The following is a 72089-nucleotide window of genomic DNA, read 5'->3' as shown; positions in this document are numbered from 1 at the left end:
GTTTGATCCACCATCAACAAGACCTACAGTGAAAACTTCGACCAGTCCAACACATTTCAAGAGAAAACAAATTTCAGAGTAAAGGAAGTTCATGGAGAAATGAGCATAAGAAGATGACACCTCAATAACCTAGAATATTAGTGATTACTTTTGTTCACAAGAAACATGAAATCATCAAAGGGCCATCACTAGCAACTTTAGAACCACCAAAGGTAGCTTCAACAGTGATATAAACAACCTCAATATCACCTACAAAAGTACATCAAGGATAAGGTCAAGGTATGAAATCCTCAAAACCTCTCCTAGAGACTTATTTTAACTCAAAAAAATGTTATAAGTGTACAAAGGAAAAGGTTTTTTATAACCAAACTTAGTAGTAGAGAAGCCTCAACATTATCTAGCAGTTACCTTCACTTTTCCACCAAAACACCCGCATATGGGGGAGAGGACAAGGCATAAGTGAAGAGGACTTGAGAAAGTGGGATGTAATCATTTAGTCATGATGGAGGAAAAGGAGTGTGAAGGGGTAGGTGAAGGCCAACTCAGTTAACTCAAGACACTTTGACTTTATTTTGCATGCAATGAAAAAACAAAATAGAGAAAAAAATTGGAAAAGTAATAATGAAAAAAACAATAAACAATAAAATAAAAGAATAAAAAGGTGGACCCACCACCTCTTGGCATGCAAAGAATAGCTACTACATGATTCAGGTTGGTTGCTATAGGAGTACCAACTATGCTACATACATAGCTACTATAGGAGATAGACAAATTCATATAGGAATTTACGGAAGAGGGCTACAAGTGAAAATTTTTGCTACTAGAGTGTTGGATAATGTTAATTAATTGCTACAAGGTACAAAGAAATGCAACATCGTTGCAAAGTATTCGCTATAGATAGTCTGTGATGTATAATGGTAAATTATCCAGGGGTAAAAGATATCCAAGTTAGTAGGCTGTCCATCACATCATTCCTTTCTTTAGCTTAATTTGATTGACTATCATTTCTCCCTCTATATGAAGAAAGATTTCTTTCTAAAGTGTTTTCAATTCCAAAATTTAATGAGCAAAGAGAATTCATATTGCTAGTCAAAGGTATTCATAAGAATTTGATGGATAGTATGATGTGTCATGGCCAAGAATTTGTACCAATAGTAAGAGGCTTGGACTTGAATAAGAATGGCATTAGTAATGCGGTAATGGATACTGAGAATTCTTCTTTTCACAAGTAGAAGACCCTCTTTGATTTCCCTTTCAATATACCAATATCAATGTTCATATGAAGAACATCCCTCCATCTTTCCTTCCCATCTTCCATGCTATGAGGTTAGAGGGTCTGAAAACATTTATCTTTGAATTTGAAATCCTTTGTATATCTTATGGTTATTTACTAAACACTCAAATTTAAATTGTTTCCAGCAACATTGAAGGATAAAGCTCTTTAATGCTCATGAGTTTAGGGACTAATTCAATAAGATCATGGAATGATATGAAAAATATATTTCCAGAAAAACATAAATATCATGATCTTAAAGAATAAATCTTTAGGATGACTCAAAAAGAAGATAAGATCCTTGAGGATCTAATAGATATATTTATGTATGATGTTTAGAGGGAAAAATTACAACATTTATGATATGACACACTAAAAACGCTCTTACTTAGAAATATTATGAATGAGTGGATTGATCTCCTTGATCTCATGAGTAGAGGTGATTTATACCAATTATCATTTGAAGAATTTTGTGAAACATGGAAGCGCATATCAAGAGGAACGGCAAGAGTATGTAAATCAACACAAAGATCGGTAAGTCAAGATGAACTTGGAGATTTTCTTGATAACTTTAAAATATAAATTGTTGGCAATCTAAGTGAATAAGTAGAAATGTTAAGAATGCAAAAAGAGAAAAAGGAAGATATTGATATTTGTGTCATCCATGTAGAATCACATGCTTCTAGATTTTTCCCATCATTACCAAGGATGATGGAAGTTTACCAAGAGGATAATGGAGCAAGTCATTCACCAAAGAAGTTATGTTATGTAGCTCCAAGAAGACCATGGTAGCCTAGTCAACCTGATATGATGGAGCATCACTCTCTTCTTCACCAGTGCTTAATATCATCAAAGTCAAATAGTTTGGTCTCTAATATTTAGGTACATGTCAAAGAATATATTTAGAGGCTACACATGAGTTTATATGTCATCTTGTTATACACATGGCTCCATTGGAAGTATTCCTACACTTGAAAGAGATTTTGTTGTTTCGAGTAGAGTATGATAGAAAAAAATTAATGGAAAAGGAGTGGAAAAAACGAAAAGCATAAAATATCATGTGAAAACCTCTTTTGAGGTGCCTGAGATTGACTCACTAATTGAAAACCTCCTTTGAGGCACCTAGGAAGACCTACTAGATGAAAACCTCATTGAGGTAGCTAGTAGGCCTAGAAAAAAAAGAGAAAAAATGAAAACGAAAAAAATTATTTTCTCCATGTATCTATCTTTGATGAATGCAAGTGCTCTCCAACATTTGAAGCAACAAGAACAATCTAGCGTGAAAAGAAAAAAATTGATCAAAAACCTAGTCAAAGGAAGTCAAACTTGGGCTTTCTCCTCCTTTTCCTAGATGCTCAAATAGGACCAAGACCATGTAAATCCATCACCCTCATCCATTTCCAACATCCAATCATCATTTCCAAACCTTTCCCATTTATTTCCCTCGTTGCCCCAAAATGCTACATGAAGGCTCTGTTTTTCATTAGGAGGCCAAAATACATAGGGCATAAAATAATTTTTACCATGTCTTGAGAGGCATGCATTATTGGCTGAGTTGTTCATAGGGAGATGCATATAGATAATGGTAACATGTTGAAGCAATTTCAATAAATTCCAATGTACACTTTTCAAGTAATTTTCCTCTATCATCTACCACCATTTTTTATTTTTTCTCGATATACGTGCATCCATTGGCCGATATTTTTCAGGGATTGATGCATAAATATTATGGCAACATTCTCACCAAATTTCAGGTCAATCTAATCTACCATTTGAGAGATATGGATAAAATAATTTTTCTACAGGAGCATTCCAAAATTGCTACATGAGTGACCAAAGTTGCTACAAGAACATAATTGGTATGGAAAAATGGTTCAGATGTTGTTTTTTTAATCTTGGAAAAAGAGGAGGGGTCCACCATAACCTCATAAATCATTTTCCACACCACTTGACCTCTTCACCACTCTCATTTTCATTTTTTTCCATGAAAGGAACCCATTTTCACCCCTTCTTGCATCCCTTCCACCATAAAAAGGTCTTTGATCCTTGTAAACTAATTATTCATGAATTATTAGTATTTTTTGAAGGTATCACTTGAAGGAAATAATGATCCTATTAGGGTCTATGTGACTGCTATAGGAGGACAAAGTCATGTAGCAATCTACACAGGTCCTCTAGAACCATAATCAAAAGCACTTTCAAGTACTAGAATGAAGAATTGACCAACATGAAGGATTGAGGGATCATCTCCATGACCATGGGTAGCCACAAAACTTTCGCAGGGCTACTACAGGGTCATTAATCATCTCCAACAATAGGAGCTTTCTCCACGATAAACAATACCTATAGTGACAACTTTGAACAATCATGCACATTTCAAGAGAAAAAAAATTCAAAACAAAGCCAATGCATGGAGCAATGAGCATAAGAAGATGACACCTCAAGAAGTCAGCAGGTCATCCATCACCTTTGTTCAGAAGCAACATACAACCATCAAAGGATCATCATTAGCATCTTTAGAACCACCAAAGGCATCTTCAACAGTCATATCAACAACCTCAATATCACTTGCAACATTACATCAAGGGTAAGGCCCAGGTATTCAATCCTTAAAACCTCGCCTACAGACATAGTTTAGCTCAAAAAAATGTTGTAAGTGAATGAAGGAATTTTTTTTATAGCCAAACTTAGTAGTAGAGAAGCCTCAACCTTATCTAACAGTTAACTTCATTTTTCCACCAAGACACCCACACATGGGGGAGAGGACAGGGAATAAGTGAAGAGGAGTTGAGAAAGTGGGATGTAATCATTTAGTCATGCTGGAGGATAAGGAGAGCAAAGGGGTGGGTGAAGTCCAACTCATCTAGCTCAAAGCACTTTAAGTTTATTTTACATGCAATGAAAAAAAAAATAGGGAAAAAAATTTGAAAAAAGAAAAAATAATGAAAAAAACAATAAAAAAATTAAAGTAAAAGAATAAAAAGGCATACCCACCACCTCTTAGCGTGCAAAGAATAGCTGAAACAAGATTTTGGTTGTTTTCTACAGGAGTACCAGCAATGATACAAGAGAAAACAAAGTTGCTACATGAGATGGACAAATTGCTAGAAGAAGTTAACAGAGGGCTAGAAGAGAAACATTTTTCTACTAGGGTGTTGGATAATGATTAATTCATTGCTACAAGGTACAAAGAAACACAACAAGGCTCCAAAGGATTTTCTATAGACAGTTTGGGTTGTATTATGGTAAATTATTCAAGGGTGAAAGGTATCCAAGTTAGTAGGTTGGTCATCACATCATTCCTTTCTTTTGCTTCAGTTTATTGGCCATCATTTCTCCCTTTGTAAAATCTTGTAAAATTCTAGAACAACATATTTGAGCAAGAAAACTCAGAGTTTTAGTTTCAAAGTTCAGAGCAGAAGTTGAGGAATTGGTGAGCAACTGTAGAAGACAAATTGTGAATAACACATATGAAAAAATTAATGGTACAATGCAGTAGAATATAATTCCTTTTAAGGAAGAATTGCAATAAGCAAAATTTAGTTGAGTGAGAGGTGAGAGTTGTTGGTTGTTGCATAGGGTGTGCAATATAACTCAAGAGTAGCAGGTGTCTGTAAGGGCTGTCAATTGCATGAGTTTGAGTAGCAGATTGGTTTTTACAATAGATCTCGATCAATAAAATTGTGAGAGAAGAAGAATGTTGTTGGGGTGTGTTGAGCAATAAAAGATGTCTTTTTAACTCCTAATTATCTTCACATTAATTGTCAATCCAGGTACAATTTTCTATTTCAAGAGTGTACTCAGTCTGAGCTGGCTACTTGCTCAAGAGTAATGTTTTGAAGTATAGTGCTTTAAAATGCAAAGATAAATGAATGGTGGAAACAAAATCTAATTGGAACAACAAGAAACTGAAATGTTCTATAACTAAATCATTCACTCAAACAATCATCAGTCGAGGACTCAGTAATGATAACTCTATCCCCTGTAAACTGATGCAAATGAAAATCTATCATAGGCAAGATCTCCAATCTGAGAACTTAGATAGTGGTAGTTAGTGTCCTTTATAGTTGTAGATCCTTGTATCCACACTAAAGAAAATAACTGGAAATAGCAATTCAATTGACAGAAAAGGAACAACAACTAAGTCTATTGAAAAACTGAACAACAAAACTTGATTTATCATAAATGAATTAAACAACAGAGTTTATCCTAACAAAAATGAATTGGACAATAATCTTAATCCAACGGAACAAAAAAGAAAATTAACTGGAAACACACGGTGACTATAAGTTAAACTGAATCAACAATCTTATTCTAGCAGTACGAAAATTAATCGCATGTATTAAGGAACGACAATCGCAGTTATAATTGAACAGTAACTTAATTGAACAACAATTGCAATTATGAGTGAGCAACAATTAAATGAATAGCAATCTAAATTAGACAGTGCAGTATTAGATTAGAATGAACAACAAGACATTTCAAGTTATAATTAATAATTTTTTCACTAACGCAATCCAATTATGATTTCGATGTAATAGAGAAATTCCGTGAAATGTTCATAAAAAAAAGATTACCAAATAAAGTTAATTAAGGAAATGCAAAGGAAATCAAACCACACGACACTGTAATTGTAAAATAGTGATACAAGAAGCAGGTGAATCCACCAGGGCAGGGGCCTTAGCCACCAGTGAAGCACCACTGAGTTTACTCGAGGATCAGATAATGGAACAGAAACTGAGTTATATGTTAATCATGTGTGGAAAATTTTGCAGCTATTGCTCTTCAAAGAGAGTTGATGATCAAAGTTGAGATTAAAAAGGTAATTTCTAAAAAATCAAAATCCCTTTTTCTGTCTTTAAAATAGTTGCCCCATTTATAGTGGGCAGGTGGATACATCAAGGTTGTAGATAACCTTTAAAGTAATGATCCCTGGGGATCAAAAGATCTTTAGGGCTTCACTTAATCTTCTATTCTTCAATTATCTTCTTGTCCTCTTGCGCAGACACTCTGTTTTCTCCTTCTTTCCTGAATTGTGCGGTCTAGTTTCGATCTCCTTGTCTGGACATGGTTTCCTAGCGGAGGAATAGCATTTGCTCTACTTTTGTCTTTACCTTCCGAATAGTTGTTTTCCAAATCTTTCCTTTTCTGTATAAAAAAACACAATAATTGATTAATTCATATTATCCACTACTTTCCCATTTCAACTACAATCTTTTATCATATTTCCATTTTTTAGAATAAAAATAATTATGTTTAAAGGGAAAGATAAAGAAATGAATGGTAGAATCATACCTTTTCCTTTGCTCAATGCACCCCCGTGCTTACCCCTTTTAATGCCCTCATGAAAACCATGTAGTTTACGTGCAAAATATTTAGAGAGTAGGCTGGAAAGGGGTTTTTAGTAAGGGGTCTACAATAATGATTTGTAGCTAAAACTTAAAAAATGGCTCATGTCTACCCCTCAGGCAATTCATATATAGCCTTATATCCTGTTGGAGGATACCAGATAATGGGGCTTCGAAATCTACAACCTAGCTAAAGTGGGCCTTCTCTCAAGATGAGGTTATTATAGGTAACCAGGAGATTGACAACTAATTTAAAATTTTTATAATTGAAGGGCTCTCTGTCCTAGATATTTCGATTGGAAGTCTTCCATCGGAGTTTAGCTACTGCTATGGCAGGGTCTTTGATTGAAATTAAGTATTCTACTCCTCTCTGGACAATTGCCTTATGGATGGGTCCCAAAATCTCGATCACACACTCCTTTCTCATTAAGCTTTTATGCTTAACCCACAATTGCAATGGATTTTTTGGTTCACCTCTAACCCAAAGGTCCATCCTATTTACTTGTCTCTGAAAAAGTATTATGGACCTTGAGCCACTTTATCTAGTTAAAAACAAATGAGATGAATGCTTAAAGCTAGATATCACCCACAAAAGGACTGGGATTCTTTTCCATTTCCTCCTCCAACACAAAATTATGCAAATAAAATTCACATAGAAATCACTGGACTTTCACTCCATAATGTTTACAAGAGTTTATGAAATCATCAACAATTTTTAACTCTATAGGTACCCCTACGTTGACAGCCTTAATTTTTAACTATAAATACCTTTCTAACAAAAATAAAGCATAATTTTTGGCAGGTGCCCTACATGCTAGAGCATCAGTATATAGAGAACAGAGGGTATCCATTCGACTTACGACTGAGTTTAGCTTATTTCTTACCTTTTCAGCTTTTTCCTCTGCCTTCCAACATTTATCAAAGACCTCACTCTCTGATGCATTGATGTTATTAAATTGATGCTGTAACTTTTGGTATTTCTCCTGAGGAACAATCTCTTCTCTGAGTTTTCCTATTGTCTGCTAATCCTCTGCCAGATCCTCTTGGAGTTTCACTATCCTAGGATCATTGTCCATCAAAACATTTTTGGGTTGAATATCTACCTAGATCTTCTTATTACGATATCTGATTCCTATAGTCTGCATTTCCTTCTCATGATATGTCTAGTTAATTGTGACACTAGACGACAGTGCTTCTGTCTGAATGTCCTTGTTGCACACAGGTAGACTTTCTGTTTGGGTTGTTGCATTTGTAATAGCTGCATGTTGTTCCTTGTAGTCCTGAATGACAATGGGCATAGTTTGAGTTCCCTTGTTCCTCATTTTATGTGGTTTCATTTGGGTGGCTATATCCCTTGTTCTCAGGATTCTCTTTGAGGTTTTTCCCCTTTTTAGGACTCTTATTTTCTATCTAAACTGTTTTAGTACATTTAGTAGCATTTGTTGTTCCTTTCACAGCCTCTTGATTTCGTTCGTCTTCTTCTTTGAAGGAAGAGTTGTTTCCATTCTTAGGCCTGGGCTTTGTTCTTCCAGGACTGTGTCGTTGCCCTTGCTTGTCTCTGCTTGGAACACCTCTTCAGTGTTCTCATTATTCTAAGCAGATTTCTCAGGTGAGGTAACCCTAGTTTGATCTGCCACTTCTTGAGTGGCCTCTTCCTCTTCTTCATCCTCATCATTCATCTCCTCGGATGCACTCTTACTGTGAGCAGAGTGTTCCTGTGATTGTCCTGCCTCAATATCGAGGTTGAGTGAGATGTGGGGCTGGATATACTCACCCATATTGGCCAAAATTTGGGCCAATTCATATTCTTGCAAAGGGTTTTGTAATGGGCTTCCGCCGGAGGCTATGGATGGATCTGCTTCCTCCCCTTCTTCCTTGTTAGAGTGCTCAGTTTCCTCCTTCGGTTCCTTTTCCATGTTTTCTTCTAATTCTTCTTCCATGTTTTCCCCTCCTTCGAGTTGTGGGATTTGCTCATATTTGGTGCCCTATACTTCTAAGGACTAGCTATTGTTATCTTGGAGACTTCCAAACATTCCCCTACTTCTACTCAATCTAGAGGACTGCCTGCGCTTCCATGGTTTATTTGATGTGCTGGTAGTTCCTTTTCATTTCGAGGCTAGTAAGGCCAATCCCCATACTAGTTCTTCCCAAATAATCTGTTACTAAGCAAGATTGTGGCTGACTATTAACCGAATCAAACCATGATGACTTACTACTATTTCTGTGTGACAGGATTTCCTTGTACTCTGAGCAGCGTCATGCAATAAAAAATTTAAATATGTAGGAAAATTTACAGCACATTTTTGTCTTAATACTGCTAATAATTTGACGTGGCGTGGTCTTACCACTTCTTTTCTCCCATCGCATGTGATATAACTTTGTACTATTCTGGCTAATTCTACCCATGGTTCTCCCAAAGTTACAGGCATGACTCTTTTTCCTTTGACAGTAAGTTTCTATCCTTCATCCCGGAAGATGGCTATGGCGTCTCAAAGTCTCACTTTTTTCTAGGTCCATACTGGTCCGACTGCCGGTAGTCCAGATACTTTGACAATTACTACCTCCGTTACCATTATTCACCTTCCCCTCACCATGGAATAATCTTCTTGCAAATTCTGTAGAAATTGAATGGCCACAATTTCATGGGACTGTTGTAGCCATGTAAGGTAATTGATCCATCCTGCTCTTTCTAGAATTGCTCATGCAATGTCGGGAATTATCAACACTTGTAGTTCACTGCGTACTGATCGGCTTCCCATTTCGTCTATTCTTAGCACTCTGTTAAAATTTGCAGAACAAAACTCAGAAATAGCAATGGAACAACAAAACTATTTATATATTAGAAACATTAATATCATTAAAATTTGTTGTCTCCAAGATCTGATGAGGTCTCAGTAGCTCCGAGTAAAGGATTGACACGTATATAGGTATATTTTAGAAGACGCCCGCCCCCCTGAAGAATGATAGCTCGCCCTCGACCGTACCAATGGAGGAGCAGTGTACTAGATGACAATCGTACAGTAAAAAAGGGAACAACGTATATATTCATGGCATGATTGCAAAAGTAGCGAATTATTGAAATTGAGACTTATGATAAAAATAGCGAGTAGATATAGAAATGCTATGAAATGATGCAAAAAATAGGGGAGCGGATAGTTGGCGTAAGTAAAAGTTCTTATGCAGTCATTATCCACTTAACCATTATGATTGATTTTTAAACAATATTTCATGTGTAATAGGTTTGGAAGGATTTTAGAACATACTCTCATTTGAGATCAAAATAAAGATATAAGAAGAGGGTTTATAATGACTATTGATGTATAGTAATATGATTTCAATACCATCAGTAGAGTTATGTTTCCCACTGGTGTTCATAATCCGGACAAAGTTTCTTTTTTCACCCTTGGAACCATAATCCTTTATGTCTACCAAGGAAAGTGCTTTTTGAGAGAATGGAGGCCATTGAGCTAGCTTGGTAACCAGATGAGTCCCAATGCCATCCACCAGGAAGGAATGAAAGGTGGATAGATTGGCTCGTGATGTGACCTCCTATTCCAATGGCTTTTATTGTTCTGCTAAAATAATGGTTAGTACCCCCTTGGTCTTGGGGCAGTTAGTACCCCATCCTTCGTCTAAATAACAAAAAAGAAAGAGACCGCTTGCCTCCATATTGGGTAATTATAGCTACCACCTTCCTCCTTATTGTGCCGCTTAGATCATTTCCCTAGTGTGGTGGCCATAATGGGAATGCCACTTCATTGCTTCCTTATGAACATGGTAGGCTAGCTCTTGATGAGACCCCCTATCCTCCATCTGCCAAATCATAGAATTGTTAGTGATCAGATAGATATTTTTTTCTCTTTTCTTTTACTTTTATATAGCACTTCCTATTTATATATAGAGGATGGATCATCACTCCTTAAGATTAGGGATGGTGGAAGAAGTCTGAACATCTCAATAGAGAAAAGTATACCTTTATTCTAATTATATAATAATAATCAAAGAGAGTTATGAGGAGTAGGGAAGAACCAACATGATAAAAATAATTAATCAACTTAGTTTTAGTGGAAAAAACAACAAAGTGATATAAATAGTTGTATCCTTTACCCCCTTTTTCTTATCAATACAAAGCAGTTTCTCTAAGGATAGTGATTTTTCTTTTGTTTGTTGATTTCAGTATCCTCTGGTTTTGTGTTCTTACATGAATTTATATTTATGCCATGAAGGGATCATGACAAATGAACCATTATTCACAAGAAATTCTCAGAATGATGTTCATACAAAAATTCACTCAAAAAGTGTTGTTCCTTAAATGTAACGGCTGCTATTCCTTAAGAGGAACAAAAAAAATGCAATCTAGGAGAGGTGTTGTTCCTTTAAGAGGAACAACAACAATGCAATCTAGCGGAAATGTTGTTCCTTTGAAAAGGAACAACCAAAAAAATGTGAATGTGTTGTTCCTTTGAAAAGGAACAACAAAAATGCGAAAGTGTCATTCCTTTGAAAAGGAACAGCAAAAATTTGAAAGTGTCATTCCTTTGAAAAGGAACAGCAAAAATGCAAAAGTGTTGTTCCTTTGAAAAGGAACAGCAAAAATGCAAAAGTGTTGTTCCTTTGAAAAGGAACAACAAAAATGTGAAAGTGTTGCTCCTTTGAAAATGAACAACAAAAATGCGAAAGTGTTGTTCCTTTGAGAAGGAACAACAAAAATGCAAAAATGTCGTTCCTTTGAAAAGGAACAGTAAAAATGTGAAAGTGTCATTCCTTTGAGAAGGAACAACAAAAATGTGAAAGTGTCATTCCTTTGAGAAGGAACAGCAAAAATGCGAAAGTGTTGTTCCTTTGAGAAGGAATAGAAAAAATGAGAAAGTATTGTTCCTTCGAGAAGGAACAACAAAAATGCGAAAGTGCTATTCCTTTGAAAAGGAACAACAAAAATGCAGAAGTGTTGTTCCTTTTAAAAGGAATAGCAGGAAAAAATGTCTGTATAGAAAGTAGTTTACACAAGTAGTAAAGAAAAACTTATATAAAAAATTTAGAAGAAAAAGAGTTATTCAGTGAACTAATGCCAAGGAAGGATTATTTTCCTCAGTAAGAATCTGCATATCAAAATCTTCCCATAGCTACTGGTAAAAGGATTCCCAAGTAAACGGTTTAGGTATAGTCGCACTCAATGACCGTTTGCTTTAAACGAATGTCCAGATCCGTCAATAGTAGTCAAAGTAATGGTGCCATTGTCATGCACTTTCTGTATTTCATACGGTCAAAGCCATCAAGTCTAGATTTTTCCCAGAAAATCCTGAAACCTGGAATCATATAGGAGTGCCCAATCTCCTTTGTGGAAGTTTTTCTTTTTTATCAGGGCATCATGCCATTTTTCTCTCTGTTGTTGAATTAATGCGGTGTGTTGAAGAGTCGAGAGCCTGATTTCATCTAGCTTGTTAATTTGTTGTAATCTATTAGTCTCGGCCTCATTTAAATTCAAACTCACCTCCTGTGTTGTTCTTAATGTTTGTATCTCAAATTCTATTGGAAAGATGGGTTCTTTCCCAAATACTAGCTGATATGGCGAATGGCTGGTGGTATTTCTCCACGTTGTTCAATATGCCCATAAGGCTTTTGGCAATATTGCAGCCCAGTCACGTCTGTGCGATGCAACTGTTTTTGTAAGTATTGCCTCTATCACCTTATTCGTGCTCTCTACTTGGCCATTTGCCTACGGGTGGTAAGAGGTTGTAATTTTGTGCCGAATGCGGTAGTTTTTTAATGTTGAAGCAATTTTATTACGTACAAATTGTGGCCCTCCATCTGTAATTATGTCCCTCGGGAGGCCATATCGAATAAATATTTGGAACAGGAAATGAATCACAGAGTCCTTTGTAGCTCTTGGTAGTGCCTCTGCTCCAACCCATTTGGTAACATATTCTGTTGCTACCTATATGTATGTTTTTTGATTTGATGATCGGTTAATCGGACCAATAAAGTTGAGTGCCTAGCACTTGAATGGCTCAATTACTAACTGCGACTGCAAAGGCATTTCATCAGATTGCCCAGGGCATCCTACCCTTTGGCAACTATCACAGGCCTGTACAAACTTCGTAGCATCTTTAAATATTGTAGGCCAGTAATAACATGTTTGTAAAACCTTGTGACCAGTTCTATGGTCTGTGAAATGTCCGCCACATGGTCCGTCATGATAGGCTTATAGAATGTCAAATATTTCATCTTCGCGGACACATCTTCTGATGTGCATATCTGCCCCTATATCAAATAGGTAGCCCCCAATCAATGAGAATCGGGTGCTGCGTGGTACAATCTATTTTCATTCATTGGTGGTTAGATGCTTGGGTAATTTACCTACTACTAAATAATTTTCAATATTAGCATACCATGGTGTTCTGACAGCAGCAACAAACAAATGTTTATCTAGGAACTGATCTTCGACTGCTGTTGCATCCGTTGGCTTCAGCATTCGTGAGAGAAAATCAGCTACAAGATTCTCTTTTCCAGGTCGATCTTTTATTGTGATGTCAAATTCCTGCAATAAAATCAACCATCTTTTTACTCTACCATTTGTAACATGTTTATTTGCTAAATATTTTATGGTAGAGTGATTTGTATATAAAAATATAGGATATCTAGTGATATAATGCCTAAATTTATTTACAACATGTATTACAGCTGAAAACTCCTTTTCAGTTACAGTATAGTTTAACTCAGTAGGAGATAGATTCTTGCTAATATAATAAATTTCATATGGCTTTTTATCTTCTTCCTACCCAAGAACTACTCCAATAGTTGTGTCTGAAGCATCAGATGAAATTTGGAATGGAAAATCCCAATTTGGGCCCTTAATACTGGGGCTATTGATACAAGCTTCTTTAGATCCTCAAAATCACGGTCGCACTTATTTGTCCAAATAAAATCAACATTGTCTGTTAGTGCATATAAAGGTGCAACAATCTAAGAAAAATGTTCTATGAATCTTCTATAATAACTAGAGAATCCCAGAAAACTGCGTACCTCTGTTTGTGTAGTAGGCGTAGGTATTAACAAGATTATTTGAATTTTAGCTGGGTCTACCTGTATCCCAGCTGCTAAGATATAATGCCCCAGGATAAGTCCTCCAGTCATCATCATGTGGCACTTTTCATGGCTCAAGAAAAGTCTAGTAGCGATACATCTTTGCAACACTTTTTCCAGTGTTTGTAATGCAAGCTCAAAATCATCCCCATAGGGTGTAAAATCATCCATATAAACTTCAAGTCCTTCATTTATTAAATATGAAAAAATGCTTAAGATAGCCCTTTGAAATGTGGCAAGGGCATTGCATAGGCCAAAGGGTAAGACTCTGTAAGTGAATGTTACCCATTGACAGGTAAAATTAGTTTTATCTTGGTCTTCAAGGGCAATCTGAATCTGATTGTATCCACTGAAGCCATCTAGGAAAGAAAAGAATTTCTTTCTTGCTAATGAATATAATACCTAATCAATGAATGGAAGGGGAAAGTGATATTTGTGTGTTACTTTGTTCAATTCTCTGTATTCTACACATATCGTCCATTTTCCATTCTTCTTTGGCACCACTACTAGTGGAGAGATCCACTTGCTATCAGAGATTGGATAAATAAAGTTTACATCTAAAAGTTTTTGTAACTCAGCTTTCACAATGTCTTTTAGGTGAGGATTCAATCTCCTTCGAGGTTGGAGAATGGGCCTAACATCTTTTTCCATATATATGTGGTGTGTGCATAGCTGGGGTCAATTTCCTTCATGTCTGGGTAGTCCCATGCAAAGGCTTCCTTATATTTTCTTAGAAGTTGGACCAATTTTTCCTCTTGTTTAGCTGTCAGATTTTTATTAATGTTCGAAGCTTTTACTAGTTCAATTTCTATAGTTTTGCTATTGTAAACAGAGGTAGTAGGTATAGATTGATCATGGGTTTCTTTGAGGGGATCTTCTTCTAGTTCATTATCGAATGCTGCTTCTATCATATGGCATTGTACATGGGATCTAGATTCGGATTGGTTAATGAAGTTGTTAATGATGTCGTCCTTTGTTTGGTCTTTATATTCAAGGGCATCTTCTATAGTTAATGGTGATCCAATGTTTTATGTGAGATATGATACAGGTTGTTTGTTAGTTTTCATTATTGTTAAGCTTGGCTGTGCTCAAGGGTATAAAGCTAAATTCTTGACATTACTCCCTCTAGTTATAGTCATACTGCCTTATCGGTAGCCAATGTAAGTGTTAGCAATTGCTAGCCAAGGTCTTCATAAGATTATGGGGTTTCCATCTAGCTAGTTTTTGGGGTTAATTATCAAAAAGTCAACAGGGTATTCCGAGGAGTCCACAGATACCATTACATCATGTAGTGTACCCTCTGGTCTGACTACTGATCGGTCAGCTAGTTCCAGTAGGGTTGTAGCTGGATCTAATGATGTAATGCCAAGTTTTTGACACGTGGTGGTTGTCAAAATATTAATTGCAACCCCCAAATCAACTAAGACATTTGGAAAGGTTTGTCCATTGTTTTGTAGTGTCACTAGAGGATTCCCTAGGTCTTCATATTTGACAGGTGCTTCTCTTCCTGATAATAGATCATATAGGGTACCAACTACTTGTACGGTTGGATTAGTTGTTATTCTCCTCTTTGGCTTTCTTATACATAACTCTTTGATGGTTTTTGCATATATTGGGATATCTTGGATAGCTTGGACGAGTGGGATATTTATACACAAATTTCTTAGTTCTCCTAGAAGGTCAAAGTCAATATGTTATACTGGGCGTGGTATGATTAGCCTTTCTGGGAATGGAGGAGAAGAGGTGGTTGCCTGAGCATGAGTTTGTTGTCTAACAAATTCCTCTTCTTGTACTGCTTGTTCTGAAGGAAACGAATTTTCAACTTGAATATTTTTGTCTCCCTCTGATTCTATTATTCACCCAGACCTTAATTGAAGGTCAATGCACTCCCTTAGCTTGGTTTCTAGTTTTGGTGCTTAAATTATTTGAACAGATTGAACCAGTCTATTATTAGGGTTCGGGTTGGGTTGGGCTTGGAGTTGCGGTCTGACATTGGTCTGGGGGTTCTGCTATAATGTATACGGCACTGGCAGTGTAGGTTGAGGGAGAGGGATTGTTCTAGCTGGCTGATTCATCAGTCTTTGCCAGTTTGACTACTAGGCTTGACATTGCGAAGTGGAAGGGGACCATTGCGTTGGATATGCATTGTTTTGCCAAAATGGTGGGCAATAAGGGAAGTTTGGCCAATTGTTTTGACTTGTTTGACTTGGCCATGGTGATGAATGAAATGGTTGTTGTGGCCAACTTGGGAAAGGTGGCTAATTTTTCCACATTATATTATATTGCCGAGCATAATATTGCAAAATTTGGAAAGAAGAGGATGGATCAATGGGCATACCTGGTTTTCGTGGCTGCCATTGGCGGCACTGATTAAGTAGGTACACTCATTCTAATTCTTCTTCCACCTCCTTGTAAACTGCTTTCAAACCTGGGAGTGAGGGGTAGTTCTCTGTGGAGTGGTCTTTTGTGCAAATAGCACATATTTGAACTACATCTAGTGGGAACTCTTTGTGGCTATGTTTCTTTCTGCATCTAGGGAAAAATATTGCCAAATTTGCTCTGCTTCTGCTTGTTTTTGTTTAGCTTGTATAATATCAACCTGCGTTGTCAAAGTCCCCAATATGTCAGTTTTAAAATCTTCCAGTAAATTCCTGATTTCTGCACGAGTTACACTTCCACGGAGATCCTATTGTCCCTTGTGAGCATGTCACATTCTGCTAGTTTTAGCCTTGTTCTACCTCTCGAACCTCTAATACACAAGTCAATAATGTCAGCAAAATTTTCTTCATAAATGTCACCCTTCCCCATAATATTTAGTCTTTCAACCCAATGTTCCTTCATTCCTTTAATTATTGTAGTTTTTAACACATTGTCAAGTAAGGTTAATGATGCATAAGAAGATCTCTGAAGATTATATTGAAATCGTTCAACATATTCTTCCAGTGTCTCATTAGGCCTAGCTACCATCTGAAATATTTCATCTTTTAATTCTCTGGACCTACAGTAATCTTGATACTTTTTTAGAAAGGAAACTTTCATTTGATCCCAGACATTTATAACGCCTCCAACTAATCCCATAAATCATCGTAGAACTTCTCCTTTTAGTGTGGAGGTAAATAGTTTTAGTTTTTTGGGGTCTGTTGTGTAGTCATACCCCCAGCATAACACATTGAATTCGAATAGAAACGCATCTGGGTCTTCTGATGTTAGGCCATGGAATGTAGGAATATGTTGGAAAGGAATGGCCTTCATAGGTGCATTAATTGCAGTATCTACAATGGGATATTGTAGTGTGGAGGTTTGAGGTGTTTGCTGGTTCTGGGCCATTTGATCAAATATGTGCCAATATCCTTCTGGTATTTCTAGGGAGTTATTCCTAGGCTATCTAGAAGGAGTAGGAATGGCCTTAACAACACTTCCTTGGTCTAGGATGAGGAATGTTCCTTGCTAAACTATTATCTAGGGGGATTTTGGCTTTTCAAGTTCTTCAGCTTTGTTTTGGATGATCTTGATAGCACTTCCATTATCTGGGCTGCTTGGTGTTTGAACTACTCCAAGAGGGGATCTTGGTTCTTCTATCTCCTCTGTTTCTCCTCCTCCTTCACAAAGATTACTAGAGTTCCCTTCTTGTAAAGAAATTTGGGCGAGAATTCTCAATTTCTTGAAAATCTTGCTCGTTTTCTTCTATTTGGCTATGCACCTCAGCAAAGGCTACAGATGGTGATTCTGTGGCTCGAAGGGAGCTAGTAGGTTGTCTATAAGGAACTTTTCTAGGACCTACTGATGGCTGAGATTCTGATTTCTCGATGATATCATCTATAAAGGTCAATCAGAAAAGGGTCACGGTCCCTTAGCTTTATTAGTTTTGGGTAGTGGTTTTGGATTCTTTTCAAGCTTTTTTTCTTAGTCATGCACTCAGCTCAAATACTTATTTCTACCCAATGTAATCAACAAATCTGTAGGAAAGCGGGTAGGGGAGTAAGGCTATTACATGCTCCGTACGAAGGTTCTTACCTTTCATTTTTAATACCCAATTCTCTCCTAGCATGTATTTATCAAATGCACACCACTCTTCTTAGAAAAAATGGCTACACTCTCCCTGGCAATGGCGCCAAAATATTGAGTGATAAAAGGTGTCTTTTTAACTCCTAATTATCTTCACATTAATTGTCAATCCAGGTATGATTTTCTATTTCAAAAGTGTACTTAGTCTGAGGTGGCTACTTGCTCAAGAGTAACGTTTTGCAATATAGTGCTTTAAAATGAAAAGATAAATGAATGTTGGAAACAAAATCTAATTGGAACAGAAAGAAACTGAAATGTTCTGTAACTAAATCATTCACTCAAACAATCATTAGTCGAGGACTCAGTATTGATAACTCTCTCCCCTGTAAACTGATGCAAATCAAAATCAATCATAGGAAAGATCTCCAATCTGAAAACTTAGACAGCGGTAGTCAATGTCCTTTACAATTTTAGATCCTTCAATCCACACTAAAGAAAATAACTAGAAATAGCAATTCAATTGACAGAAAAGGAACAACAACTAAGTCTATTGAAAAACTGAACAACAAAGCTTGATTTATCATAAATGAATTAAACAATAGAGTTTATCCTAACAAAAATGAATTTAACATCAATCTTAATCCAACGGAACAGCGAAGCAAATTAACTGGAAACACATGGCGACTATAAGTCAAACTGAATCAGCAATCTTATTCTAGTAGCATGAACATTAATCGCAGGTATTAAAGGAACGACAATCATAGTTATAATTGAATAGTAACTTAATTGAACAACAATCGCAATTATAAGTGAGGAGTAATTATATGAACAACAATTTGAATTAGATAGTGTAGTATTAGATCAGAATGAACAGCAAGACATTTCAAGTTATAATTAATAATTTTGTCACCAACGCAATCCAATTATGATTTTGATATAACAGAGCAATTCCGCGAAATGTTCATAAACAAAAGATTACCGAATAAAGTGAATTAAGGAAATTCAAAGGAAATCAAACCACACAAGACTCTAATTGTAAAATAGTGATACAAGAAGCAGGTGAATCCACCAGGGCCAGGCACTTAGCCACCAGTGAAGCACCACTGAGTTTACTCCAGGACCAGATAATAGAACAGAAAATAAGTTATATATTAATCATGTATGGCAAATTTTATAGCTATCACTCTTCAAAGAGAGTTGATGATCAAAAATGAGATTAGAACAGTAATTTCTGAAAAATCAAAATCCCTTTTTCTATCTTTACAATCGCTGCCCCATTTATAGTGGGCAGGCAGATACATCAAGGTTGTAGATAACCTTTAAAGTAGCGATCCCGCAGGATCTTTTGATCCTGAGGGCTTCGCTTAATCTTATACTCTTCAATTATTTTCTTGTTCTCTTACACAAACGCTTTGTTTTCTCCTTCTTTTCCTAAACTACACACTCTAGTTTTGATCTTCTTGTCTAGACATGATTTCCTAGTGGAGGAATAGTAGCTGCTCTGCTTTTGTGTTTACCTTCCAAATAACAGTTTTCCAAATCTTTCCTTTTCTGTATAAAAAACAAAATAATTGATTAATTCGTATTAACCACTACTTTCCCATTTCAACTATAATATTTTATCATATTGCTAGATTTTAGAATAAAAAGAATTATGTTTAAAGGGAAAGATAAAGAAATGAATGGTAGAATCGTACCTTTTCCTTTGCTCAACAAGGTATTGCATGAGAGAGTAGATGATTAGATGAGGCAGAGTTGTTGGAGTTGATGAATTGTTCAACAATGCTAAATTGCTAAAATTTGTGGTGATTTGTTCAAAAAATAGGGATTGTTGAAGGTCATTGCATCAAGTGTTTTTATGGTGCCTTTGGTGAGTAGTTATAGTGAGCATAATTGAGGCAAGTGGTATGTTGGTTATGTTAGGCCCTTATACCAATAGGTGTCATATGTCATGATTGGCTTGATGAGCTATGTAATATGTTCATACCTCTACTTGTTGCAAAGGTTTTCCATATTTTCAAAAAATCAAAAAATAAAAAAATGTAAAGAGGGTATGCCCTAGAAAAATAATAAAAGGGTAAAAAGAAATAAAAGATGGTCAAAAAATAAAAGAAAATGAACCCCAAACAAAATATAGACAAGGAAAGTGTGAAAGTATAAATGCGACTACTTTTTCACTTTTTGTAATAAACAATAGTGTGTAGCTTGTCACTTATGCCACAATTAATGAATTCTCAAACTGTTTAAGCTTGGCTAATTCATTTTTCAATTTTATGTTGTAGAAATAGAGAACAAATATCTGACCAAACAGTGTAATCTTGGTAGATAAGTAGATAGGTAGAGTAAATAAAAGGAGCTCAACGGTTTAATATGAGCCCTTGGATGTAATAAGTGCAGACTTAGATAGGCTTTGCCATGTAAAAGAAAAGAAATATTTGATAAGGGTTTGCCATTCTAAGTGCACCCTAATAAAGAATAAAAAATGCTAGGATAAAGTAGGTAAGGTAGGTAGTTGATGTTGCAGAATTATATGTGATGAATGATGTTTCTAAATGTGGTAATCTTTCACTTTCATCACAAGGCCAAGGCATAGAGTACATTGAAAACATCTCAAGCAAAGCAAGGTCAGAATAATTAACTCCCCTTCTCATTTTCCCTAATTATTCACTAATTTCCCCTAAGTACTAAGGTATTTTCTAAATTGGAGGGGTTTAGAGCATTTCTCTAACTTCTGGAGGGACTGGACCCTCGGCCCAATAATTTAAAAGATTAAGTACTTAAAACTATTCATAAATAATTCATTCACCTTTATAAGTATTTTCCTAAGTAAAATCCTATTTTACTTAGGAAAATTACATAATTTCTCATAAAAACCCTTTTCACTTAAGCCTAAGTTAAATACACAAATCAATTGTTTTATACTTAGCGCTTTTCATTTCATTGTCATATTAATTTTTAACATATATTATATAGATCCCTGTTAATGTTTACCCTTTCCCGTATAATATAAATATGAAAAACCTTAAATTTCTATATATCCCGCCCTTGGTTAATTATAGCCGTAATACGTCCTAACTGGGATTAATTAGTTAATATGTAAATAGTTAACGTCCCATAAATGTTGTGCGCATCAATATGGGATTAATTAACCTTTATGGATAATTAATAACCTTCCTCGACCTATCCTGCCATCCTTGATATAATTAATTAACTCTTTAATGTATCAGACCCGCCTTGTTAAAACACATCATATCGCATTCCCCGTCGACTGTCTGATCAGGTCCTCAAGATCTGACCGCCATTATAGATATCGCACGACCCTTTGTGACTGTGCATTAGCGCACGGTCACAAAGTCATTTTTGCACAACACCTCCACCACGCGTCAAGAGATCTACGGAATCACTGGCTCCCGACTTATTACCACCTATCCCCAAAAGCGGTGCGATATGAAACCGCTTACCGCTTTCCCGCATATGACAAAAATGTCATGTCACTCCCCGCTGATGTCATCCATCCGGAAACTAAAAAACCCCGCCAACCCTTAACTTTGTAAATAAAAAAATAAGTCATTTTCGTTGCTTTGTACTGTAAACCTGTGCTCCCATGCAAAGAACGTCGAGGTAAACAGTTCGAAGTTTTCAATCGCCAACCTACTCAAAAAACTTGCAGCCGACGCAACCTAGAGCTTGTTAGCCACTACCAGTACTTGAATTTCACTGTTCATCCCCTGAACACAGGTATTTATCCAAATTTTCCTCAAAACCGTACAAGTTCTTGTTTTCCATTGTAATTTCTCAGAAAAAGACCCAAATTCATTACAATTCAATCTTTTTTTTCATCATATAAGTTCCTAAACCCTCTATTTTGCCAAATTTTCAAAGAAAACCTAACATTCCCTTTCTGAATCCACAAGACCCAGAAATGGAAACCCCCGTAGCTTTGAATGTTGCACCCATGAATGCTCCTCATAAAGATTTAGACCATCTACACTTGGCAGATAAAGACTTCCAAATAAGAGACCTTTCCTTTGATAAAAATCACCTCAAAGTCTTTTTCCAAAGTAGAGATAACCATCTAAATGGCTCTGATGTCCTAGGATTGTGGGAATCCAATCTTCCCAGGTACTTTCTCCCTTCAGTCCATGTTTTTCCTGATATAATTCATCAATTCCATGCCAATTATGATCCTAACCGCATAAAAGTTATGTCTCCAAGCCAAACAATCCTCTTCCCAATAACTGTTGAATCCATCAATGAAATGTTACAATTTTTCCCCAGTCAAGCTCCGACTCCCCTTTCCGTTGGATATTTACTTGAGAAATCAACTCAATTATCCCAATCAGAACTTAATCACCTCTGACAGACTTTCATGTTAGAGAAACATCAGCCCAAGGGCCCACCTCCTTATTTGCAAACTTTCTTCACAGATATGGGAAGAATTATTGTTGATATGATATCTTTAGTTATGAGATTCAACACTAGTGAGTATGTTGATGAGATAACCCTAGTATTGTTGTCAATTTTTTCTCTCAGATAGTCCCCTGCTGTTAAATATGATTATGTCTCCTATATTGCTGTTAAAATTCATGAATAGTTCATGAGACTGAACAATGAAGGGGCTTTCAAATATACCACCTTCATATATCATCTCATGCTTTATTATCAGTCAGAAAATTTCCCTTTCCCTGTCATGAAGCTTGATACCAAGGGCAATCCAAGGTCTGTTATCTTTTGGACTTCCATTTTCCATAAAACCTTTGATTCCCCTTACTCCTACAATGAGTTCATTGATTAGTTTGTTCATATAGCAACCACTTTATTGACAGGAATTTCCCCTCCTAGGATTAGTGGTGATATTAAGAAAATCCTTCAGCTCTCCAAGCAATACAAAATAGGTGATTGGTATTTATACAAAAACCATACAGAAATCAGGATATATGGGTGTGAGCTCTGCCCTTTCAAGTTACCAAAATATGTTCCAATGAGACTGTTTGCATTGGAATATTTCATACAAATGATAAATTTAGACTTCGTCCGTTTTTATAATGCCAAAAAGAAAGCTCAATTCATAATCAAAAATCAGTTAGGCCCTTTTGTCTGCAACACTACAGAAGCATGGAGAGAAGCAGAGAGAATTCTAGAAGATCACCTTAAGTTACACAAGTTTTGGGTGGATGCCATATGACCCTAATAGCTTTATCTTTGGTAGAAAAATGAAGCACATGCTGTCACCATACATAGACCATAGAATCCTAGATATTGAACAATTTACCATATGGACAAATGTAGGGGAGGAACCCTTGTAGAAACTGATAGGGAACAGGACAATATAGAGAATGTTATGAGGGATCTTGAGAAAAATCTTTACCTGGATTCTTTTGGGTAGGTACGACTTGAGTCTTCTCAAAGGTCAGGGATTAGTGCCTCTACAACTGGAACCTCTCAGTAGCACTCATAGGATACCAGCACACTAGCTATAGAAACATCCAAGGGAAAGGAACCAGAGACCAATACTCAAGCTATAGAGCAATCTACAATGTCTAAACAACTTGAAACTTGTAAGGAACATGCCCAAATGCACACTCCTCCAACTCAAGGCAATGTTGAAGAACCCCAAATCTTACAGACTCCTTTGAATGAGGAAAGAAATAAAAAGAGAGATAGGGAAGTAGCTACCCCTGCCAATGGACCCTCAAAATAGCTTGGTGCTAAAAGGCAAAGGCTAGATCCTATTTCAGAGGAAGAATTTGTTGAAGAGACTACTGATAGTCAAAGGAAAGAAGGAGTAGATAGTCATCAAACTTTCCCAGTAGGTGGGACATCCACTAGCTCATAGAGACAAGAGCTAGAAAGACAACAAAGTGCAGAGGTATGATCTTTCGGGCCACCAGGAAAAGACACTTTAGATATCAAGAAGTTTATAGAAATAAAAGCCAGAAATGATCCATTAAGGTTCGAAGTTTACAATCAATATTTGAAAATGGCTCCCACTAATCAAAACAGATTGATGTCAACCTATGACATTAAAGAAGGTAAAATGATAATGATTTATTTCAAACCTAAAGTGCAACAGCCTCAATCAGTAGCAGACTATCTTAGAACCAATTTTGAGGTCATGGCAAAGAACATTCATCCTTTGGACCAAAATGAGTTGCAAAAACAAATAGGAGAGATGATCTATTCTACATTAATTGGAAAGGCCATGATGGCCCAAAGACTGGAAAATTCCTTGAACAATATAACTGCCCAGTTACAGTTAGAGAAAGCCTCCTCACATGCTAAAGACAACATAATAAAATCTTTAGAAGAATTGATCATTGGGTTGGGTCATGATCCGAAAGATGTTAAGGCTGTAGAAGCCTTAATTAAAAAGAAAGATGAAGACATAGCTGCTTTAAGAAAGCAACTAAAGTTACCTCCTTCATGACATCGACAGACTGTTGAGATCATAAAGCAAAGGTCTGAAGAAGAGCTGATGGATTTAGTCTTAAAACTTAGTGAAAGACTAAACGAGACTGGGCAAGAACTAGAAAAATCATTACAGGACAAGCATGGAGAGTCGACCTCTCAGCCTCCTAATGTGATACCTGTAGTCTCAACTGCAGTCCCTTCAACCCTTGGAATAGCTCTGGCACCAAACATTCCAGCAGCCATAGCTGAGGTAGTCACAGGTCCAACCACAGAAGTAGGTACAGGAACAGGAACAACATCAGCAGGGATTTCAAATCTAAGTACAGAGGAGCTAATAAAATCAATGGAAGAGATGAAACTGCAAGTTTCAGAGCTAAAAAAGGTAAAAGAACAATATGTTACCTTAGAACAGAGGTATGATCTCTCAAAGATAAATGTTGCAGAAAAAACGAGGGAAATTAAAGGATTAGAAAACAAGGTGAAATCATTAGAAAAAGATCTTACATTTGACAAGCCTCTGACAGACATTAAGAAGATTCTATGGACCAACATCGCTCAGTCAATAAATGATGTTTGGCCATCAATCCAAATAATTTTTTAGCAGATTGATTTGGTAAAGGCAACCTGAGAAGAGACTCAAAGGACAAGAGAAGCATTAGGAAAGATGTCTGAGGAAGCCACCAGGCTCATAAATTTTTTGAAAAACAAGAATAAGTACTAGCTTGAAGAACTTGGCATTGAAGATAGAACAGGGACCATTCTAGAAGTCAAAAGAGTATTAACTAAAAGGTCTCTGATGCAAAATTTATAAAGAAGATGCCATGAAATGCAAGAGGAAATTAATTCTTTTATGGAGAAATTTGATATCTTGTAGAGTAAAGTGCTACCTATTCCTTTCGTTATTAATGACAAATTAATGAGGCACATAGATTATGTGGACAAATTGAATCAATATGCAGGAAACTAGACAAGTTCACCAACAAGTGCATCAACATCAAAGGCACTGCCTACAGGCAGAGTTCTCTGTGACAGTCTAGAGAACTTGTTCTATGTCGAGCATGAACTAAAGCACTTGTTTCCAATTCAACCTACCTTTTTCAGGTACACCGAAACTGATGAAACCCTCAGAAAACTTCAGAAAACGAGAATACCATAGCTAAAATGGTGGGAAGAAATGTTAGAAATTTTGTAGTTTCTCCTTGATAAAAGGTAAATTTTGGTTATTTACTACAGTCAATGATAGTGAAAGAGGATAAACACATATTAAACAAGTAAAGAGTATAAGAGTAGGTTAAAGTGTATCAATAAGAAGATAAAAACAAAGCAGCCAACAAAAAATTACATCAAAGATAGCAAGATGCCAAATCATAGGGCCTAACTCCAGCACACTCTCAAGAATAGGGACATCAAACCATCCATTTGCCTCTATCTGTTATCTATGAGACCATCTAGCCCTATTTCCATGTAACATATAGTTAGTCATCGTAGAATATATCTCACTTTGTTATGAGATATTTTATTGTAATTTTTTTTTATAAATACTCCCTCATTTAGAGTATTGAGGGTGGATTCTTAGACATTGTTGTAAAACTGATTATTTTGAAATAAAGTGTTGTTGGACAAATCTTGCATGGCTGGCTGGATGTAGAATTGATGCAAAGTACTTTTTCACAGGATTCATGTGTTGAACACCAGATAAATAAGTATCTTATATCTCATGTGCTATTGTTTTATTTTTTATTATATCAATTATGTTCCATATCTGAATATCGAAACGAAAAAGAATAATTTAGAAAGTGCCTAAGTACAATCTGTCTTGAATCATTTTTGTTCTCAATGTTTTCTTCTAAACTAGCATAAATAGTGAATTCTTAATTTCTCATGTTTCCTAGTTTACTCATTTTGATCATTTAGTAAAGAATTCTTAATTGCTCTTTATTGGTGATTAGTCAAGTTCTCTTCTCTTAAAATATGTTGAAGGATTCTTAATTTCCCTTCATCCCTTTTAAGTCCATCCCATCTTTTCAAGTCTCTATTTGCTCCCTGTTTAGCTATCTTGCCCTGTGAAGCCATCCTTTGTTGAGAAACCAAATCCAGTTGAGCCATTTTCTTTGACTCCATTAGCCCAATGGACTAAACTATTCAGTTCTACCCCTCTACTACTGAATTTCACCACCAAATCCAATCAAATCTCAAAGATTTCATAAGTAGCCTAAAACCTTATAAAACAAAGCTAAATCTAAAAGAGAGAGCCCTCTCTAGGTACAGATTGGCTAGATTATGTACCCAAAAGTTGGTTTGTGGTTACCTCAGACCCCTTTCCCCTTCTTACAACTTCTAGGAAAATCTGAGTGATAACAGGTTCTAGTGTGAAAATGGATGAAAAATGGATCAACAATACCAACAAGTGGTATCTTACAAATCAGGGATAGAAGCTCCTTTTGGTGGGTGTTAGTAAAGGTTTGGGGGCAGGAGTCCCTTTCAATAGACACTGATAAACGAGAAGGGGAAAGATTCCCTTCCAGTGGGTATTAGTAAAAGAGAAGGGGAAACAATCCATTTTAGTGGTAGCTGATAAACGAGTAGGAATTGAAGTTCTTTTCAGTAGCAGTTGATAAGCCTACAAGTGGTAGCTTATGGGGCCATGATGTAATCAAGTTAAAGCTTGTAATAAAAAAAATATTGGTGTCTTGTATATATGTTTCTCATTTTGTTGATGATGTTATGTCTTACATGATTGTGTTTTTGATCCATTGATAATTGTTAAAGTGATTGAAAATTGTAATTTGTGAATATCGTATGATTTGGCCACACTACTAATTCAACTCCCCTCTGAGTAGTGTCCTGGTTTCTATTGTTTTCAACTATTGGTATCAATGTTAGTGTTCTTCAAGATCAGTTTAACAACTAGAAGGAAGATCAGTGATCATGGAGAACTAGGATTAGATCACCTCAGATGGAGTTCAATTTTTGAATGGCTCAAATTATACAATTTGGAAGGTAAGGATGATAATATAGTTACAAGCTCTTGATTTTTCTGTATGGCTATCTATGGAAAAAGGAGTGATAAATAATATGTTTGATAAATTAGAAAGGAAGGAAATCATGAGCATGTTTTCTAAGGAAGAAATTGAGAAAGTAATATGTTATAAGACTACCAAGGAGATATGGGATTTATTTCAGTCTGTCCATGACGTAGACATGCAAGCTGCATGTGATGTCAAGAGGCTTTCTGTAGTGGATGAAGCAATCAAAGATTCAAAGGGCATTGAAGATCATGAATCATATAATGATTCTTTTGTATCGAGATGCCAATTCAATGATATACACCCAGAGGAGACGTAATATACAAGTCATTTGTTGTTATGTTGTTATTGTAGAATAGTAGGCCATTTATTTTTAAATTTCTCATTTGCAAGTATTGGTGAAAGTGAGAGTTTCTCATTTAGTAATAGCGAAGAAGGCGTTACCTTAGTAGAAATAGCAGATATGGATTTTAGTCAAGAAGGCAATGGGTCCACCTCTAGTGAAAAGGAAGTAAAAGAATCCCTAGAGTCATCAAGGGATCAAAATTTTGAGAGTGAGATTGACACTTGTGGTGAATCTAGTTTCCCCTCTATTAATTTGGAGGATATTAAAGAACAATATATTTGAATAATAGAAAAATATCATCTCTTGAGGAGATTAATAAATTTAGAGCTATAAATACGAATATGGAAGAAGAGAATAACACATTAAAAGAGTAGGTGTTGAAGCTTCAGAAGCAACCAAAGAATTCTGAAGTGTTTAAAGGCATTCAAACTAGCTAGTGTTCCTATTAGGATGAGATAATGTTGAAAGATGACAGTGACAGAGAAGCAACATTAAAGAAGCCTACCATCTTTGTCAAAAACAAATCCAACAGTGCAACAGTGTTAAAGGGACCCACTAGCTATTTCAATGAAAAATCCCACAACATAGTAATAAGAAATAAAAGAATGTGACATCTAGGAGAAGGTATCCAACCCCTAATTTTTTTTTATTGCAGCAACACAGGGTACTTTTCCTTTAAGTCTCCATAGAGGAAATCGAAGGTGGAACAACATAGGTGGAATGTGTAGATTCAGCCACAACAATGAATTTCTCAGAAGGGAAATTCGAACATCCAAATACAGAAATCCACTTCCCCTCAAAGAAAATATTTTTAGTGGCCAAATAGAAGCAAGAGAGCGAGTATTACTATGAGAAATTGGACAAGAAAAAGTGTTGGTAAGACATTTATATCCTTTTTCCCCTTCTTGAATAATATTGCATGCTACAAGTGTAAGAAATCTAGACACAAAGTAGTTGCATGCAAATCTGGCAAGAAATTATTTTTCCAGAATGTTGCAAATAAAGTTGAGAGCCAAAAAAAAGTAGTGCAGGAGATATTTCAGCACCTCGAATGATGAATGGAGGTAACATAGAACAATGTTTTGATATGAAGAAAATCAACAGAAATTTAGCATATCAAATTCTGCAATTCTTGTAGTTCATATTGTTGGCATTATGATACAAATTTTGCACTATGACACAGGTGTTGTCCTTGATGGAAACTCACACAGGTGTTGTCCTTGATGGAAACTCACACAGAATGAAGAAAAAGAGGTATACGCAGGTTCCCTATTGACCAAGCTGTGTGTACACGCGAGTTAGCAGACCAAAAGGCACGTATAGCATACAAACGCACTTTCATGGAAGGAAAGGTGCGTACATGTCGGAAAATTTAGTTTTGGTCCATGGTATTTGATCCATGGTGTTGTGATGCATGGTATTGGTCCAAGGTCTCTTGTCCAAAGTGTTGACCCTAGGTATTTGGTCCAAGGTATTGATTCTAAGTGGTTTTGGTCCATGGTATTGAGTAAGGCATAAGACTATAAAAGGAGGAGAAGATCATTCAACAAGTAACTCAAGCATTAAATATCTTATGAAGAGCAAGATCGAGAATATAGGCTATTGGGCATAGTTGGATCTAAATAAAGGAAGAACCTCAATGCTTGATGAAGGATAAGATCTATTGATGGGTCAAGATCATAAGGCTTGAATTGAAGTATCTTTCTGTGGTTTTGATCTTCTATCTGAATAATTGGTGCATGTCGTAATCTGTAAATATGATGATCTGGGTATATCTAATGTTTGAATAGTTGTAAAGGTGAAATCATCACTTACAGATCTATATGCAGGTTCACTATAGCAAAGGTGTGTATGCACGCTAGGACTGCATAACAAAACAATGTATATGCAGGATCGGCTTGAGAAAAGTGCATATGCACGCAAGTTCGACACATTGAAGTAGTGTATACCTAATAAAATATGCTTTAGCTACTTCTATTTGTTGTTGCAGTGTTATGGGTCATAGCATGGGTTCTGGTTACTGTTTCTATATTTTGGTTACAAAATTCTGAGAAGTGATTGACTGATTCAGTTTTGGTTGGTGCAAAGGAGATTGATTGATGCATATATATTTGATGGTTGAATGATGTTATTGATGGATCCAGTTTGAAAATTAATGAAACGTGGTCCCTGGAAGAAAAGAGAAGGTTGTAGCCTTCTGTAGGCTTGCAAATACGTACTAGTAATCACAACAGCTAGTACAAGAGCTAGGGGGTTATAGCTCCCTGTTATAGACATTTTTGGGCACTACAATCCCAAGCATGAAATTTCCATAAACCGAGGGCTCCTAAGTCCCTAAAAGTGTTGTTCTAACCCCTAAAGGAACAAGGTCAACTGATTACAGCATCTCCCAGAAGTTCTCCATGAAAAACTGCTCAGAATTGGTCAAAACAGGATCATTTCAGCTGCTCCATAGACAAAGTGCATTGCATCTCACCTAAACACACTGTGTGGGTGCGTTGCATTTCAAAAATCCCTTCTATGGAGTGCAATGGGCGAGAAGTGACAAATGGAAGTGTCATTCCGCGAGGTGGAGAGGCATGGAAACTTCTAGAAACTTCTCCTGTGACACTTGCCTCTCTGAATTCAACCAAGGATGAGTAAGAGATCATCAATCTCCAAGTGGAAGCAAGAACTATCAGAGGGAAGACACTAATCAAATCACAAGCTGACTCATCTCCCTTACAGATATCTATATATGGATCCCTCATCCCAGAGATCCAGAGGCTAGAATTTTGCATATTGTAAGGATTGTTGTTGGTTTCTTGAGACAACATCAGATTATTGGGTGATCTAAGCTTTGTATGAGGTGAAGAGGGGCTTCCTTGGTGAGAGGATGATGCTGGGTCAGAACAACTGGTTGTAACTCCCCTTGGCTCTTTCTTGTTTATCAATAAAAGCTATTCAAGTTTTTCCTCCATACTCTTGTGTCATCCATGTTTGCTGCATTTGTATGGTCAATTTACATCTGATCCTAGATTGTTTATGATTATAGATCCATGTTATTGTATAGTGCTATGATATTGTGATCTTACAGGTACTTTGTGAAGCTGGGTGTGCAAGGGAACAAGTAGCGAAAGACTATCAAGAAAGAGAGGAATCGAACTAGGAGATTAGTGCAAGACAGAGGTTGGTCTTCTTTATTCTTCTCTCATCTATACTTCATAAAGGAAAAACGAAAGTAGCTTTACTTTGTTTGTTTCTAAGGTAGCTATCACACCTTATTGGGATAAGCAGTTCTGTCTAGACACTTTTCCCTGTAACAAAATAGCGACTCCGCTAGGGACGAATTAGTTTGTTTGGTTATCTTCCTTGTTGTCTATTTTATAAACTTACAGACGGAGCCTGAAGTCGAGCTAGGTAGCTTTCGAACTGCATTTGCAATGCAAATGCAAAGTAGATAAATATCGCTTCAGTCAATCTCTGGGATTTGTTTATAAATTAAACAACTGATTTACAAACCCTCTGATTGCCCTTTGTGATAGCTCTTAGATCCTCCTTAGATCTACCCCTGATTGTTGCATTACTGATTACCATTTGCTCGGCCAAAACCCATGAACTGAACTGCAAACTGTGACCCATAACCCAAGCAAAGTCTCGTCTCTGGCCTAGTGCAGGTACTGTTCTGTCAATCTGAAATTCAACGCACTTCCCGAGTGTAGTAGGTGCACTGCATTTCAAATTCCCTGTGTTACAGGTGCGCTGATCAGACTAGGCATTGTTCAGTTTTGGTTTCTATAGTTCATTCTTTCCAGTTCTATTCATGAATTTTGTTGCCTGTGATCAGTATATCTCTGTTTGAGACCCCTTTTCTTTGTTGTTATTCCGCCTCCTTTGTACAAAAGAACTGTAAATGTTTTTTTGTGTTTGTTGGGTCATTTTTAGTTCTCCTTTGCAAAAGTAACGTAATCGTACTGTCGTCCTTTGATTTGAAAGTGTCGCAAGTGTCGTTTTTAGGCATAGGAAAGAGTTTGATTGCTGTAGATAGTCGATTATCCTGTTACTATTGTATTTGGTCTGAATTTGTAATTTTTCTAGTGTCGAAAATAATTATTTATTTCCAAATCGTAAGGTGTTGTGATTGCCTCCATTTTTTATTTCGAAAACAAACTTGTTGATAACTGTCGCTTGAAAAGTAATTCAGATTTGTGGATCAACTTTCTTTTTACCATTTACATACTAAGAAAGTCAAAAACAAATACATGCATGTGCATTTGCATTTAGACTGTCTGATTGGTTTTATTTAGGAAAGTGCATTTAGAGTGTGCTCTTTGCTCTTTGTGAAATAATATTGTCTCTCTTTCCTTAGTAGCTAGGATTTTCATTGCACAAAGAAGATAAAGGACTGTTTATCATCTTAGATTGCATTTTAGGAATTATACATCTACATCTCGTGGTGAACCTGAAAGGCAAACTTCATAAACATGATCAACTATAAAATAAATTCAATGAATCTAACAACGCTTTGGAACCTAACGCACAACATTTAGAAGTCTAGGCTAGAGACGTATTCCGGCGTCGTAAAGCCCGGTAACTATTGTTCTCACTGATTGTTGGGTGATTCATCCACTTTGAGATAATAAGTGTCAGTACGGACTTGTGCTCCCACGTACCGTCGAGTATATTTTGGGAGACCACAATAGGCTTAATCCTTTATCCATAGGAAGTCGTGTCTGCCGCCCTATCGATCGCAATGCATTGAACAAAACATTCAGGAAGATTGACTGCCGTACCGTAAAAAGTATTCTGCAGTTTTGCGATTGATTTGGTAATCCCTCTACCTAGATTTCCAGAGTAGTCCCTTTCGTTCCTTTTCGGACTCCTTAACGGAAAAGGTTCATCTGAGAACTTATCACTTCAGGCTCATTAAAAATCGAAGGCGACTAGAGTCATCTTTTGTTTTTTATCGACTCTTAAAAATTGAAAAAAAAAGTTGTGTCAAAGCGTCTAAAATTTATTTTAAACGAAATAATCATCACCTTTCCCTACGTTGATCTCAGGTTGAGAAAATGGAATCCACCAACCAAGGAATTCCCCTTGGAGGAAATCCTAGTCCTTTCTCCTCTTGGGGAGATGTTGGTGCACCCCATATGGCCACATTGTCGCTTCTAGGATTGACAATCGGCTTGCCCATATGGCTCTTCTCAACCTCTGTCATTCAGAACACCGCAATTCCTGAACAGTCGAGTCAACAACTAGACGAATCCAGAGTTACCCACCAACCTTCTACTTCCTCCAATTCTTCCTCTCCTCCTTCTTCTTCGCTTGATGAGGTTGGTAAAGAAAAAAATCAAATACCTGAGAAGAAGAAGGAAAAGAAGAAGAAAGAAAAGAAGAAGAAGGAGCCAAAAGCGAAAGGGGGCAACCAAGCGTCGTCTAGCGAAAATCCACACACTGCACCGACCAGGCCTAAATCGCCATGTGTCATTTGTAAAGGAGACCACTATCATCGAGATTGTCCCTGCATCCTCGGATCTTAAGGGACTGGTCTCCTCGTTTGCACAACCCGGTGTCGTCAACCTCTGATGATCATGTTGAAAACACACCGTCGACTAGTGAAAATGAAGCCCCAGGACAAAAAGGAAAATATAGATTTCCTTGTAAACTGTGTGAAGGCGACCATGCTTTCCACCTTTGTCCCTTCTTAGATGAGGCTAAAAGAGTTTTGGACAATCATCCGGTTTCACCGTTACGACTTCCTCCTGGATATAAGAAACTCTTGCCAAGTCCGTCACTAGTTGAAAAGCTGGCTGACCTGCCTAGGTGGTCGGCCGAAGCGTCTATCATTGAAGACAAACCATCTGAACCCATACCAGATGAAAGTCAAAAGGTCGAGGCAACAGTTGACCCGGTCTTGCCTTCAGAGGTTCCATCTTCAGATGATACAGTCACAGAAGAGGATAAGGATGACACTGTCCAAATTCTTTTTGTAAGCACAGACTCCAATGAACATGGGGGAAATTTACCCATTCCTTTACCGCAGGAAGGAAGTTCGTCAGAGTCGTACCCGGCCATCTATTCAGTCCCACCTCCAAGCAAGCTAGTTGTCTCCTTCGACTAGAATGAGCTAGGCAGACCCCGTTTACCAGCTAGTGTACCATTCCGAATGATTGCTCAAGTATATAGAATGGTTATGGCTGGTACCATCATAGATTAAGGGGCTTCTGTGAGTATCCTTTCCTCGACTGCTTGGAAAGCGCTTGGTTCACCATCGATTTTGCCTGAGATGAGAAATCTAACAGGCTTTGACAAAGGAACCAGTCGACCATTAGGGATCCTTCCCAATGTGCCCATAACACTGAGAGGGAAAACCATTCACATGAACGTAATGGTAGTTCAAGGACCCCTAGATTATAATCTACTCCTTGGATGAGACTATATTTATTGCATGGGAGCCATTGTCTCATCACTCTTTAAAGTAATGTGTTTTCCGCACGAAGAAAGAGTGGTCAGGCTCGTAGACCAACTTTCATTTCCCGGATCACGCATAGAAAATAGTCATATACCATCCCTGAATGGTCTTTTCACACAAGGAATGTCTCATCAATCCCCAGTCCATCCACCTGATGAGCGCGAGTGATTCGGGGGACATGACTGAAACCCAGGGGGCATGCACCCTGGTCTGCTTCGGCAGGAAAACGTCGGGTATAGGATAGGTTTCCGCGAGAGATATATGACTAGACTATACTCCCATCCGTGATTAGAAGAGGGGGTTAGAATGGAACAAGATTCTCTCATCAAAGTTATGTGAGTGGATTGTCTCACCTTTGTCTATTTCGGTAGACATCGTCGAAGAAATGTTTTGTTTGCGCTGTGAATAGAACAATCTTTGGTAACCCGAAAGAGGATTACTTTTCCTGATAAAACAAATGTTTTGTTGGTAGAACAAAAGGTGGCCTTGAAACTTTATTTTATACCTGGGGGCATGCAAACCTTTTGGCATGCAAGCGAAGAGCGACTATTTTTTTTTTTTTAATTTGTAGGTCATCTAACCCTTTAAACTCATAGGATTGGTCGTTTCCTAACTTGCATAAAGAAAGGATGTGGGGAAAAACTCTAAAAATTGCTGGTTTTAAATGGGACATTCTTATGATACGACTGGATTAATCGAGCAGTTTTAGCGCATAGTTCAAGCTCATTAAAAAATAAACGTAAGCCATGAGAAAATGTTTCCCCCCGCGTTTAAGCTCATTAAAAAATGAACTGTTTCCTGGTAAATAATCATCGTGAATGTAGTACTTCAGCCTTTAAAAGCCTTGGTTGTGTTCTCATCATCACCTCCACTTTGTATTGGCTGATCATTCACCTCCATTTGATTGTTTACCCCTTTTGAGGAATAGCTGCGAAGAGTGATCTCACTAGCCATCCTTGTAACACTGCTGTGATTGGAACATTCCAAACCTTACCTGGAATCAACTGCTACCCAATTTTATCACTCGTTCCTCAAAAGATGAGTCTCCTTTAAGCTCTTTTCAACTGACTCGTAAAATATGAAAATATTTCTGAGCCATTGGCCTCTCCAGCTCGTTAAAGGGACTGCAAGTGCTATCCCTCCTCTAAATTTTAATATTTTTGGACCTGAGGGATTATTACACAAAAAGATCGAGCGCTTGTTTTGTTCGGCTCATTAAAAGTATCGAAAATTCATCCCTTCTGTATTGTTTTATACTTTTTCGAACTTAAGGGATTAGATGACGAAAAAGGAATTTTGGAGTTTCCTTTACGTTCCTTTTCAGACTCTCTAAAATTGAAAAGGACAGAGTTATCTTTGTCGTTAAACTCGTTAAAACTTAATAGCGACAAACTTGTCCATAGCAGACAAGAACGAGTTTCACTATCTCTAGGCTTGTTAAAACATAGAGATGGGTTTGCCTGAAGGGAAAATTATAGAACAAGCATATGTTATCCTCCTCAAGCTTGACAAAAATAAAGAGGTACTAGTCAGCAATGACTGGGGAGAATTGGGCAGAAAACGTGAAGAAACTTTGTTGGTAGCAAGTTGCTCTTAAACATGACACTTTCACTCCACATCCAAGTCGGGTTGGGTTGTTTCATTCACCAGTCGCATCGCCATGGTCCCATCACACCATCCACATTTGGGGTAATGCTACCAATCCATCATGTCAGTGTCACCGATATGTTCAAGAGAAGTAATTCAGAGAATTTGCCTGTGTCTCACCCGCTACAATATATTCATACTCCATTCTTTCATGACTGCCACCCTGAACCATATGTCATCAGATCGTTTTCACCTCCGTTAAAATCATTTTCTCTGTTCCGTGTCATTGATGTGGGATTCATTAAGGCCCTCCTGTGACGGATCACTTCTTGACGACATCAGCTCATTATCCAAGAAGTCGATCTAGGAACACCCCGTTCAGTACTTTGAAGCCTGCATGCCTCAATGGCAAGTTTCTCACTTCCGGCGACAGGTTTACATCAATGGCCTTCGACCAAAAGATTTTGAGTGGTGTTCGACGCCAAGTCCTTTATTCACACCACGTGAATTGTACTGCAGTACCTTGAGGGTCATTATCATTATCGGTGATTACTCTCGCGCCTGTTAAGAGCTTTCATCATTGGCTGGTAATCAGGCGATGTCTTTCCATGTTCGACTCCAGAACATCTCTCACATGGATAGACTTGTACTTCGAGTGAAGATCGAATGAGATTGAAGACCCCGAATCTAGTTTCATCCATTCAGGCTGTGATATATATTCAGGGAAATAAAGAGATCAAATGTACATCATTGCTGCACAAATAATCATCCAATCAAAGGGATGATGGCTCTACCAGAATCATCAGTCTACACTTAGACGATTGTCTGTCCTATGTACATGAAAATGAATTTATAAAGCTGAGCATGGGAATGCCCGCCTCAACTAGATCATGAAAATATTATGAAGATAATTTATTGTATTGTATCTTATTATAGGTCTCCTCCCAGCTTGAAAGAACTTCGGATCCTCATAATAAATCATTTCACCCGACATCAAAAGATTAACGACCTCATGCTTTAGGGGGCGATTGTTATAGACATTTTTGGGCACTACAACCCCAAGCATGAAATGTCCATAAACCAAGGGCTCCTAAGTCCCTAAAAGTGTTGTTCTAACCTCTAAAGGAACAAGGTCAACTGATTACAGCATCTCCCAGAAGTTCTCCATGAAAAACTGCTCAGAACTGGTCAAAATAGGATCATTTCAGATGCTCCATAGGAAAAGTGCACTGCATCTCACCTAAACACACTGTGTGGGTGCTTTGCATTTCAAAAAGCCCTTCTATGGGGTGCGATGGGCGAGAAGTGACAAATGGCAGTGTCATTCTGGGAGGTGGAGAGGCATGGAAACTTCCAGAAACTTCTCCTGTGACACTTGCCTCTCTGAATTCGACCAACGATGAGTAAGAGATCATCAATCTCCAAGTGGAAGCAAGAACTATCAGAGGGAAGACACTAATCAAATCACAAGCTGACTCATCTCCCTTACAGATATCTATATATGGATCCCTCATCCTAGAGATCCAGAAGCTGGAATTTTGCATATTGTAAGGAATTGCTGTTGGTTTCTTGAGACAACATCAGATTGTTGGGTGATCTAAGCTTTGTATGAGGTGAAGAGGGGCTTCCTTGGTGAGAGGATGATGCTGGGTTAGAACAACTAGTTGTAACTCCCCTTGGCTCTTTCTTGTTTATCAATAAAAGCTATTCAAGTTTTTCCTCCATACTCTTGTGTCATCCATGTTTGCTGCATTTGTATGGTCAATTAACATCTGATCCTAGATTGTTTATGATTATAGATCCATGTTCTTGTATAGTGCTATGCTACTGTGATCTTACAGGTACTTTGTGAAGCTGGGCGTTCAAGGGAAAAAGTAGCGAAAGACTATCAAGAAAGAGAGGAATAGAACTAGGAGATTAGCGCAAGACAGAGGTTGGTCTTCTTTGTTCTTCTCTCATCTATACTTCATAAAGGAAAAACAAAAGTAGCTTTACTTTTCTTGTTTCTAAGGTAGCTATCACACCTTAGTGGGATAAGCAGTTATGTGTAGACACTTTCCCTGTAACACTCCCTTCCAGAACAAGTTGGAGAATGGGAGAAGGTTGTGGCCTTCTACAAGTAGAAGCCTGCGTACTGGTATAAGTCTGCACCAGTACAAAAATTGTAAAAGAAGTTTCTTATTAAAAGAAGATAGAGACGATTGTAGCAAGTGGTTTTCACCCACATTGGGTTTCCACCTTATATCTTATGTTCATGTGTGTGATTGTCTATTATGTTTTACTGCACCTAGTCACTATTTATATTATTCTGATGCACAAATTAAAGATCAACTTATGATGATTTAACTAAGTTATAAGTTTTAAGAGTATACGCTAGTTGCCTTACATACATCTGCATATACACACAAGTTTAATTAACTAAAGTAGTGTATATGAATCTGATTATGGAAATGAAATATTGTTGACTTTCTAATATTGATTCACTCCCCCAGTATTATTTCCAACACATATCTCATAGAGACTTCAAACAGTTAAGAGAAGAAACATTAACCTTCATAGTTCACCAAAAACATATAGTGAGAAAGAAGAGAAAAAGTGGTCTACATGCTCACGCAATGACAGAAATCCACCCAATCGGGAAGATCAATGCAGGAAAAAAGCTCATTGTATTGAGAAAATTCAACCTCTGCAAGTGTGGAAGGCAAAGGAAAATAGACTACTTTGGGGGAGTAGATTCCTTTCTCCTCTTCATTGAAAATAAGAGGTTAGCTTCAAGGGTATCCATAAAAATCAGATGCGAGGAGCATAAAAGAACAAGTCAATGAATGCAGCTGAAGGATAAAGGGAACTATTCCCTTTTCAAGTTTGATTGATTGTTGTTATCAAATCATTTGGTAGTCATACCATGTGCAGTTGGTGATGATCTATTTACTGTTGAAGATTTTTTAGCAAGTATTGATTACAAATTTCTAATGCAAAGAAGGATCATGGCCACAAACAGAGTATACTCAAGGTTTGACTATCAAATTATGCATTAACAATTGGCATCATTAACTAGTACTAGTTATGTGTTGCATGACAGAGGTTAACGATGTTTGCTACATATGTGAGCAATTTTAATGGATTGACTCTAATGATATTGTATCACATGTATCTAAGGTATTATCAAATGGGATCAAATATCAAATTTATGATGAGTTTGCTATCATTAGAAGTCTACTAGGTGAAGCAAAAGCATGAGTTGTTTTAGCAAGAGATCCCTCTTGTTTTCTTGAGGAAAATATTGGGTGTAAATACTCCTTTTCTTATTTCCAATCTTCTTCAAAGGATAGAGAGGAAGCTTCTTGGATCATATCAGAGGCATTTGAGATTTTTTTTAGCTCAAGGAGAAGTAGTTGATAGGTCCACAAGATCAGAAGATGAAAGGATATTGTTGATGGGGGGAGCATGTTAGTATATTTTCCATTGATGCCAAAGGGGGAGAAGTAGTGTTGATCAAACTCAAGATGGTAATTATCATTGGTAATAATGTGTTGTTTGATCTTGGTGTTGGCATCAATGCCAAAGGGGGAGATTGTTGGAAAACTGTTTTCATTTATGGCAAAGGAAAATATGATTGATGGAAAAGGAAATGGAAAAGATTTGTAATGGTAAATGCATTGGTTTTCATTAGTGGCCAAGGAAAATATTATACCAACAAAGGTGGAACAGGAAAAAGAAAAGGAAATGATACAGACGGATAAGGCAAAGATATTGTACAGAGCCTTCAGAGCCAATTTTGGAGTAATAGACCATCTCAGGTGTACATGGAACCCACACATATGGAAACATCCTGAAAAATATTTCTAGTGGTATGTGGAATTTTGAAAATGGCCTCTTAGATCATGAGATAGAGATAGTCAAAGATCTATGACCCCAAGTCAAAGTTTGCAGAGCTAAAAGGTGTTTATATGAATTTTTCCATGCAACCAAAGTTGGAAGAAATCCCAAACATGGAAGAGAGGGTGGTAGAGCCTCTAAGAAACACCTTTAGGCTTAAGTGGAAGCTAAAGCAGTAGCGAATAATTTTTTTATTCGCCAGAAGTGGAGCCCGCCTGACAGGCTGGCCCGATAAAGTTACCTTGCAGGTTTCACCCTGGAGAAACGATTTTTGTGCCCAAGTACATGTGATTCTGAGAGAAGAACTGAGATGATGCCATCCCGATTGTCATACCTTAGAGGGTTCACCCTGAAATATTTATGATGTGCCCAAGTCTCATTAATCTGGAAGATGTGGCAGACAACAGCCAAGTCTAAAGGACTGGGAGGCTGTCACCTGGACAACAACAGGTTGGGTCAAAGGAGCCCACAATACAGGTCGGCCCAGATGGTAATATCCTGGTGATATTATTGTTATGCCCCAAGTCTAAGCAACCAAGATAGGTGGAGTGGAATAACGACATCTTGGTGGAGTTACACTGGAGGGTATACCCTGTAAGGTTTGAAAGGGAACACAAAGGTAAGGTCTTGGGCGGTAGTCGTTGGGACATGACAACTAAACTTTGCTCAATGGGAACCGAGCAGGTGGAGTTCTCTTAATGGTATTACCACGAAAAAATCCTTTTGGCGCGCAAAGGGATGGACTGGGAGGAAATAGTCAGGACATGCATTAGGGGAATTTTTAGGTCTAAAATGGGCCTCCTAAGGAAATTATAAAATAATAGTGGAAATAATAAAATAATATTAGATTACATCATCAAATTTTAGAGGGGAAAAGAGAAAAACTATTTTATCAATTCGTATATTCAACTTATCTCCCTATGGGTTTACTCAAATTTCGAGCGGAAAAATTCGTTGGATGAAAATTTTGATTCGTCATCCAAGGAGTACCCATGTGTCATACTTTTTATGGACCCTCATGAAAAATGAGAAATACAAGAAAACATGATTGCAATCAGGTTGTTTCATGTATTTCTCATTTTGCATGTAGTAGAGTCCATGAAAAGTATGCAACATGGGTACTCCTTGCATAAGGAATTGAATTTTGCATCCAACGAGTACTCACATCGTAATTTGAGTAAAACCTTAGGGAGATAAGTTGAAAAAACAGTATTTCCCTTTTTCCCTCTAAAATCTGATGATATAATCTAATATTATTTTATTATTTTCACTATTATTTTTTAATTTCCTTAGGAGGCCCATTTTAGACCTTAAAATTCCCCTAATGCATGTCTTGACCCTTTCCTCCTAGTCCATTCCTTAAACATGTGTAAAGGTTTAACTAGCCTAGGTTTAAGCAGCATCTCCCAAGGAATAGTAGCCTATAGTTCTTTTCCTTTTGGAAAGGGATCTTGATATTGTTTGCCCAGAACATATCCTAGAAAAACTCCATCTAGGCATGACACCGTAGGAAGCCTAAGTGTAAGATTTTGAGAATTCATTTGTTGCAAATATTTGTAGTTAATGTGTCGAAATATTTCATGCCAAAGATTACTTAATGAATTAGAATATGCAATAAAAGAGTTACCAGAAGAAGGCTCAAAACCTGCAAATTTGTATAAGCGAGAGTTATGATCTACTTATCCATATGCAAGAACAACTTCTGGATCTTGTAGTTCTCGAATGACTACATCATTGGGAGAAAACTCAACTTTTTTCCCATCCCTATAATGACAAATGTGATAAATAGAGAGTAAATTTGTGGATATGTTAGACACAAAAGAAACATTATTGATGCAACCATAATCTAACTACATAGTGCCTAATCCACAAACATCAAGCTTTGAATATTCTCCCACTACAATCTAGGAAACAATACAATCAAATGGAGATGGATGAAAATTACTGGAATGAGTCATATGATGAGATGCACCTAAGTCAAATATCCAACTATATAAGAATGCATGTAACGCTCGAGCAGATAAAGCATGCCTTCTACCATATGAAGAGGGTTTGGATATTGAAATATTACGCTGCGTCATCACTTCATTCAATGCTTCACGTTTCTTATAACACTTCGATTATGGATGCCCTTCTCCTCCACAAAAGCTGCAGGTTTCATTTTACCTCTTCTTCTTTGTCTTGGAGGAAGACCTTTCGATCTTGGAAGAGGATGGAGAGAGCTTTGACTTTTGATGAGATTTGGAGGGAGGATCACTACTTTGAGTAGAATCCTTCTTCTTTTTAGGGCTAGCTTTTGATTTTCCTTTTGAGATATGTGCTACAAGAGCTTGAGACATTGAGCTAGAAAGAACATATAATTGTTGAAGTTTAGATTTTTCTCTTGCTAAGCATTCACATAATAAATCAAAAGAAGGAATTCTAAAATTATCACCAAATGCATCCAGTGTAGAATAAAATGTAGAAGCAAATACCTGATACGGAACCTTCAAGTTGTATAGAATCAGGAAAATGCACTCACTGTCTGATTTGGTGTCTTTTCATCCCTTCAGTTGTGGAACTAATGAATGAAATTTGATAATATAGTCTTCAATAAAGGTATGCTCATTAGAGATCAATGAAGACAATTCCACTTTTAATTGTAAGGCCTTAAACTCATTTATTTTTCCAAATAGAGAGACCATCTTGTCTCAACTTTTCTTCAAAGTATCACAATTATCAAGATGGAATAGAAAACTATCGAAAACATGAAGCCCAATCAACCCCATGGCTTTATCTGATATTTCACATGATAAATATTTCATTGAGTAGTGGGCTTGGGAACATGGAGTTACGATCTTTATAAAATAGTTGAGTTCTCATAGGGAATTAGTGTAAATTAGAGCCACAATTACACTTGGGAGAATAGAAAAAAAAATTTGGGAGGAAATTTTAGAACAAACAATGCCACATTTTATTTCCCTTCTATGTTTTCCCTCTAGTGGTGGGTCTCCATCCATTCAAGATATAATTGCTTTTTTCTTGGGAAGGCTTGCACGCAGATAGGATCATTTGAGCTCTACTATGGGATATTCTGGAACTATTCCCATCCTTGTAAGACTCTTGCTAGAATCTGAATGGAGAAATCAAAGGGTGGTGGTCAAGTCTTAGAGGGAGCTTGTCCTATGTACAAAGAGTAATCAAGTAATTCTGGCTAGGAGTGGAGGACAAGTAATAATGAATCTTATGGCTTCATCTTGTAATGATGTAAAGAAAATCACTACAGAAATATTGACTTCATTAACACACTTGAAGGACATTCAATGAGTAATAGTTATTTTGGGTGGAATCCCCATGTTAATCGAGTCAACTATATTAATCATGATTGCATCTAGAATCAGGGTAGCTCATGAAATTGGACAACTAGGAGTAACCAGAAGGGTTAGAAGGATGCTTGTGAATGCAGGTGCTATTCCTATTTTGATTGAGATTATAAAAGAAAATGATTTGGCTATAAATCTTGGTGTCGGGAATGCTCTTGGAATAATATTGGTACATGTTGATTATCTTAGTCCCATTGCTCAGGCTGGTTCCATTCCCCTCTTTCTCAAAATGCTTGAAGGAACCAATCCCTAGGGGAAATAAATTGTTGAAGAAGTATTTTTTATTTTGGCAGTTTCAGAAGAGAATTTTATAGCCATTACGGAGCACTTAGTGAGGATGCTACAAGGTTCAAATGTTGAAGCAGAAGCTGCAACAATGGATGTTGAATGGGATCTCTCTACCCACAAACATTTTGTCTATGTCGTCAAAGATTCAAGTGCGATCGCTCTACTTATAAGACTGTTGGAGGATGAGAATGACGATGTTAAAGAGAAGGAATTTGGCATTGTTGCACAATTGAGTTATGATCGTGCTGACATACTAGCTTTAATAGAGGCTAGGAATGTCCCATTACTTTTGTCATTGTTGGAAAATAAATCATAAGAGCTCAAAAAAAATGTTCTTAAAGCTCTAATCAATTTCTTAAATAAGCCATCATTGAGAGATATGATTTTACAAGCATTTGATGTTTCTGATTTTCGAGATATACACTAGAGACTTATGATGATACATCAATTGGATGATCATACTGCTCACTCTCAAAGGTATATGGGTCTAGACCAATTTACATCTAATGTCTCTCTAGTTCATAAACAGTTCTAGATGATATGAATATTTATTGGTATTCATGTTTAATGATCAATCACGCATGTGTACACTAAGAGACATGACTAATTGGATATTCTCTCATTCATGAATAGAATAATAAAACATAACCAATCCATTCAAAAGGCATTGTGGGATATTTTATTATTTGCCCAATTTCACTGGATTCTATTCAACACCTCTCGAAATCTTTTACTCCTTTTAAACTAAAACCATGACCAAGTCACCATGTCACCAAAATTATCTACAAGGGAAAATAATTATCTTGCAAGTTAGAAAATACAACTAAAGATACATTTCCATGAATTGCAGACAAGGATATGCACTACAAAAAATTTAACCATGCAAATTGAAAGAAGACATAAAATACTCTCTATCATTTCCTTCATAATACAAGTTCCTGAACTACCACAAGTAGCATGATCTCTTTGCTTTGGTTCATTTCATTTACAGAGAGTTATAAATGTGCATTCAGAATTATAGAGGTATTAGCATTGCATTTTCAAGGGGCTGCATTCTAATATTCCTATAGTTAATTTTACATATTGTACTTATATGACTAACATTGATGTGCATACCTACAACTCTACCCTAATCATAGTATGAAATTCTCTTGACAAGTCAATATGACTGAAATCTTCAGTAACCATCATTGGCAAGCTCCATAGAACTAAGCTATTTCCTTGAAGTTGTGTATAGCGTTCTTCAGCATCAACCTGAGCACAAATAATTGTGGATGCAAGGCCATTGTAGTAGGTTTTTTGTAGGATATTAACAACAGTATCAAGGGTCTTTCTTAGCATAACCTCCATCAGAACTTGCACATCATACTCTTGTTTGCTATAATTTTCATTGTGCAATAATACACAATATGGTGGAGATGTCTTCCTTGATTTTCTTTTATTGTAGTGACAAGAAAATATCAAGATACTTAGAAGACGCATCAAAGGAATTTGCAATTGTAAAGACATAATATGTATTTCATTGGCAATGAAAATAAAATTCAAGTAAAATTCTAGTTGCGTACACTCTAATAACCATGTCTTTCAGAGTAGATATCTTTATTTGAAAAAAAAAATCTACATGTGACAATAAAATGAAACAAGAATCTATTCATAAGTCATCACTCTATTTATCATAAATCAAACTCTAATTCTCAACTAGGTCTATTTTTCTCAATTGTTTTAGTCTGTATTAATCCACCACCTTTTCTCCCTGGTGAGTTTGATCTAATTGCAAAAAACACCTAGCTCGTGCATGTTCCTTTTGACTATGATATTTTGTCACCTTGGAGACTTTTCAATGTTTTTTTCTTGTGGTATTTCTCCTTACATTGCCCTATTTGTACATGTAGTAGCTCACATGTGCTTAAGTTCTCATTTACCCATAAGGGAAATTTGATTTATGTTGATATGATTGAGGATGGGGAAGAATTAATCTCGAAGATGTCAAACTGGCCATCTCTTCTGACCCTACTTGTGAGTACAAACTCATGTTGTACATGACGAGAGGACAACTCTAGAATCATGGACCTCTTTCCATTATTCCTCTTCCATTGTTGTTTGTTTTGGTGAATTTTTTTTTTCCTTTCCTATTTTCCATTGATTTTCAGTTGGAGAATACTTTGTGCCTACATAGTGATTGAAGGTCTCGCTGGTAGTAAACTGTGGTTGAAATTTCAACCTTTGATATGGACCAAGATCTAGCTAGTGAGGAATAATATCCTCAAGGTTTTGTTGCATGGGAGGGCTCTGTTGGGGCTATAGTTTTCATGTTGAAGGCATAAGAGCAAGAGATATTTCTCTACCAGAGTTTAAACAAACCAAAAAAGGAAAAATATCCAATGATTTTTCCATTCTTGTCTTTTAGTTGCAAATCCTTCGATAATGATATCAACAACTATTTATGTTTTCGACTGATATGATGATAATCAATGAGATCTTACATGTATAGCTATTTATGGTTTCTTACACACTAATTTTGTTTATGTTATTATAATGTAACGAGATATTTGATCAGGCCTCTAACATAATAGGAGTTGATGGACATCTACAATTTTAACGATATTCATTAAATCTTTATATCTATAAAGTGTCTATTGCTTTATATGTGGCATTCTCTTTCATATTTAACTAGAAGAAGATTATAGTTTGATTTAAAGTGTGTAAACATCCCCTCAAAGTCTTTGTTACTAGTAAAATATATCATATTGAATTGAAGAATATATGGTTGAATTCCATCCTCTAGTTTTAAAAATAGCCTTTACTCCCTATGTTGTGGCTGGGATGGTGACTATCTAGCCATGGTGATAGCACAGGTTTTGTCGAGTTACAAGTTGATTGGCTCTTCTAGAGTAGACTTAGGACTGCATTACTTGCATGCATAATCACTTAGTCAAAAGTAAAACATTGGTAAAGTCTCCATAGCTTGAACACTCTTTCAAGTTCACTAGAGAAGTTCATAGACATACTATATCCTCTATCAAGAGATGATTCATATGTAGGAAAAATATTTTATTCAATCATAAGAAATGATAATTTTATTAATGCTGATGAGTTTCCAAATTATCTTAATGGGACTACGGAGTATATGCAGTCAAAACACTAATAGTAATGTAGCAGTGCCATGAAAACTCCTCAGTACCAAAGGAAAAGAAACACAGAGAAAAATAAAGGAGTCAATAGGAATGGGTTTGTTGGAAGTGTAAACACTGACAAGGAGAAATACTGCATTTTACTGGAAATATGGATTCATTTCCTAGGTTCATAATTGTTTGAGATTGCTATGATATTAATTACAGTAGGTTATCTAATTGAAACAAAAGACCTGGCTTTGCAGAATTCGTAGTGTGTGGAAGCCATCTCATGAAACTGAAAAGGCATTTTTTATTTGATCATTAATACTAGGAATTGCCTCTAGGCATGAAACTTACATAGCTTGGGGATACCACAATCTAATTTCCCTCTAGATGGTCAGTCTAATATGCTCAAAGCCTCAAGCACATTTTTTTGGTTTTTCCCTCCCAATTCTGTCCTAGAATGGATTTAGTTCTTTTCTAGCTAGCTTTACCAACATCCATCTCATGGAAGATAGTCTTGTTATGTGATCAACTGCCATTGGCAGTAGAATCAAGGCTTAATGGCATCTTTGGGGAGTGGAAATACTCTTTTTACTATTTTACTCAAAAAATGGTGAATCACCCCCCATGGTTGACATCATCATCTTGAATCCTATTGGTTCTTATGAAGTTTATTTTGGTTGTACATTTTTCTTAGGAGACCCATTTTAGACCTCAAAATTGCCCTAATTTTCACTATATGTTTTGACCACACAGAGATTATTTTGTTGTCTACCCTTCTCATTTCATGAAAAGACTACCCTAAAAGCCAATATATTTCTATCATATCCATGAGGTCAACACCAATTTGTGGTTCAAGGTATAACTAAGTTGGAAGAAACTTATCTCTAGACCCTATGTTATTTTTCCACCCCTAATGTTTATGGACAAGACGTCAATTTTCTAAAACATTGGAGAGACAAAGTATTACCTTTCCCATGTTGACTCCCTCTATTCAACATCATGAAAAATATCCATAAATTAGTTATCCTTATCAAACCACACATTTAGTTGGACATGATGATTGATCATTATCATGACAGTAATACTTTTCTATAATTTTTAACCACACAAAACTTGTTTTGATATCACCATAATTCACTTTTAATAAATCAACCAAAATCTTGCAAATAATATTTGGTGACACAAAGACAAAACTTTTTTTATAAATTAATAATTATTTATAACTAGAAATATCTCTCACTAAATAGAAGAATAGACTCAACATTTTATTTAATGGAATTTAATTCCCCTTGAAAAACACGTGATCATTTAGCACAATCATTTCATTCAAGCATTCATGGATTTTTTTCTTTCAAATATAAAAATTGTTTATTCCCCCCCATTTGAAAGGTTTGTTCAACGGGAAAGAGGAGAAGGAAGGGCATGACCATGACATCACAGTATGATGTAATTCATTTGGTTGAATTCATGAGATTGATTCTTTTGGTTGGACTCATGATATTGGATTCTTCGTGCCTCCAATCATGGTGATTTGGTTTTACTTCGGGGATGTGCACAAGGTTTCCCACACTAATAGTCAATGGCCTAGACGAAGCCCTCCATCTATGTGAACAACTGCAAAACTCTTCTATAAAATCACAAAGAGGCACTCAACTAAAGGATATCTACCTGGGCGGGTCGGAAATGTCATGAAACTGGGCTATGGAAATGGGAACCAAAATGGGCCTTTCCTCTAATAAAGATAACCGTATCAGGGTTACTACCATCCATCAATCATGATTTCCTGCCAAATTATGTATTGGGGCCTGGAGGGAATCCTGACTACTGGTGGGGTTTGGAAGGCACAAAAAGGTGCCTAAAATGAGGATTCAAAGGTTCAAGCCCATGTTTCATTATGTTATTTCCATCATCAAATAGGATCGGATGGAGAAGTTGTTTGGTTGGTGCACCTCATACTACTTAGGAAGCATTTCTCTATCAGTGTAAGCTAAATCAACTATATTTTTATTTTTCTCTCTTGTCTTCCCTGACTTGTATTATGACGCTATATGTCCAGGATTGCATGGAGGAAGATGAACCCAAAGGCATAAGCAATAAGGGCTTGACCAAAGAAGACAAAAGGTGCCTTTCTTACACGAAAATCAACCAACAAAATAAGCAAATAAGAGAGCAAGAATGCATTGATTATGACAAGGAAATCAAATATCTTAAGACCATAGGTGGTCACAAGGTAGATGTTATAGCACAGATGGATTTTGATGATCCAATCATCCCTAAAAATGAAAGAGGCTCAAAAAGGACCTCAGATTCGCTTGGACCCAGGATTTTGAGAGTCTCAAAGAAAAAAAATCGGATGCTGAGGAAATGGATGTGGACTTAGAAAAGTGGGATTGAGGATTTGTGCCAGAGGTGAAGTTTCCAGAGGCGAATCCCACTCAAAAGGTAGGTAGCTAACTACATTTTATATTTATTTTTTAATTATAATAATTATTGATTCTTGCCCATGAGGAACTTGAAAGAGTCTCAAACTCTCCAAGATCAGACTACAAAACCAAACTTCTAATTTATTAAACCCAAAAGAAAATGAATGTGTATACATACAATGGGATGAGCCCTATGGATAACCTCCATAGTGGGAAAATAGAAAACCTACGTGAGCTTACAACTCACAACACAACAAAGAAAACTAATTTAATTTCTTTAGAAATTACCAACACCAACACCCCCCCATAAGTGAAATGTAGGGAGGAAACAAACAAATGTGTCCCAAAAACTAGGCCTAGTGAGGTACCCATGTACAACAACAATGAAACCTCATAGAAAACCAGAAACAAGAAACCAAAGAAAAAAAAATTAGTGAAGGTAGGAGGATTCAAGAGTACCCCTCAAAGACTACTTCCTTCACACCAAGCATCAAACAAAGCTGAAGAAACCTAGGAGATGAAAGAGGTTTAGTGAAGACATTATCCACTTGCACTTCGGTAGGTAGATATTGCAGATTGAGAACTCTATCTTGGATTAATTGCCAGATAAAGTGCATGTAGATCTCTATGTGTTTTCTCCACTGATGCTGAACTGGATTTCTAGAGATGTTGATGGAACTTTATTTGTCACACCAAAGAGTGGTTGGATGCTCCTATTGAAATCCAAACTCCATTAGTAATTGTCAAATCCAAAGGACTTCTTGACTATCCAAGACTGTAGCATGGTAATTAGCCTCAGTGGAAGACAATGTAATTGTCGATTGTTTCTTGCAGGACCAAACAATAGGAGTTGAACCAAGATGGTAAACAAAGTCTGATGTAGACTTCCGATCATCAACAAAACCAACATAATCAGAGTCGATAACATATTCTAGCTTAGAAGAACCAATAGTTTACTGAATGTCAAACTTTGAAGTACCTTGAATATACCTAAGAATGCACTTAGCTTCTTGCCAATGACTCTCGTGTGGATCCTTGGAGAATTGACAGACAAGTCCAACTGCAAAAGAGATGTCTAGTTAGGTATGTGTCAAGTACAACAAACTCCAAACCAAATATTTATATAAGGTCATATTAACACTAGGTGACGAGCAACTAGTAGTGAGTGTAACACCTAACTGAAATGGAGAGGGTGATGACTTACAATCAGCTATGCCAAATCTCTAAATAAAATCAAAAGCATAATTTTGTTGATAAATGAAAATGTCATCTAAAGATTGATGAACCTGCAAACAAGAAAAAAATACATAAATCCAAGTTCGGTCATGTCGAATTGATCCATCAACTGTTGTTGTACACTCTATATCATGGATGAAGAACTCCCAATAATAATAAAATAATCCACATATATAAATAATACCAAAATACTAGTTCATTCTCTTTTAATATAAACTGTAGGATCTGAGTCACAACGAGAAAAGCCTGTAATCAATAGAAAACTATCCATATTCTCATACCAATCTTGTGGAGCCTGTTTGAGACCATACAAAGAACAACGAAGTATGCAGACAAAAGAAGAGCCATGTAAGAAACCCGGAAGTTGATCCTTGTAGATTTCTTCCTGTAAATCTCCATGCAAGAAAGCACTCTTCACATCCATCTCATAAACTAACCAGCATTGTGAGGAAGCAAGAGACAACATAAGACATATGGAATTCATTTTGGCAATAGGGGAAAAGTTTCAAAGTAATCAATACCTTCAACCTATGAGAAACCCTTGGGCACTAGTCATGCCTTATACTTGTCAACAATACCATCTACAACATACTTTTTCCTATAGACCCATTTGCAACAAACTATTTATTGTCCCTTGGGAAGAGGAACGAGATCCCATGTGTGAGTCTTCATCAAATAAGAATAATCCTCTATCATGGCAGATTCCTATTCATGTATCCCAACAACTTCAAAAAATTGTTGGGGATCTTTTGAAATGGCATGGCAGAAAAGAGAAATACCAACTGTCTTGGGCTGAATATTGTTGGGATAAGGAGAAAAATAACTAAAATTAGATATATCATAGCGATACCTTTCAAGTCGCTTCTTCTAGTGAAGGCTTATTGTTGGGTCCCTATAATACTAGTGATTACCCCATTACTATTGTAGTTATACCCCTTATTTATATTGTTGTGCCCCTATTACCCCCTTGTTGTTATTTCTGTGCCCCATAGAATCCCTCTATTGTTATTTTTGTGGCTTTATATTATTATTGTTAGGTCGGCTCGATTATATTGTGACTCCTTAGACTCCTATATATAGAAAGGAGGTTTTGTCATTTGTATCATCGAAGAATTGTTCATTTATGTAATGTAAAGGAGGTTTCCCCCTCGAAGAGGCTGAATTCTAAGGCGTGGATCTCTCTTTTCTATCTTTTTGTGAGCTGGTTTCATAACATTTGGTATCAGAGCTTTGGATTCTAGGGTTTCGTTGTTCCAAACAGGTCATCGTGGAATTTTCGCTATAACTTTTTTTCTATGACGTTTCAAAAGTCTAAAAAAAAATCCGTTTGAGAAGAAATCGTGCTAAACCTTGGGTCTGAATTTCAGAGCTTTTCGTGCAATATTTTCGCAGATATGATCTAAGGAAGTTGGTCTTTTTGCAGACTTCTGAATTACATTCAAAACAGGTGACTTGGGGAAAATCGTCATAAATTTCTCTCTGGGGATCGGATTGAAATTTCGTAAGAAGGTACAGAAAGAGGACGGACTGTAGTTTCTTGTATGCATGTTTCCAATTTAAAGGCTGAAACAATGACTCATGGCACGTCGTACAAGTTCACTCTACTGAACTAGTCTAAAAGCAAGTCACTGTGGGAGATTTCACATAACTCTTCCTTGGAGAATCCAATTTGGGTCAGACTTGTGGCATTGGAAAGAGGACACAAAAGGCTACTACAGGTTGTAATTTTAGAACTGGATGACCCGAAATTACAGAGATACATCAGATTAAATATCAGGCTTCTATAAAGTGAAAAAAAGTTGTGTAGTTTTTTTTTAATTTTTGTGTAAGCTTGGTTTAACGGAATTCATGGGGCATAGTAAAGAATTATTATCGGTAACTGATGCCCTGAGGAAAGAAAATGCAAACACCTAGTAAGGAACCTGAAAGCTCTAGCATGACTCATGAAGAAGAGGAAGAAATGCTACATGATATATCAAAATTACAAGAACAAGTGCAACACATGTCACGCTCACAAAAGCTAACAGAAGCTAAGATAAGTGGCATGGAATCTAAGATAAATGGCGTGGAATCTAAGATAAATGGCGTGGAAGCTAAGATGGATGATTTGAAGATAGATTTGAAGACAAATTTGAAGAAAGACACGGCAAATTTGAAGACAGATATGAAGACAGACATGGCAGATTTGAAGACAGATTTGACAAATTTTCTACAAGAGATACTTACTAATGGTGAAAAGGTTGTAAAGGAAACTCATGATGTGAACAAAAGTAATGTTAATCATGATTCCATAGATTCCAATGTTGGATCGAAGACCCACCATATTCCAAAAATCGATATGAGGAAGTTTGATGGCAAGGATCTCGCCACATGGATATTACAGATGGAGCAGTTCTTCGATCTCAATAATGTGAAAAACACACAAAAGGTACATATGGCAACTGTATATTTGGAATCAAATCAGTTTGTATGGTATCAATGGCTTTTCTCTCATAAAAAATTTATCACTTGGGCAATTTTTACGAAAGAATTGAATTGCTTCCTATATCCAGCACCAGAGTGTCAAGTGATGATTGCAAATGGAGGAACAATAAATTGCTCTGGAAGGTGCCATGATATCAAGCTATCCATGGGAGAATATGTATTGACTAGCCCAATGCTTTCCATTCTAATGGGAGGTGTTGATGTTGTACTAGGAGTCCAATGGCTACAATCCTTGGGTACAATAGCTTTTAATTTTCAAGAACTTTTCATCAAATTTTCTACAGAAGGAAAGGAAGTTGAATTAAGGGGTATTGCAGGGAAACCAGGAAAGATAATCAGCTCTAATGGTATAACAAAGCTTCTAAAAAAGGAGCAAAGAGGTGTAATTGCACAATTATGTTCGCTAGATGTTTCCACATCGGAATCATCTATTTCTCCAGATCTCCAAAAGTTCCTGGACAATCATTCCAAGGTATTTGAGACTCCCAAAGGTCTCCCACCTATGTGTGATCATGATCATGCTATTCATCTGATTCCAGGAAGTGTTCCTCCAAACATCAGGCCGTACAGATATCCCTATGTCCAAAAAAGTGAAATTGAACGTATGGTTGTAGAAATGCTAGAGGTTGGTATAATTCAACCAAGTAAAAGTTTTTTCTCTGCTCCAGTAGTATTGGTGCACAAGAAGGATGGATCATGGTGCATGTGTCCGGATTATAGGGAGCTCAACAAGCTCACTATTAAAGATAGGTTCCCCATTCCTGTCATTGATGAATTACTGGATGAATTGCATGGACCAATTTACTTCACTAAGTTGGATCTTCGTTCGGGATATCATCAAATCAGAATGAAGATTGAAGACATTCCAAAAACGGCATTTAGAACTCATGAGGGTCATTATGAATTTTTGGTCATGCCTTTTGGCCTTACTAATGCACCTTCAACATTTCAAGGTTTGATGAATTCAATTTTCAAACCATTCCTTAGAAAATTTGTGTTAGTATCTTTTGATGATATACTAATCTACAACAAGTCTTGGAAGGATCATGTTGAAAAGGTTGACAGGGTGCTACAACTATTGGAGGAGAAACAATTGTATGCAAGAAGATCCAAATGTTTCTTTGGAGTCCAGGAGGTGGAATATTTGGGTCATATTGTATCTCATGAAGTAGTTAAGGTAGACCCTAGCAAAGTTAAAGCCATTAAGGAATGGAAAATTCCCACATCCATAAAGCATCTGTGAGGATTTCTTGGGTTGACAGGGTATTATCGCAAGTTTGTTAATAATTATGGGAGAATAACAGCACCTCTAACAACATTATTGAAGAAAGATGCATTTTCATGGACTCCGGAAGCAACAAAGGCCTTTGAACATCTTAAAGAGGCAATGTGCCAAGCACCGATCTTAGCTACACCGGACTTCACAAAAACCTTTATTGTGGAATGTGATGCTTCAGGAAATGGAATTGGTACTGTTCTAATGCAAGATGAAAGACGCATTGCTTTTGAAAGTCGTCCAATCAAGGGAAAGATTTTAAGCAAAGCTATTTATGAGAAGGAAATGTTGGCAATACTCCATGCACTTAAGAAATGGCGACCCTACCTAATGGGTAGACACTTCAAGGTAAAAACGGATCATGATAGCCTTAAATACTTTTTAGAACAAAGATTATCCTCTGAAGAGCAACAAAAGTGGGTCACAAAGATGTTGGGTTATGACTTTGAAATCATCTACAAAAAAGGGAAGCAAAATGTGGTGGCAGATGCACTCTCAAGAAAGGATGAGGATGTGGAAGCATTGTTGTGCACCATTTCTATTATCCAACCAGATTGGATAAACGAAGCAAGAGAGGAATGGAAGAATGATGAAGAAGTGTGGGCACTTATTCGAAAGCTACAACAAGATTCCAGTACGTCTGATACATTTAGCTCGCAAAATGATTCATTATGGTACAAAGATTGCTTATACCTCTGTAAGAATTCCCAGCTAAAACAAAAGATTCTTATGGAATTGCACACTTCTCCCTTAGGAGGGCACTCAGGATTTTTAAAAACTTACCACAGGGTTAAGAAGGAATTTTTTTGGGATGGCATTAAATCAGATATTCAAAAGTTTGTGGTGGAATGTTTGGTTTGCCAACAAAATAAAGTTGAAACAATTAAGACACCGGGTCTACAACAACCTTTATCCATTCCAAGCCAACGTTGGGAGGAGGTTTCAATGGATTTTATCACAGGTTTACCCAAGTCTGAGGGAAAGAGTGTCATCATGGTGGTAGTTGACAGACTTACCAAGTATGCACACTTTTGTGCATTATCACATCCATTTAAAGCCAGTACAGTTTCTACTACATTTATGGAAACAATTGAAAAGCTACATGGAAACCCAAAGATTATTGTAAGTGACAGAGATCCCATTTTCACTGGAAATTTTTGGACATAATTATTTTCTTGTCTTGGTACTCAGTTAGCTCATAGCTCATCTTATCATCCTCAATCTGATGGGCAAACTGAGATAGTAAACAAATGTTTGGAAGGATATCTTCGTTGCTTTGTATTTGATAAACAGACACAATGGGTCAAATGGTTGCCTCTGGCTGAATGGTGGTATAACACTTCCTTCCATACAGCAACGAAAATGACCCCATTTATGGCACTTTATGGGTATCAACCACCATCCATCACATCATATTTATGAGAAAATTCTAAGGTTCAGGCAGTGGAACATCACTTCGAACATCAACAACAAGTCCTCCAACTCTTAAAGGATAACCTCTTGTTGGCACAAAATAGAATGAAACAACAGGTAGATCAACATTGCAGTGAAAGAAGTTTTGATGTAGGTGATTAGGTATTCCTACAACTACAACCATATAAGCAAATGTCCCTAAAGCAAGCTAAGAAGGATAATAAATTATCACCAAAGTATTATGGTTCGTACAAGGTGTTGCAAAAGATTGGTACTATGGCATACAAATTGAAGCTTCCTGCAGCTTCTCGATTGCACCCAGTTTTCCATGTTTCATGTTTAAAGAAAGTTATAGGCGACAAGCTCCCAGTTCAAACAATATTGCCAGAACTTGACAAGGAAGGAAAAATTATATTAGAACCGGAAGCAGTCACAGAAACAAGAACTCGACAGCTACGAAATCGATCAATTTCAGAGTACATTATCAAGTGCAAGAACTTATCCGCTGAAGATTCCACATGAGAGGATGAGAATTTTATGCAGAAGTATCCAGAACTACTCAAGCGTTGAGGACAACACTTTTTTGAAGGAAAGGGGCATGTTGGGTCCCTATAATACTAGTGATTACCCCATTACTATTGTAATTATACCCCTTATTTATATTGTTGTGCCCCTATTACCCCCTTGTTGTTATTTCTGTGCCCCATAGAATCCCTCTATTGTTATTTTTGTGGCTTTATATTATTATTGTTAGGTCAACTGGATTATATTGTGACTCCTTAGACTCCTATATATAGAAAGGAGGTTTTTCCATTTGTATCATCGAAGAATTGTTCATTTATGTAATGTAAAGGAGGTTGCCCCCTCGAAGAGGCTGAATTCTAAGGCGTGGATCTCTCTTTTCTATCTTTTTGTGAGCTGGTTTCATAACACTTATCCTCTCTTGTTCTTGATTAAGATGTTCCTGTGCAGGTTGATCAGCTGCAGGAAGTGGTTGGTCTTCTAGCTTATTTTCATCTTTAGGAGGAGGATTCTCATCATCCAATTGATCATCAAGAATAGAACTATCAGCATGACCTACACCATCATGGTAACCTATGGAGAGAGTGGGATTTGATGAGTTTTTGAAGTTATCATCAAAATGAACAACTCTACAAAACAAAACATCCTTTGTAACATGATCAAACAATCTATATTATTTCATGTCTTCACAGTAGCCAACAAAAAACAATGGTTAGCTCTTTTTCTCCATAGCTTTATGTTTCTCATATGGAATCAGGGCCTATGCTACACTACCAAAGACTCTGAAAGTAGAGACATAATGTTTGACATGACTCCAAGCTTCCTTTGGAGTCATATGTAACATTTCTTTATGAGGCATTTGATTCTGAATATAATTTTCATAGTTCACTGCTTCAGCACAAAAGGAGGATGGCAGGTTCTTGGACTGAATCATGAAATTGGCCATTTTTTTCAACGTCTTGTTCTTCCTTTCATAAACACCATTTTGCTAAGTAGTGTAGGGAATAGAGTGTTGATGCAATATTCCACGTTCTCTACAAAAATATTTGAATGCCTGGTCGACATACTCCCCACCATAATCAATGCCTAGATTCTTGATATAAAGAGAGTATTTCTTCTCAACAAAATATTTTACAGTTTTGAAAGTTTCCAAGACTTCACTTTTAAAAACTTAAGAAAATATAACCAAGATCTCTGTGAGAAATCATCAATGAAGGTAAGTGCATACTTAGCTCCTAAAACGGAACGAGTTGGAAAGATCATAAGATCACTATGCACCAACTCGAGGGGAACCATAGCCTATAATGCTTTCCATTTTGGAAAAGGATATTGATATTGTTTGCCAAGAATGCATCCTGAACAGAATCTATGCCTGACACCTTAGGAAGCCCAAGTATAAGATTTTCACAATTCATTTTCAGCAAATATTTGTAGTTAAGGTGTCCAAATATTTCGTGCCAAATATTACTTAATGAATTAGAATGTGAAATATAAGAGTTACCAAAAGAAGGCTCAAAACCTGAAAATCTTTATAATCGAGAGCTATGACCTACCTGTCCATATGCAACAACAACTTCTGGATCTTGTAGTTCTCGAATGACTACATCAATGGGAGAAAACTCAATTGTTCTCCCATCCCTAGAATGACAGATATGATAAATAGAAAGTGAATTTGTGGAGATTTTAGACACAAGAAAAACATTCTTGATGCAACCATCATCCAAGTACACAGTGTTTGATCCACGAACATCAAGCTTTGAATATTCTCCCACTACAATCTTGGAAACACTACAATCAAATGGAGATGGAAGAAAATTACTAGAATGAGTCATATGATGAAATGCACCTGATTCAAATATCCAACTATCTGACAATGCATGTAAAGCTCAATAAGATAAATCATGCCCTCTACCATATGAAGATGGTTTGGATATTGAAATATTATGTTGCTTCATCGCTTCACTCAATGCTTCAAGTTTCGTATAACACTTCGATTGTGGATGCCCTTATCCTCCACAAAAGTTGTAAATTTCATTTGACCTCTTCTCCCATGGCTTTGAGAAAGACCTTTTGATCTTGGAATATTATGGAGGGGGATTTTAATTTTGATGAGGTTTGGAGGGAGGCTCACTACTTTGAGTAGAATCCTTCTTCTTTTGAGGACTAGCTTTGGATTTTCGTTTTGAGATATGTTCTACAAGATTTTGAAACGTTGAGCTAGAATGAGCATCTAACTATTGAAACTTAGATTGTTATCCTATTAAGCGTTCACAAAATAACTCAAAAGAAGGAAATTTTAAATTATCACCAAGTGCATCCATTGTAGAATAAAATGTAGAAGAAAATACCTGAAACACACCCTTTAGCTTGGATAAAATTAGGAAAACGCACTCACTGTCTTATTTGGTGTCTCTGCATCCTTTCAGTTTTGCAACCAATGACCAAAATTTGACAACATAATATTCAATAGAGGTATGCTCATCAAGGATCAATGAAGACAATTCTGCTCCCAATCGTAAGGGTTTCAACTCATTTTTTTTTTCAAATAGAGAGGCAATCTTTTCCCAATGTTTCTTCAGAGTATCACAGTTATCAGGATTGAATAGAAAACTATATACAACATGAAGCCCAATCAACCCCATGGCTTTATCTACTATTTCACATGATAAAGACTTCACGAGCAGTGGGCTTGGGAACAAGGAGTTAAGGTCTTTGTAAAATTGTTGAGTTCTCATAGGGAATTAGTGCAAATTAGAGCCACAATTACACTTGGGAGAATAACAAAATTTGCTCTGGAGGAAATTTTAGAACAAACAATTCAACATTTGATTGCCCTTCTATGTCTTCCCTCTAATGCTGGGTCTCCATCCATTCAAGAGACATTTTCCTTTTGTTTGGGAAGGCTTGCATGTACAGGGGATCATTTGAGCTCTACTATTGGAGATTATGGAACTATTCTGATCCTTGTAATACCCTTGCTAGAATCTAAATGGAGAATGAAAAGGGTGGTGGACAAGGCTTAAAGGGAGCTTGTCGTATGTACACAAAGTAATCAAGTAATTCTTGCTAGGAGTGTAGAACAAGTAATAATGAATCTTATGGCTTCATCCCATAATGACGTAAAGAAAATCATTGCAGAAATATTGACTTCATTAACACACTAGAAGGACATTCAATGAGAAATAGCTGGTTTGGGTGGAATCCCCATGTTAATCAAGTCAATTATGTTAATCAGGATTGCATCTAGAGTTAGGGTAGCTCATGAAATTGGATAGCTAGGAGTCACCAAAAGGGTTAGAAGGATGCTTGTGAATGTAGGTGCTATTCCTATTTTAATTGAGCTTCTAAAAGAAAATGATTTGGCTACAAATACTGTTGTCAGGAATGCTCTTTGAATAATATTAGCACATGTTGATTATCTTAGTCCCATTGCTCAGGCTGGTGCCATTCTCCTCTTTCTGGAATTGCTTGAAGGAACCAATCCCTAAGGGAAAGAAATTATTTAAGATGTCTTTTTTATATTGGCATTTGCAGAAGAGAATGTTATAGCCATTGCGGAGCACTTAGTGAGGATGCTATAAAGTTCCAATGTTGAAGGAAATGTTGCAGCAATGGATGTTGTCCAGGATCTCTCTAGTTACAAGCATTTTGTCTATGTTGTCAGAGCTTCAAGTGTAATCCCTCTACTTCTAATACTGTTGGAGGATGAGAATGACGATGTTAGAGAGAACGAATTTGGCATTGTTGCACAATTGAGTTATGATTGTGTTGACATGCTAGCTTTAACAAAGGCTAGGAACGTCCCCATACTTTTGTCATTGTTTCAAAATAAATCATAAGAGCTCAAAGACAATGTTGTTGAAGCTCTGATCAATTTCTTAGAGAACCCATCATTGAGATATATGATTTGACAAGCATTTGATGTTCCTGCATTTCGAGATATTGTTGACATAGAATTTCTTTGATGTCAATATGGCAATATTCAAGGAGCTAGAGGAAGTAAAAAGAGCCATTGGAGGAAGCAAACAGAGCTATTGGAGCTATCGGATGAGCCAGATGAAGCAAACAAAGCCATCAAAGGAAGAAAACAGGGCCATCGGTGGAAGAAAACAAAGCCATCGAAGGAAGAAAATAGAGCTATCGGAGCAATGGATGCCAAAGAATACACTATCAGGAGCTATCAGGGCAAAGTATGGCAAAGAATGCCAAAGAATACACTATCAAGAGCTATTAGGAGCAATATAGTGTATATGTATGTAAATACACTATTGGAGGCAGAAGACTCATATACATACATATGCATTTACACTATCGAAAGCGGAAATCATAGTTACATCTGAATACACTATCAGAGCGGAGAAATATGTATATATCGGAATATAAAGGCAAAATATGAATCTGTCGGCGATATTTTAATCGGCGGGTTTGGTTATGTGCCATCACCCCAAACCCCCCACAATGAAATATATGTCTGGACCCAACGAAACATATAAGTTCGGGTGCATAAATATTGAAGTCTGCCAAAAGTGCTCTGAAGCATGTTTTTAGTGTATTTCAGATTTTCGGGCTCTAAGCCTTGGTGTGCTAAAACATGCAAATTTGCCATATATATATATATATATATATATATATATATATATATATATATATATATATATATATATATATATATATATATATATATATATATATATATATATATATCATATAATTGCGATATGTGCAGACCCATTGCAACATTATGCAATGGTTTAATGATATATTGCATCTTCCCATCGCAATAATACCTAGAGGGCTATCCTCCTGCAAGCGCCGATTGCGATGAATGTTGCGGACCCGATGCAACATAGCAATTTGGTCTATTGTTATGTCGCATCCGACATATCGCAAGTGCTTAAGGCCTTGCACCCCTGAAAGCACCGATTGCAATATGTAAAGTGGAGCGGATAAAGTTATAAATGTAGGCATAATAAATTTGAAGTCCGCCCTTTAACGTTTTGTTTGTTTTTTCATATGTTCTTGTGTATTACATTCGTGACCATAAAAAGGTGGGTCTACATTCCCGATGCATCCGACCCTCCACCATTGATCATCCCTTCATCGATCCAATGGTCTACACATATTTCAGGTGGACATGTATCTTGAGGAATACACGCCCGAAAAGTTGTATCCTCTTCCTTCCCACTACTATGTGTCGCTTGCTGAGTGGAATCAGAAACCATCCACTGAATACCAGTTCCTGCTTATTCCCCTTCCGAAATACCACTTGTGGTACAAGAATATATGTATTGTGCATGGTTTTTGAAGGTGAAAATGCATAAGAAACGCTCCCAATAGTTCAAGAGGCCTGAATGAAAGCCAATTGCGATTGCGATTGGGACATGGCATGTGGGTCCATCTTGATTGGTACAGTCTCTCCATTAAACAATAAAGTCCTGTGTATGCCTATTATCATTAAAATAAAAAGGGATTTTGTTACAGTTTTAACACGCAGCAGTGAGCACGAAGAGACAGAGGAAGCTACAGTGAATGAAAAGCCAGGAAGCCAAAGGGTAAGCCAGCACAGAGGAAACTGAAAAGAAAAAGCAATGAAGAAGAGGGAAGCCAAAGGACAAGCCAATGTAGAGGTAGCTAAAGTGAGTGTTGAAGAAGCCAAATATCTAGTGGAAAGTGGAAACGAACAGTCAGAGGCATTAGGAATACAAAAACAGGAGAAAAACAAGGAAGTGTGTGCGAATAATCAAAGTGAGAGGAAGCTGAATTTTAGGAAGAGGCAATAGAGGCAACAGAGGCAGGAGAAGCAGGAGAACATGAGTGATGCAAAAGCTGAATAGGCTTGGAGCAGAGAACTACAACAAAGCAGTTTCTACCAAGTTAGGGTTGGAGCCCACAGGGTTGGAGCCTCAGAACTGAAAGGATTGGAATCCTTTGGAGTTGGTGCTCCTATGTGAAGAACTATTGCGTTGGAAAAATAGAGTTGGTTCTTTGGAGGTTGGAGCCTCACAAAATTCCAAGTTGGTGCTTGGCAACTGATTGCAACCATTTATATATTGTATTTATTTCATTGCACTATTTTTGTTAATAAAAGAATTTTTTCCAGCTATCTATTTTTGTGTTCCATATATATATGTTTTCGTGATAAAAAGAACAATTAAAAAGGAATACTAATTCACCCCCGCAGTATTTCCAACAATTGGTATCAGAGCAGGCTTCTTCATATTATCCTAACAGCTTGAAGAAGGATTCATAGCCATGATGAGAATTCACGAAGCATCCAGAAGACCTCCTCTATTCGATGGCACTAACTTTGGTTTATGGAAAAAGAAAATGACCTACTACTTAATTTCCCTTGGACCTGAAGTCTAGCACTTGGTTCTAAATGAGTACTCAATTCCTTCCACTCTTCCAATAGATCAAGACGAGAGGAAAGCCTACATTGAAAATGAAAATGCCTTGAACTCCATCACTAGTGGAATCACTGATTCCGTGTTTATAAAAGTCATGAATTGCAACTCTGCCAAAGAAATGTGAGATAAGATAATTGGCTTATATGATGGGGACTCAAAACTCAAGAAATCAAAGCTTCAAATTCATATAAGGCGATTTGAAAGTTTGAAAATGGAAGATGAAGAAGATATTGCAACATACTTTCTCTGAGTAGCTGAAGTGGTCAACTCTGTTAAAGGATTGGGTGAAAACGTTCAAGAAAGTACCATTGTTCAAAAGGTATTAATATCTCTTCCAGACATATTTGACTCCAAAATAAGCGCCATAGAAGAAATAAAGTATCTAGATACTCTCAAGATGGATGAACTCCATGGAATCCTCACTACCTTTGAGATGAGAAAAGGTGGCCCAAGCTCCAAAGGTGCAGCATTCAAGGCTACAAAATTAAAGAAGGTGAAAGAAAGAAATGATTGTAGTGATGAATCTGATGTGGAATCCGAATTAGCTCAATTTGTACGAAAGTTGAAGAAAGGATCTAAGCTAAAAGGTAATTACTCTCTTATATGTTTCAAATGTGGAAAAATAGGTCATTATGCTGCAAAATGTCCTCATAAACATGATAGTGATGATGAAGGAAATTCTAAAAGAATGGTATACAAGAAGAAAGGTTTCAATAAGAAGAACTTCTTCTATAAGCAAGATGAATCCGATGAGGATGAATTTGTAGTCGTAAAAAAAAAAATAGATAAGGAAAGTGACCATGATGAAAGCCAAAAAACGTTATTCACGACATTCACAAATTATGATGACTCAGGGCTAGAAGGAAATGTAGATTAACTGTTAATCACTGCCATTGAAGAAAATGAGAAATTATAGAATAAAATCATTTCTCTCAAGGTAGGAAATGAGGAAACAACAAGAAGAGAAGGTCTATTGAAAACAAAGTTAAAAGAAAAATAAGAGACTTGCGAAGAACATGAAGCTGAAATAGTATCTCTAAGGAAGGAATTGGAGAAAGTCAAAAAAGGTTGGAAAAGCTCTCAAATACTTCAGACTATCCTAAAAAATAAAAAGCCTCAACATGACAAGTCAGGAATAGGTTTTAAAGGAGAATCATCAAGCAATAATAATAGTAAGAAAGGTAATGCCGACGCACTTTCCAGCAACCCAAAAGAAGAAAAATTATGTCATCAAAGGTGCATCCCAGATCCAAAGAATGAAGAGAGAATAAATCCAAAGAAGAATGTGGATTTGAATCATGGATACTACAGCAAACACAAACTAGTATTCCATTAGAGGCCCATCTCAAATCTAAAGAATGAAGCAAGATTAATTCCAAGGAAGGAAATTGACTCAAACCATGGCTACTACAATAGGTACAAAACTATCTTTCTTTTACATTTTTTTCATTATAAAAACTTTGGTCATCAAGCCAGACATTACATGGCTCCCAAGAGTGAAACCATCAAACCATATGGCCCCAAAAGGAAGGGATAAATCAAAACCTTCAATTTGTTTGATCCCTTGACCAAAATTGATCTGATTTGCTCATTATGCTACAATAATGGACACTATGAACAAAACTGTTTACTCAAAAGAGGAAAAGCAAGTAGTGAGAATTCCAACATGGATAAATGTGGCCTAGATCTATACGCTCAAAATAATGAAAATCATTGGTTTGTGGATAGTGGGTGTTCTAGACACATGACAGGGGACAAAAGGAAGTTTGTCTCATTGAGCAAAAAGGAAGGAAATGTGCCCTTTGGAAGTGCATCTGCCAGAATTGCGAGACAAAGAACTGTTACTCTTATCAATGGAAAAGGAAAAACTCAAGATGCTCTACCAGTAGATGGGCTCAAACACAACCTCCTGAGTGTCAACCAAATCTGTGATCAAGGACATAATGTTGTCTTTAGTATGAAAGACTATGAAATAAGCAACTCTTCCTCAGGGGAACTTGTGGTAAAAGGGGTTAAAACACCAAAAAACATTTACATTCTGAACAAGATTGAAGAAAATAAATGCTACCTGAGTCAGACAGATGAAAGTTGGTTGTGGCACAAGCGACTTGGACATACAAGCTTCAAAAATCTGATCAATATCAGCAAGATTAAAGATGTACAAGACATTCCAAGGCTATTCAAACCAAATCAAGGAGTATGTGGTGCATGTCAACATGGAAAGAAAACCAGAACTAGCCACAAGACCAAGGAGCTCTCGACATCAAAGCCCTTGGAGATCATCCATGTTGATTTATGTGGATCAACTAGAAATTAGGCACTCCAAGGAGAAAGGTACTTTGTTTTATTTGGTGATGACAATACTAGAATGATGTGGATATATTTTATAAAATATGAATCTGAAACATTTGAGTGTTTTAAGAATCTAAAAGCTCTTCTAGAAAATGAAAAGGACTCAAAAATTAAGTGCCTCGGAACAGATAGAGGGGGAGAATTCACATCAAAAGAATTTAATAAGTTTCGTAATATACATGGAATTAATAGAGAATTCTCTACTGCCATAACATCCCAGCAAAATGGGGTAGCGTTATCAGGAAAAATAGTGTCCATTCAGAGCTGCTAGTCCCACTAAGATGGGTAGCTATCTTAGAAACAAACAAACTAAAGTCATTTGTGTTTTCCTTTATGAGAAATAGATGAGAGAGAAGCAGAGAGTACCAACCTCAGTCTTCCACTTAGCTCCTTTCTTGTTTCCTCTCCCCTTTGACAGATCTTTGCCACTCCTTCCTCGCTTGTCCTACTTCAAAGAACATCTGTAGAGTCAAAGCAGCATAATTCCATCAAAGCATAGAGATATATAATCATAAACAATATAGGATCAGATATATATTAACCATACAAATGCATATATCAATACAAAATCCAGAGATATACAAGAATATGGAGGAGAACTCAAATAGCTCTATTGATAGAAGTAGTAGAAGAGAGGATTACAACCCATTGGTCTGACACAGCACCATCCTCCTAGCATAAAATCCCTCTTCACCTCATGAAAAGCTTAGATCATCCAACAATGTTGCACAGAGAAACCAACAACACTTCCTTACAAAATACAAAATTCCAGCCTTTGGATCTCTAGGATGATGGATCCATATATAGATATCTGTAGGTGGGTGAGTCAACTTCTGGGTTTTTGATTAGTGTCATTTCTCTGATAGTTCTCAATTCCACTTGGATATTTCATGATATCTTACTCATCCCTGGGTGAATTCAGAGAGGCAAGTGTCACAGGAGAAGTTTCTGGAAGATTCCATGATCATCCACCTTGCAAACTGTCTCTGCCATTTTTCTACTCTCGCCCATTTCACCCCATAGAATGGTTTTTCAGTATGCATCACACCCCCCATGTGCATTAGGTGGGATGCATCGCACTTTGACCATGGAGCAGGTAAGATGGTCTAGTTTTGACCAGTTCTGAGTAGTTTTTCATGGAGAACTTCTGGGAGATGATGTAATTAGTTGACCTTGCTCCTTTAGGGTATGAAACAAAACTTTTAGGGACTTAGAAGCCCTTGGTTTTATGGACATATGTGATTGGGGTTTCAGTGCCCAAATATGTCTATAATAGTTGCCCCCTAAAGCATGAGGTCGTAAATCTTCTGATGTCGGGTGAAATGCTTTATCATGAGGATCCGAGGTTTTTCGAACTAGAAGGTGACCTGTAATAAGATAGAATACAATACATTATATTCATAATATTTTCATGATATAGCTTAGGTGGGAATTCCCATCCTCAGCCTTATAAATTCATTTTCATGCACATACGACAGACAACCGTCTGTGTGGCAGACTGATGATTCTGGTAGAGCCATCATCCTTTGGCTTGGATGATTATCTATGCAACAATGATGTACATTTGATGTCTTTATTTTCCTGAATATATCACAGCCCGGATGGATGAAACTAGATCTGGGGTCTTCAAAACTCGTTCAATCTTTGCCAGAAGTACAAGTCGATCCATGTGAAAAGATGTTCTGAAGTCGAACATGGAAAGACATCACCTAATTACCAACCAATGATGTAAGTTGTTAACAGGCGCGAGAGGAATCACCGATAATGATAATGTCCCTCAAGGTACTTCAGTACAATTCACGTGGTGTGAATACATGAGTCGATGTCAAACACCACGCAAAATCTTTCGGTCGAAGGCCATTGATGTAAAACTGTCGCCGGAAGTGAGAAACTTGCTATTGAGGCATGCAAGCCTCAAAGTACTGAATGGGTTGTTCCTAAGTTGACTTCCTGGATAATGAGCTGATGTCGACAAGAAGTGACCCGTCATAGGAGGGCCTTAATGAATCCCACATCTATGACATGAAACAGAGTGAATGATTTTGTTGGAGGTGAAAATGATCTGATGATACATGGTTGAGGGTGGCAGTCATGAAAGAATGAAGTGTGAAGGTATTGCAGCAGATGAGACACAAGCTGGGTTGGTGAATTCTCTGAGCGACTTCTCTTGAAAATATCGGCGACACTGAAATAGATTGGTAGCATTAACCCCAAAAATGGATGGTACGGTTGACCAATGGTGATATGACCGGTGAACGGAATAACCCAACCTGACTCAATCATGGTGACGGAGTGAAAGTGTCATGTTTGAGAGCAACCTGCCACCAATAAAGTTTCTTCAAGTTTTCTTCCCAATTTTTCCCCGGTCATTGCTGACCAGTACCTCTTTATTTTTGTCAAGCTTGAGGAGGATAACATATGCTTCTTCTATAATTTTCCCTTCAGGCAAACCCCTCGCTATGTTTTAACGAGCCTAATGACAGTGAAACTTGTTCTTGTCTGCATGGAAAATTTTGTCGCTATTGTTTTAAAGAGTTTAATGGAAAATATAACTCAATTCTTTTCAATTTTAGAGAGTTTGAAAAGAGACAGAAAGGAAACTCCAGTAATCCTTTTTCGTCATATAATCCCTAAAGTCTGAAAAAGTATAAAATAATACGAAAGGGATGACATTTCGATAGTTTTAATGAGCCGAACAAGAAAAGCGCTCAATCTTTTTTTGTAATGATCCCTTAGGTCCCAAAAGATTAAAATCTAGAGTAGGGATAGAACTTCCGATCACTTTAACGAGCTAGAGAGGCCAATTTCTCGGCAATCTTTTCATATTTTACAAGTCAGATGAAAGGAGCTTAAAGAAGACTTGTTTTTTGAGGAACGAGTGATGATTTTGGATAACAACTGGTTCCAGGTAAGGTTTGGAAATTTTCAATCATGGAAGTGTAAAGAAGGTGGCTAATAGGATCACTCATCGTAGTTTTTCCTCAAAAGGGGTAAACAATCAAATGGAGGCGTATGATCAGCTAAAAAGAATGGAGGTGATGGTGAGAACATGACCAAGTCTCAAAAGCTGATAATTATGCGATCGCAATGGTTATTTATCAAAGGTGGGTTCATTTTTTAATGAGCTTAAACTCTGGTGGAACATATGCTCATTGCTAGATTTATTTTTTAACGAGCTTGAACTTCATGTAAAACTGCTCGTGATAATTGTTAGAGATGTTCGATTAAACGTTAACACTTTGTTCTCTTGACGGTTGTACTACCTATTCAATTGCTCCATCAAACTGATTAGAAATGAGAATACATGCTTTGAAAAATGAGTTAAAAAAGTAATACTTTACTCGAATTACGTGAAAAGTAACTTAAAAGTGGTTTTTACCCCTCATTTTACCATTTCATTTAAATTTGGGATTGTTGGAGCTTTGGAGATGCTTTCCCCCTCGATTTTCATCAACTGATTTTAGGAGATTCTGTCGATGATTTCTGACACCCTCTGGACTAGGTAGGAGCTAAACCTAAGCTCTTCAATTTCATTCTTTCCTTTCTGAATTCTGAGCATGTTTTCCTGCTTTTCTAAGCCTCTGGGGTTTGAACAATTCATTTTAACCCCATTGCACCTAGTATACATCAAAAGGTGCGATGCATACTAGGCTGGCCATTAGCTAGTAAGTAAGCATCCCACCCAGTACACATCTAGGGTGCAATGGGCGCAAGGATGAAAGTTCTTGCACTGATTTTTCATGGAAATTTTGCCTTTTTTTGCCAAATCAGGATCCTAATTCTTCTCTTGTTTTTTTCTTCAGAGATTCATCGAAGCAAAATGATCACTACATGGCATGAACGCGAGCATGAAGTAGAGGACATGGTTGTCTTACATGATCCAGGTACAGTAACTGCATTTTAAAACTGTGGCTTGCTCAAGTTCTTCTGCATATTTAGCATGAGGCAACAAATCAACTTGTTGCAATATTTCCTCGATGCATGAGATCCTACCAACCAAGTGTTCTAGATTAGAGGCAAATCCATCCCTTTGACTGTTGAGGACATCTACTTTTTGACCGGTTTATCGAGGCGTGGTACCCCTCTCTCACTATCAAGTTCCTCCAGTGGGGGCGAATCTGTGAGGGATTATATTCGCCGATAGTGTAGAGATGGATATCAGCCGAGCAGAGATGGCAAGATCAGTATTAGAGACGTCACTAACCAGTCCTTGAGGACTATCTTATTTACCTTTGCTAGATTGGCTGGTAGTGCAACCTTTCACTTGGCCAACAGGTCCTATATGTAGTATGCCCTGGAATGCCTTGAACCAAAGGTATTCAACTGGTGTGATGCAGTACTCCCGGTGATAAAAGAACAGCTTACCAAGGTAAAAAAAGGAAGATCCAAAAACTTTGGTTATGGTTCTATTCTGACCGCTTTCGCCATGGAGAAGATCCCATTGATGCAACCACAATACATTTCACTTGGCCTGCCACCGTCGGCTGAGCCACGGATGTAGAGATGGGTTGACCTTATGGCCAGACATGCTGGTCAATTGCAGGTTTCATTCTCTGATGCCTTCTTTGATTCATTCAACTGTCAGTAGAAGGTTAATGCCGAGTATCCATATGCCAGGGTGGATTTCCGGAGTGACCTAGATTTGGCGCTGCCGGCAGGCGAGTAGTAGGGTGTCATAGGTAAAAATCTCTGACCATATCTATGTTTACTATTTTTATAATGTTCTTGTTCTTTTTAAATGTTTATCAAGACTAATCAAAACTCATGTGCCCATGAAGATATCATACCAATGTGACCAGCATTGCGCCTGAGAGTAACAGCTGTCGTTCCAGCAGGAGAGGCTGCAAGGAGGGTTGTCCTTCATGATTTGGACATAGCCGAGACCCTTGCAATATTGCAGGATCAGATCGAGGGTCTCACCCTTGGTATTCAGGATGTGAGGACCGACGAGTTACCTCTGAGATTACAGCGCCATACTACTGGCATGCCGAGCCGATGGACTAGGCTCTTATGCATGATTGCACAAGCAGTGACCTGTTATCACCAACACCATTAGCCTAGGGTGCCCCCTTGCATTTTTTATTTTTTGGGTCATATGACCGATTTTTTCCTGGACACAGAACACTATGTACAAACTATAAATAGCTATATATATTTTTGATTTTCGGAGCTTTATTTTGGTTAAGTTATATGATCCTGATGCAAATATTGATGAAATGCTTTTCTTTTATAAATGTTGCAAATGTCTATCTAAAACATAATTTTCTAATGAATCAGTTAATGTGTTTAAGTTTATGGAAATGTGTTAATATTGAATAGAATCAAACTGCCTTTCCAAAATATTGACCCTTAGGAACATACGATAGATAGCTGGATTCCGAACTGAATAGACGTTAGTAAGCTGTAGAATGATGAGTTGTGAGTCTAGCCTGATGACAAGTTGTTGTATGCCATACACGATGGCATCAGAGAGGAGCTCTATCAATGCGTTGTATTCAGTGATGTTGTTTGTCGATCAACCAATACATACCCCTCTAAAACTCACTAACTTACCACTTGGATCAAAGATGGCCCAGGCTGTAGAAGATAGGTTCCGCGTACTACGACTCGCTTCGTTAGCATATACAACAAATGATTCCAATATGTTTGACATCTAAAACAAATGTAAAAGTGGATTACCTAACCAAAACGATCACTCTTGATGAAAACAAAAATGTAACAAAAGTATATGAAGAGATTACTACGCTTAGTTAAGCATAGTAACGCTTAAGGTACAACCCATTTTGGGGTTGCGACAGTGGAATTCCATCGTAGTCTACTAGCCCATAGGCTCCTTTTGCTAATACACACTTAGCAATATAGGGACCCATCCACAAAGACTGGAACTTGCATGCTCCCAATTTATCATATTCCTGATCGTAAAGTAAGACGAGGTCACCTTCTGAGAAGACACGGGGTTTGACATTCTTGTCAAACTATGCCTTGACTCATTTCTTATGTGCTTCATTAGCCAAGGTGGCATCACGACGGGTTTCATCCAGTTAGATTAATTCCAAGAAACGAGCCTCCTCCTCTGAAGTTCTGGGGAGAAGGTCGACTGCGAGCTTGAAGGACGAAATTTCGCACTGAACTGGTAAGATCGCTTCCAGGCCATACACCAGCTAAAAGGGTGTAAACCTAGTCACATTTCTCACCAATGTCTAGTATTCCCACAAGGCCGAGTACAGGATTAGGTGCCAACTCTGTTTATGGACCCCAATCATCCTTTACAACATGCACTTCAGGACTTTGTTGATCGCCTCAACTTGCCCGTTAGCTTGCAGATAATATGGTGTAGAGCTGTCATGGGACATTCCTAATTTGGTATTCAATTCAACCATCATGTGATTGTGGAAATACAATCCATGATCTGTGACTATAGCTTATGGAACACTGAATCTGGAGACTACATGATTGAAAAAGAAAAGAACAACCATTTCACTGCTGTTGTTTAATGTAGGCATCGCCTCGACCCATTTTGTAAAATAGTCAATTGTGACTATGATATACCCATGCCCCCCGGCTGAGGTGGGGTTACCTATCATGAAATCTATGCCCCATTTGGTGAATGGCCCAACAAAAACTACTCAACGAAGAGGTGCGGGTGGTATTTTGGTTTTGCGGTCGAAGATTTGACAAGAATGGAAACTTCTAATTGTGGTTATGCAATATTTGAACATTGTTGGCCAAAAATAACCTGCTCGTAAAATATTTTGTGTTGTAGCATAACCAGATTGATGCCCCCCACATGCGCCTGAATGACAATTATTCAAGACTTTTCTAGCCTCCTCATGGGTGAGGCACCTTCGTAGAACTGTATCGATACCACGATGGTAAAGTGTATAACCGATGATCATGTAGTCTTTTTCTTGGTATCGAGTACGTCGTTGTTTTGAGCGAGAGGTATTAGACCTATATGTTTGGGTTTCGAGATAGATGATTATATCTACATACCACAGATCGCTTGACGATATCAGAAACAAAGATTCATCCACAATTGTTGCTTTGGATGTTGAATCGTTGGACAATGATGGGAAGTCGCATAGTAACTCCGCGAAAACTAGAGATTTCTTTAATTTGGATATTACGAATTCTAGATCAAACTCTTGCAAAATAGCTATCCATTTCGAATATTTTCCCCGAAGCAACTATTGCGACAAGATGTAAGTCATGGGGTTGAAATCTAACAAAATGGTAGTTTTACGAAAGAGAATATAATGTCGAAATCTTTGTATTGCTTGAACAGCTTTGAGAGCCATCTTTTCAACATAGGAGTACTTGCTTTCTGTATCATTTAAGTTTTGACTTAAATAATAGACAGGGTGTTCGATTCCATTGTCTTCTTGAACTAAAACCATCGCGATGGTCGTATCTATCGCAACCAGATACACGTTAAAGTCTTTTTGATAATTAGGAGCATACATTAATGATGCTTTTATTAAGGATTCCTTTAGAGCATCAAAGGAAGCTTGTGCAACCTGATCCCAGTTGAAGGGTACTTATTTTTTCAACAGAAAAGTATAACCTTTAGCAAGCTCGACATAATTTGGAATGAAACTCCTCAGAAAGTTTGCTTTCCCTTGGAGTTTCTGAATCTGAAGAAAATTTGAAGGTGGAGGCATATCGATGATCGCTTGAACCTTACATGGGTTGAGATGAATCCGTCCTTTGAAACCACAAAGCCAATTAAATGACCAAAACCGACACAAAACACACATTTGTGTAGATTGAGTTATATCTTGTAGTGTCGGCAATGTAG

The 72089-nt window shown here is 37.1% G+C and overlaps 2 pseudogenes; both read left to right on the top strand.

The window, feature by feature from the left end:
• Positions 1-27321: 27321 nt before the first annotated feature.
• LOC149144808 (uncharacterized) lies at positions 27322-43594 on the top strand (annotated as a pseudogene).
• A 4622-nt stretch (positions 43595-48216) lies between these two features.
• On the top strand, positions 48217-59497 carry LOC149144807 (uncharacterized; annotated as a pseudogene).
• The last annotated feature ends 12592 nt before the right edge of the window (positions 59498-72089 follow it).

The sequence above is a fragment of the Pinus tabuliformis genome, chromosome X, assembly GCF_031772625.1.
Source record: "Pinus tabuliformis cultivar Carrire ecotype Pingquan chromosome X, CPIR1, whole genome shotgun sequence".
Lineage (NCBI taxonomy): Eukaryota > Viridiplantae > Streptophyta > Pinopsida > Pinales > Pinaceae > Pinus > Pinus tabuliformis.
The sequence above is the reverse complement of the archived record's forward strand: the minus strand, read 5'-3'. Positions and strand labels throughout refer to the sequence as shown.